This window comes from Mixophyes fleayi, chromosome 4, assembly GCF_038048845.1.
Source record: "Mixophyes fleayi isolate aMixFle1 chromosome 4, aMixFle1.hap1, whole genome shotgun sequence".
Classification (NCBI taxonomy): domain Eukaryota; kingdom Metazoa; phylum Chordata; class Amphibia; order Anura; family Limnodynastidae; genus Mixophyes; species Mixophyes fleayi.
This window is the reverse complement of record NC_134405.1, coordinates 53,065,943-53,137,616: the sequence shown is the minus strand read 5'-3', so window position 1 is coordinate 53,137,616 and position 71,674 is coordinate 53,065,943. Positions and strand designations below refer to the sequence as shown.

Here is a 71,674-nt window from a genome sequence, read left to right as displayed (position 1 = left end):
CTGACTGCCTACCAGTGTAAGTGGGGTAGTGTTTTCACGTACCTCTGTTACGCGCAGCATAATGGTCGTCAGTTTTTCCACAGCCGAAGAGAAGGATTGCAGCCAAGGTGGTTCCACCACTGCAGAGGATACCTCCTGGACTGAGCTGTTTCGCCTATGAGCCTCCGCAGTACAAGCTGCGCAAAGGGCGTTTCGGTCTGTGTGTCCAACAGAAAGTTTTATATTACATTTTGCACAGGTAAAATACATTGCAGAAGGCACAGAGTCACCCTTGCTTTTAGCTGTCCCCTTCTCAGCCTTTGTACTGCTTCTTAAAATAATTATTAAAAAGAAATGCAGACAAAAGGAAGACTGTCAAACTCTGGAGTCTCTTCAAACTATAAGCACAGCTCCTAATGCAAAAACCTGTAAAGTACTGTCTGTGAAAATTTACCAAGAAATAACTCACAAAACAAATATAAACCTCCACAAATGACTTTAGAATACAAGCCTGTAATACAGCAGGTATCAAAACTCTGTCAGTAGAGGAGAGGCAAAGCAGAGGATCTGGCCAGCGCTGGCAGGCTGCTCCCTTCAGTGTATCCACGAAGTAGACTGGGTCCTGCGCGCGGGAAGAACAGCCTGGGAGGAAGTTATCATTACCTCTCCTCCCCTTCCTGTTGTTTCGATCCACCCTGCTTGTCTCGGCCTTCAGGCCCCATCAAGACCTCGCAAAATGGCCACCATGAAGCGCTGGACTCACGCTATATAATAAACAATGTCCAGGAGCGCGTGTCATCTAAAGCAGACCAACTCCCCTCTAAATGAGTGTGAGCGCCGCTGTGTCCCCCTCCTATTAACTGCTCGTTGCCATAGGGGCGAGCGGGGAACTGCCAGTATCTGCAGCGGCGCGGGAGGAGAGGCTGACACAGCTTTACTCTCTTGTCCGCTAATAACGGAGAGACTGTGGCCGTTCTGCTTTTCTGAGGCCTTCCCTATGCCCTCCTTCACACAGTCCCCCCTCTTACCTAATACTAAGGAGAATGCCGGCAGAAGGTGTAAGGTAAGTGAGCCCAGGGCTTCTCTTACCTGCGCTGGGACCCAGAGTGAGCAGAGCTGAACCCTACTCACTGGGTCTCCTGGGTCTTAGGCTGGAGTCCCGTGCTGCACCTAAAGGGAGAAAATAAGATTTTTACTCACCGTAAAATCCATTTCTCTGACTCCATTGGGGGACACTGCGAGACATTGGGGTATAGTAGTGGGCTCAGGAGTCTTGTCACTTTAACTTGTTAAGTCTGTGCACTCCTCCTCTACTTAACCCCCTCTCTCAGAGAGATTCTCAGTTTTGAATAACCAAGAGTGAACGTAAAGGAGGTAATATAACCTGGACAGGTCTTAAATTATAAAGAACCATAACCAAAGTTTTCACACACAGAACTATTTACAGAGCAAGGGAGGGTGCGCAGTGTCCCCCAATAAAGTCAGAGAAATGGATTTTACGGTGAGTAAAAATCTTATTTTCTCTTTCCTGCCATTGGGGGACACTGCGAGACATTGGGGATATACCAAAGCTTCCTCAAGGGTGGGAATGCTCTGGACCAGCTGCACGCATAACCCTGCGACCAAAGCTTGCATCAGCCGCCGCAAAGCCTTGAAGTCTGTAAAATTTAGAGAAAGTGTGGACGGAAGACCAAGGTGCCGCTCTACACAGCTGCTCCGCAGACGCCCCGTGCCTGGCCGCCCAGGAGGCACCTACTGCCCTAGTAGAATGCGCCTTCAAATTTCCTGGAACGGACAGAGAAGCTGCAACGTAAGCTTCTCGAATTGTGGATGTGATCCAGCTGGCAATTGACTGCTTTGAAGCAGGCCAACCCCTCTTGTTTGCGTCACATAAAACAAAAAGATCTCTGGTCTTTCTGACCTGAGATGTACGGTCTACATAAGCCTGTAGAGCTCGTACCACATCCAAGTACTGCATAGACCCTTCTGAAGAATCCTTTTTTGACTTGAACACAGGTACAACAATTTCCTGATTAAGGTGAAACCTGGAAACCACCTTAGGAATGAAAGATGGTTTAGTACGAAGGACCGCCCTATCAGCGTGGAAAATAAGAAAAGGAGGGTCACAGCGAAGAGCTCCAAGCTCAGACACTCTGCGAGCAGAAGCTATCGCCAACAAAAACACTGTCTTCCACGTAAGATACCTTAAGTCTATTGACCCCACAGGTTCAAATGGAGGCTTAGAAAGAGCGCGAAGAACCAAATTGAGGTCCCAGGGCTTGACAGGATGGCAAAATGGAGGTTGCATATGTAACACCCCTTGCAAGAAAATCTTAATGTCAGAATAACTTGCAATCTTTTTCTGAAAGTAAACAGAAAGGGCAGATATCTGGCCTTTGAGAGAGCCCAGACGAAGACCCCTCTGACCCCATCCTGTAGAAAATCCAACACACGCGAAAGCTTAAATCTAGAGGAATGGAACCTTTTAGACTCACACCACAAAATATATGTCTTTCACACTCTATAATATATAGAGGACGAAGAAGGCTTTCTGGCCTTAATCATGGTAGTTATAACCTCTTGAGAGAAACCCTTTGTTTTAAGTATTAGGGTTTCAGTAGCCAGGCCGTCAAATCCAGCTGATCTAAACCCTGGAAAAGGAATGGACCCTGGACCAGAAGATCTGCCCGCATGGGAAGCCGGAATGGAGGAGCCCCTGCTAATAATAGCAGATCTGAGAACCACGCTCTTGTACCATAGCGTGGAACCTGAGGGTTCAGTCTGGATTGAAACTGAAGCGGTTTTCCTCTTAGGAATTTCTGGGCTCCTATCAGAGTATTGTATACTGCGTGGCCAAAATGGAGCTATTAGAATAGCGTGGAACATTCTCCCTTTTCAACTTCTTTAGAACCCGGGCAATCATAGGTATTGGAGGAAAAAGATACACCATCTGATATGGCCATGGAGCCGACATGGCATCTATTATTTCCGTCCCTGGGTCTTGAGCTCTTGCGCCGTAGCGTGGAACCTGATGGTTCAGCCTGGACGCCATCAGATCTATGTCCGGGCAACCCCAACGGTCCACCAGAAGGGAGAAGATCTGACTGTTCAAAGCCCATTCGCCGGCGATGAAGTGAGTGTCTGCTGAGGAAGTCTGCTTCCCAATTCTTTACCCCCGGAATGTAAATGGCTGAAATCTTGGGCACTTGATGCTCTGCCCAAGACAAAATGTGCCTGGTCTCTCGCATGGCAGCCGCACTGCGAGTGCTTCCCTAGTGGTTTATGTATGCCACCGTGGTGGCGTTGTCGGACTGAATTTGTAGTGGCTTTCCTCTTAGAAATTTCTGGGCTCCTATCAGAGTATTGTACACTGCTCTGAGCTCTAGTAAGTTTATTGGGAGAAGTGATTCTTGAGGGGACCAGAGACCCTGAAGCCTCAGAGTTCCTGTTACACCTTCCCATCCCAACAGACTTGCGTCTGTTGTGACTAGAGTCCAAGCCCAGGTCTGTAAGGATTGACCCTTTTCTAGATTGGTTTGGGACATCCACCAGACAAGAGACAGCCTTGTGGATCTGGACAGACGAATAATCTGCTTGTCTAAATTCTTCTGAGACCCTGACCACTTGAGTAAGATCTCTGCCTGAAGTGGACGGGAATGAAACTGTGCAAAGGGGACTGCTTCGAAAACCGAGACCATTGTCCCCAAGAGTTTCATGCAACTGAGGACTGAGACTCTCTTTTTCACTAGAATGACTCTGGTCATTTTCCACAGGGCTAAGACTTTTTCCCTTGGAAGGTAAACTCTCAGAGACTGAGTATCGAAAAGCAGACCCAGGAAACGCATTTGTTGGGCTGGAACAAGAGATGACTTGGGTAAATTCAACACCCAGCCGTGACTCTGAAGAAAGTGAATGACTGTCTGCACATTGTGGGACAGAAGAACTGCCGATGGTGCCTTCAATAGAAGGTCGTCTAGATAAGGTATAATTGTTATACCCTTCTGGCGCAACAGACCTGCCATGATGGCCATAATCTTGGTAAAGACTCTGGGGGCAGTAGCCAGACCGAAAGGGAGAGCCCTGAACTGGAACTGTGCGTCTTCCACTGCAAACCGAAGGAGACTCTGATGTCCCTCCCATATCGGTACATGTAGATAGGCATCCTTGATGTCTATGGACGCCAAAAACTCCCTCTTCTCCATCCCTGCTATTACAGAGCGAAGGGATTCCATACAGAATTTCTGAATAGTCAGATGTTTGTTTAATGACCGAAGATTCAGAATGGGCCGGAAGGACCCATCTGGCTTTGGTACCAGAAACAGGTTTGAGTAAAAACCTAGACCTCTTTCTAGAGGAGGCACCTGAACAACCACCTGCGCTGTTAGAAGTCTTTGAATAGCCTCCTGAAGCGCCACCCGCCTCAGGGGACAAGAGGGGAGAGGGGTGATAAAAAATCTGTGACGGGGGGAGTGGGCAAGGTCTATCACATAGCCCCTGGATACAATCCCTCGAATCCAGAGATCTGGCGTGGATATCCACCACTGATCTCTGAACTGAAGGAGACGAGCTCCTACTTGATGCTCCCCCTGAACAGCCCCTTCATGCAGAGGGCTTATCTGCTGGGCGAGTAGAACCTCTTCTCGCCCCATCTCTACCTCCCCTGTCTCTGATAGCAGGAGCCCTATGCGCTGAGTATTGCCCTATATTAACGGTACCTCCCCCTCGGGAGAACTTCCGAAAGGAACGAAACCTTCCTTGACGGGACCTGTTGGGAGCAGTAGGGAGAGAAGTGTTCTTTCCCCCTGTGGTCTCCTGGATGACCCTCTCAAGCTCCGCCCCGAATAGGGTTAAGCCGTCAAAGGGTAGATTCTCTAAAGCCCTTTTAGAGTCTGCATCCACCGACCATAGGTTACGCCGAGCTGCTACAATAAGGGCAGATGCCTTCATTCACTGACACTGCATCCATAGTTGCGTTTGCCACATACTCTGAGGTCTCCAGTACCTGCTCTGCCATCTGTAAGAGCTCTGTACACGGAATATTATCTCTAAGCCCTTTAATCAAAGCTTCCATCCATAACTGCACGGCCTTGTTGGCCCAGGCCACAGCCATATTGGGTCTAAACATACTTCCCACAGCAGTGTATGCTGAGCGAAGAGCAGAATCACACTTTTTATCTGTGTAATCCTTGAGGGTTATCCGTTCTTGGACAAGAATAGCAGATGAAGAAGCTAAACGGGCCACCGGGGTATCCACCTTAGGAGATGATTCCCACTTTACCGTGTCCTCAGCTGGCAGAGGATAAAGGGATTTGAATTTTCCTGGCATCATAAATTGTTTACTTGGTCGCTGCCAAGCCTCAGAAATAATCTCCAACATCTCTGGAGAATGGGGGAATGTAGCCAACTGCGCCTTAGCTCTTTTAAATAGAGAGACACCCATGGGCGCTGAGGGCTCAGGATCAGCATACCCTAATGTATGCCTGATTCCTAAAATTAAACCATCCACACTAGTGGAAACTGAGTCAGAGTCATAACGACATTCCCCTTCCGGGTTCAAATCTACCTCACCTTCCTCTGCCGAGGAGAGATCAGAATCCTGTTCTAGGTCCAGACCTGTGTCAACAACAGCTCTCTTACTCCTCTGGGAAACGGATAATAACCTGTCTTCCCTCTGGGATGAGCCCTCCTGTGATGTGGAAGCATATTCCTCAGACTGACTGCCTATGCGTGTAAGTGGGATAGTGTTCTCACGTACCTCTGTCACGCGCAGCATAACTGTCGTCAGTCTTTCCAAAGCTGAAGAGAAGGATTGCAGCCAAGGCGGTTCCACCACTGCAAGCGATACACCCCGGACTGGGCTGTCACGCACCTGAGCCTCCGCAGTACAAGCTGCGCAAAGGGCGTCTCGGTCTGTGTGTCCAACAGAAAGTTTTGTATTACATTTTGAACAGGTAAAATACATAACAGAAGACCCAGAGCGACCCTTGCCTTTAGCTGTCCCCTTCTCAGCCATTGTCCTATTTCTTAAAATAATTATAGAAAGAAATATAGACAAAATGAGACTATAAAAAAGTCTCTTGTGCTAGGAAGTCTCTTTAGAAAAAGAGCACCACTCCAAATAACAAAAAACAAAAAGTTATACAGTACTGTCTGTGAAAATTCCTATAACATGAAATAACTCACATGACAAATGCATACATATGTAAAACCTCCACAAAAAGACTCCACTAGTCATACAAGCCTGAATCTGTAAGGCAGTTATGTCTGTCGGTAGAGGAGAGGCAAAGCAGAGGGTCTGAACAGCGCTGACACGCTGTTCACTCCAGTGTTCCCACGAGTAGACTCTGTCCTGCGCGCGGGAAGGACAGGCTGGGAGGAAGGAAGTTATCGATGACTCTCCTCCCCTTCCTGCTGCTTCTGCCCGCCCTGCTTGCCACCGCTTCCAGGCCCCATCACGCTCCACAAAAATGGCCACAATGAAGCGCTGGACTCACGCTATCTAATATTAACTGCCAAACAGAGCGAGTCCTGTAAAGCGGACCAACTCACCTCTATATGAGTGTGAGCGCCGCTTGTCCCCTTTTCTCTAACTGCTCGTTGTCATAGGGGCGAGCGGGGACCTGCCGACCAGGACGCGGCAGGGGAGAAGAGGCTGAAGCACACTTTCTCCCTCTGACCGCTAAACTGTGGGGAACTGTGGCCGCGGAATACCTCCGCTAAAACAGGCTTTACCCTGCTTGTTCTAAAAAACTCTTCTTCACAGTCCCCTTCCTATCTAACTATGGAATGCCGGCAGAGGGTGCAAGGTAACAGAGCGCTAGGCTTCTGATACCTGCGCTGAGGGTCCCCAGAGAGCAGAGCTATGTCTTAGTCACTGTTTTTCCTGGGTCTTCATCGAACCCTGCGCTGCACCTGTAGGACAAAAAATAAAAACATGTCACCTATAAGACTAAACAGAGTATAGGCAGGAGCCTATACTCTAGTGACCTAACTCTCCAGTCACTAAAAAAAAAATTGAGGATCTCTCTGAGAGGGGGGGTTAAGTAGAGGAGGAGTGCACAGACTTAACAAGTTAAAGTGACAAGACTCCTGAGCCCACTACTATACCCCAATGTCTCGCAGTGTCCCCCAATGGCAGGGGAGAGAAATATATATATATATATATATATCCTATAGATGAGATGTACATGTATGTGTATATATATATATATCCTATAGATGTGACACATAGTGTAGATGTTCATTACCCCATGTTACAATAGACCATATCACACTCTAATACAACACAGAGTCTGACAGCTCTGATCGTGTGTCCCACAGCTGTCAGATTACATAACATAGCTGCATTGTTTCGGTTAATAGGAAAACATGAGTTTACATTTGTTATTATGAAGTAGACAGTATAACTACTGTTCTCTCCTATTATAATTCAGTTGTATGTCTATTAAACAGCAATTATTTTGTGTATCTTATTATCAAGCAACGGAGGGGAAAAGTGTGTAGTGTCTGAAAACTAGTGAAAAGATCAGCTGCTTTAATTTAAGTGATGTTCCTGATATCCTACAAAGTCTCAACACATTTATAAATGCAGCTAAGTCCCCTTTATATCGAACATTGCTGAGATTCAGCAGTTTATTAAACCATCAATAAGATTCAGCTGAATGAACTTGTACATATAAGTGCATCATTGCTAGGTTATAATTGCTGTACTAAATATATACAAGTTGTTATAGATTTATTATAGATCACAGTAACCTATTTAAATAATTTATCACATTCCATTGTTACACTAAATCAGACAGCTCAGACTCTATGCGTTGCAGCCGCTCGTTCTATCACAAACTTGCAGCATCTCTAGTATAATAGTGAGACAGAGCTACTTTATATCATATAGTAGGTAAAGAGAATATAATCACTGTTATATCTTTCTTATTATCTCTCAAGATTCATATATATCAAACAGCGATTAGTCTGTGTGTCTACTTTGTCAAACAATAATTTGTGAAAATGTAGCTGTATATCCCAGTTTGTGCTTCAATCCATATAAGCTCAGAATAGCTTTCTTAATGTTGACATTAGATTAATATATCTTTCATATGGTCTTAATAAATGTCAGAGGAAAGCCCTACTGTGTGTGTCCCTATTTCTATAAACACATATTTGTAGACTAAACTAGAGGACTCTAACGTACATTTCGCATATGCTTCTTCTTTAAGCCTAGGGCTGGCTGAAGGAGAATTAGGGGACCCCACACTGTTTGTCCCCCCAATAATCCTATAACCAGCACTAGGCTGGCAGCACTATGGTTAATATGACTGGGGAGGGGGCTTTTTCTTTTACATTTTTGTATTTATTTGTAACACTGTTTACTACCCGCTGTCATTGCCGATTAAAGTCGGCATTGTGATTGTCAGCATTTTAATTGTCGGCAATCCCAATGTTGGTATGTTATCAGTGACGGTGGAAGTGAGATACTGGCATTTGGCCTGTCAGCATTTCATGTTGGCAGGATAAGTGTCGGTATGTATCCCGTCGGAAATATGACTAACACTGCATAAGACAGGGGCACCCAGTTCACATCCCGGTTCTGTTGGACCTTCTGCAGACAGACAGGCATAGAACTGAACTTTTCCTCTGCATACCACCCTCAATCTAATGGTTAGACAGACAGGATGAACCAGAACCTCCAAACCTTCCTGCACATGTAAATCTCAGGCTACCAAGAGCACTGGGCGGACTTCTTCCCATGGGCAGAATGTGCCCACAACCTGCACTATGACTCGAGTACAGGCTCCGCACCATTCTCTGCACTACATAGGTACCATCCCCGACTTCTGGACCTCCGGTCATCATGACATTGGAAGTACCAGCAGTAGACAAGATACACAGACAATTCCAGGACATTTTTTTTTTTACTTTTTTGTTTTAACGGTTTTCCTAAACTAACTAAATATAAATAAAAGAATATTTACTTTAAAATGCTACCAATAGAAGACCCTACAGCAGGGATCAAAAGCCCACTTGTCCTGGGGGCAGATTTCACTGCAATCTGTCCTTCATGTAACACCCTCTATAATAAATCCTTCATATCCATACGTGGAGATATAGGAGAGGGACTGTCTGCTCTGTGAGGATGTGTCAGTGGAGCTGTGATTGGTTGCTGCTTAGCGGAGAAGATAGTGGTACCAGCCCTATATGGAAAGTGAATGGGGTGTAACCTGGTGGGATCTATAGGTGGTGCGGTGTAACCTGGTGGGATCTATAGGTGGTGTGGTATAACCTGGTGGAATCTATAGGTGGTGAGGTGCTGTATGTGTTTGTCACTTACTTCTTAATCCTTAGAGTAATGAAGTTGTTGGGAGATGTTTCTCTTGTTTGGTTCTTTGTCTTCCTGTTCTTAGTTCGGTGGATGGTCCCGGAGAGGATAATTTTTGGTGTTTCTTCGGAGTGAAGTGGTTACTTGGTGATATTCCTCTTGTTGGGTATTGGTGCACTTGTTCCGTGGATAAGTCCTGAAGTAGTTTGTCCTGTTGAAGAAGCAGATAAGAGATGAGTCACAGAATGTGGGTCTTATTTTGGATCCCCCCAAAAAAGATGGAAGTTCTGATATTTATTATTCTATGTTAGAAGAGCAGCTGAAGATCAGGGAGACGTGTTGCGCAAATGTGGTGGATAATGGGAGATATTTACCCAGCAGGAAAAACAATAAAATGGTGATGGTACCAGTAGTAGGGCACAATGTATAATGGTTAGGTATGTGTGACTAGGTAGTGTGGAGGCAGCTATAGTACAGGTCACATGGGGTGAGCCTGTGTCTGTGGGCTGAGCTGTGTAACCTGCCCAGGGAATCTGCTGCCGAGTGGCTGCGCTCAGCAGAGCTCCTGAAGTAATGGGGAGGGCAGGAGCTGGGTGACACAATGCTGCTGGTTGTGGGGGTCTTCAAAATCCCATGTGTTTCATCCTGGTTGTGGACTTCATCAGGGATATGGTGTAAGTGACTGTGTAGTAGGTATAGTGGTGTGTACATAGCTTGTGAGAGGGGGAGGTGGGTGCATGTGGGAGGGTTAGAGGGCGGGGATCAGGACACTCTGTATTGAAGAGTAATGGAGTGGAGGAGTTCTGGGAGGGGATCCTAATGATGTAGATGTCTGTGTATGGTGAGGCGCAGTATCTAAGGGACTCCATCGGTGTCTATGGAAAGGGCAGGTGGGTCGATGCAGAAGTGAGCAGAGGACTCGGACCTGCTCAGGTCTGATAGCATGTAGGAAAGACTGTCAGTCATAACCTGCACACAGTGTAATAGTGTATTAGGGTACATGAGTTTTGACAGCCCTTTAGGAGATCCTACATGAGAAGTAGGAGCGGCTCCTTACATTGCTAGGATTAGGGCGACAGTTCTGGACCTACTGGTTCATGACTTACAGATCATACTATACAAGTGCTCATCATCATCATCATCCTCATTTATTTATAAGGGGCCATAGATTTCGTAGCCCCGGACAGTGATCTTACAAATGTGACAAACATGACTACAATAAGGATTATGACAGATATAAATAATAACATGACATGAATACAATTAAGCATTATAACATTTGCAAGGATGGTCTCAATCCAGTATTAGTGGAAGGTTCATATAAAGACATGACAGCAAAGTCGAACAAAGGGAGACGGACATGAGGATGAAAGGACCCTGCCTGTGAGAGCTGAAGGGAGACTGTGGCCATAACGTCATGGTATACATGTGATATATAATAAAGAGTACAATGCTAACAAATTGTGTCTGATTGCTTGACTGTAGGAAGGACTCCTGGAGTTACTACGTTGCAGGCGGGAGTCCTGTGTACTGAATGTAAGAGGGAGACTGGGAATGTGAACGTAACATGGGCAGTAGACCCTACACTGTACCTACGATGGAATGGGGTCTTTACTGTGATAATTACAAATGGGTAGAACAAAGTATAACAGGATGGTGCGAGGGGGACTGTGGAATGGTGCGAGGGGGACTGTGGAATGGGCAGACATGGATCACTGTCTCCTTGTGTAAGGAACTGTGTTTGTATATGGATGTGTTTATGGATGTGGATCTCATAATAGGGGGTGGGTGAGTCTAGTATTAGGTCTGAGGAATAACCACTGGGGGCTTTGCAGCAGATCACAGTCAGACGGTAACAATTAAGATACTGGCTGTGCCTGTGGGTAATGATGGTGCTGAAATGTAGGGTGGGAAGGGAGGTGCTGGTGTCTGGGGGGAAATAAGATAAAGGTTTATGTGATATGTATTAGGGGAGGAAGGGGGATGGTAATGGGGGGGTATCAATGGCTGCGATAAAGGATTGAAGGGGTCTGGTGTGTATATTGCAGGAATAGTGTCTTAGGATGAAGGGGGATAATGGGAGGTTGGTCTGGAGCATGAGGTCTGCGTGGGTCATGTACGCAGGAGTGACTGTGGGTACTGGAAAAGATGACAGCCTAGGGGGCATAGAGAAAATGGATGAGTTGAGATAGGCATAATGGGAGCGGGAAGAGTTGAGAGGGAACACTTGTTGGGCTGTACCAGGTTGTGTGGGGCTAGTCTCCAGCACTAGACAAGCTATGTGTTAGTAGCACTTGATGAGGGGTGGTTGGGTAGGAGGTGATAGTAGGGGGATGTGGGGTAATGAGGGGTAGAAGGAGGGTGATGGGGACTCGTCTCCAGCACTAGACAAGCTATGTGTTAGTGGCATTTGGTGAGGGGTGGTGGGGTAGGAGGTGATAGTAGGGGGGATGTGAGGTAATGAGGGGTAGAAGGAGGGTGACGGGGGCAAGTCTCCAGCACCAGACAAGCTATGTGTTAGTGGCACTTGGTGAGGGGTGGTGGGGTAGGAGGTGATAGTAGGGGGGATGTAGGGTAATGAGGGTTAGAAGGAGGGGGATGGGGGCTTGCCTTCAGCACTAGACAAGCTATGTGTTAGTGGCACTTGGTGAGGGGGTGGTTCGGTAGGAGGTGATAGTAGGGGGGATGTGGGGTAATGGGGGTGGAAGGAGGGTGCTGGGGGCTACTCTACAGCACTAGACAAGCTATGTGTTAGTGGCACTCGATGAGGGGGTGGTTGGGTAGTAGGTGATAGTAGGGGATGTGGGGTGGAAGGAGGGGGATGGGGGCTAGTCATGGTGTGTGAGCCTCTTTGTGGTGTATGGGATGTAGCTGGTCGGGGTATTAAATCTCTCACAGCTCTGCCATTATAAATAACCAGCTCTGCTAATACTAACATCCTTCTGCCGACTGCAGCACGGAGATCCACTGAAACTGCCCTCACTAAGGTCACTAATGAACTTCTCCTCGCTAAATCCATAAGACACTACTCCCTTCTTATCCTTCTTGACCTCTCTGATGCCTTCAATATCGTTGACCACGCACTCCTTTTGCAAACTCACAAATATATAGGCTTATTTAACACTGTCCTCTCCTGTTTTTCCTCTTATCTCACCAACGGCTCCTTCTCAGTCCCTACACTACTCTATATCCCCCCCCTCTTCCCCACCTGTTGGCGTTTCTCAAGGTTCCGTTCTTGGGCCCCTGCTTATCTCCCTCTACACCTACTCCCTTGGTGTCCTCATCCGCTCCTTTGGCCTCCAGTACCACCTCTATGCAGATGATACCCAAATCTATCTTTCATCCCCTACCCTCTCACTTTCCCTTCTGTCTCGTGTCTCCTGCTGTCTCGCGGCCATCTCATCTTGGATGACCCAACGCTTCTTAAACTCAATATTTCCAAGACTGAACTTACAGTACTCTCCCACCTCCACCCCTCTCTATTACTGTTAATAACACAACCCTCGTTTCTGTCCCTCAAGTCTGATGGCTTGGGGGTCATCCTTAATTCCTCCCTCTCCTTCAAGCCTCACATTCTGTCCCTCTCAAAATCCTGCTACTCCAGCTTCGGAATATATCCAAAATACGCCCCTTTCGCACCACAGAAGCTACGAAAACCCTTGTTCACGGGCTTGTAATCTCTCGCCTTGACTACTGTAACCTCCTTCTTTCTGGCCTACCTGATTCTCACCTTGACCCTCTTAAGTCTATCCTCAATGCTGCTGCTCGCCTCATTTTTTCTCCCCCGCCGCTCTATCTCTGCTGTCTCCCTCCAACTGTCACTACATTGGCTCCCATGGCCTACAGAATTAAATTTAAACTCCTCACCCTCACCTTCAAAGCTATTAATCCTCCCCTCCCTACATCTCCAATCTCATCTCTACCTACACTCCTAACCGCCCCCTTCGCTCTGCCTGTGACCGCCGCCTCACTACTTCACTGATCCCCTCTTCTCACTCCCACCTCCAGGACTTTGCCCGGGCTGCTCCCCAGCTGTGGAACAATCTTCCATGTTCCATCAAGTTAGCATCTACTCTCAAAGGCTTCAAGCGTGCCCTTAAGACTCACTTCTTTATTCATGTCTATCAGTCCTCCTCCTATCTCCCGTGTCCCAGCTCTCTCCCCCAGTTAGTACCACCCTATTTGTGTCTCCCCCTTTCCTTTAGGATGTAAGTTCTCAGGAGCAGGGTCCTCTTTCCTTGTGTGCTCCTTCTACTATTCCATCACCCCCTGTACCTCTTGGCTGCTTCCCTAAGCCCTGTTGTTAGGCTTCAGCCTACTTCTCGCTGATTTCTACCATCACTTTCACTCATTGTCCCAGAAATAATCTGATTTACACCATGTTATCTGTGTCTGTGTGTGTATATATCTGTTATTTCTGTATCATGTTGTTTCATGGATCACTGTGTTCTGTATATGTCATGTCCGGCGCTGCGGACCCTTTGTGGCGCCTTATAAATTAAAGATAATAATAATAATAATCCCGTCTGGAGTTTGATAATCTGTGGAACAAAAACACACCAGTTGCAGTTGGTCTGCAATCCCCTAATAATTGTCTGAACAAAAGAACAGTAAATATAACAGAGTATTATGTACCAACAGAAACAGTCAGTAAACTGTGCAAAATATTTTTATAACATTTATTTGCCCAAAAGTCTTTTAAAAATATCATAAAATCACTTTCTAATCAGTACATAATATATAGGTCAGTAATACACAGTATTATAATATGACTGTACAGGACTCATGTAATGACTAGATGACAGGTATAACTGTGATCCTACAATCTATACAGCAATGTATGTAGAATATAACCACATGGATGTTATACTATTATAATATATAACCAGTCTCACACCCTTGTACTTCTATAGACCGCGGGCACCGGGCAGTAGTCGTCACTGTCTGATGTATTATTATACAGGGCCCGGATGTAGTCCAGGCTCTAAGATGGCGCGTGAGAGATCATGTAGCCACGCCCCCTGTGCTGTGTAAGTTGCTGTCAGGGGCGGAAATACATCTGTAAGTCCAATAGTGTCTAGGAGACTATGGGAAAATGGCCGCCGCTGTCCTGCACTGAGGACAATAAAGTAATAGAATCTTTTTAATATACTATTTAAGTAAGTAAAAATGTATTGTCCTCAATTCAGGACAGCGGCTGCCATTTTCCCGTAGTCTCCCAGACACACTATCAGTCTTAAAACTAAATCTCCGCCCCATACAACAATTTACACTGCGCAGGGAGCGTGGCTACGCCATCTTAGACCCTGGACTACATCCGGGCCCTGTACAATGCTGAGGTAATATCTCCCTATAATAATATAACAGACAGCGGGAATTACCCCATGTTTATGTGCAGCCTCCCGGCGATAAGGACTTCATACATGCGGCTGAGCTCTCACATCAGCTGCTACATAATCCTCATTGTGCTCTTGCTGCAGTCAGCAGAAGGCTGTTAGTAATAGCAGAGCTGGTTATTATGGCAGAGCTGTGAGAGACTTAATACCCAGACCAGCTACACCCCATACACCACAGAGGGACTCACACACCATGACTAGCCCCCATCCCCCTCCCCCTCCTTCTACCCCCATTACCTCACATCCCTCTACTATCACCTCCTACCCAATCACCCCTCACCAAGTGTCACTAACACATAGCTTGTCTAGTGCTGGAGACTAGCCCCCATCCTCTCCTTCTATCCCCCATTACCTCACATCCCCACTACTATCACCTCCTACCCAACCACCCCTCACCAAGTGTCACTAACACATAGCTTGTCTAGTGCTGGAGACTAGCCCCCATCCTCTCCTTCTACCCCCCATTACCTCACATCGCCCTACTATCACCTCCTACCCAACCACCCCCTCACCAAGTGCCACTAACACATAGCTTGTCTAGTGCTGGAGACTAGCCCCCATCCCCTCCTTCTACCCATACTTGCCAACTTTAAGAGGCAGCTGTCCGCGAGGGGGTCCATCGAGGGGGCGTGGCCTCGCGTGGTGCGCCATTAGGCTCCGCCCCTGTCAATCTTAACCCATTTTGGCCAATCGCAGCAAGTGGCGGCGCCACGATGCCCCGTTTAGCTCCGCCCCCCCCCCCCCCCCCCCGCCATCTTCAACAGCGGCGACTTTGGGATCCGGGATTTTTGCCTGCTCTCTCAGGAGTCCGGGAGAACTCCCAAAAATCCGGAAGTCTCCCGGACATTCCGGGAGAGTAGGCAACTATGCTTCTACCCCCATTACCCCCTATCCCTCCTACTATCACCTCCTACCCAACCACCCCTCTCCAAGTGTCACTAACACATAGCTTGTCTAGTGCTGGAGACTAACCCCCATCCCCGCCTTCTACCCCCATTACCCCACATCCCCCTACTATCACCTACCCAACCACCCCCTCACCAGGTACCACTAACACATAGCTTGTCTAGTGCTGGAGACTAGTCCCCATCCCCCTCCTTCTACCTCCATTACCTCACATCACCCCTACTATCACCTCCTACCCAACCACCCCTCTCCAAGTGCCACTAACACATAGCTTGTCTAGTGCTGGAGACTAGCCCCCATCCCCCTCCTTCTATCCCCATTACCCCACATCCCCCTACTATCACCTACTACCCAACCACCCCCTCACCAAGTGTCACTAACACGTGGCTTGTCTAGTGCTGGAGACTAGCCCCCATCCCCCTCCTTCTACCCCCATTACCCCACATCCCCCTACTATCACCTCCTACCCAACCACCCCCTCACCAAGTGTCACTAACACGTAGCTTGTCTAGTGCTGGAGACTAGCCCCCATCCTCTCCTTCTATCCCCCATTACCTCACATCCCCACTACTATCACCTCCTACCCAACCACCCCTCACCAAGTGTCACTAACACATAGCTTGTCTAGTGCTGGAGACTAGCCCCCATCCCCCTCCTTCTACCCCCCATTACCTCACATCGCCCTACTATCACCTCCTACCCAACCACCCCCTCACCAAGTGCCACTAACACATAGCTTGTCTAGTGCTGGAGACTAGCCCCCATCCCCTCCTTCTACCCATACTTGCCAACTTTAAGAGGCAGCTGTCCGCGAGGGGGTCCATCGAGGGGGCGTGGCCTCGCGTGGTGCGCCGTTAGGCTCCGCCCCTGTCAATCTTAACCCATTTTGGCCAATCGCAGCAAGTGGCGGGGCCACGATGCCCCGTTTAGCTCCGCCCCCCCCCCCCCCCCGCCATCTTCAACAGCGGCGACTTTGGGATCTGGGATTTTTGCCTGCTCTCTCAGGAGTCCGGGAGAACTCCCAAAATTCCGGAAGTCTCCCGGACATTCCGGGAGAGTAGGCAACTATGCTTCTACCCCCATTACCCCCTATCCCTCCTACTATCACCTCCTACCCAACCACCCCTCTCCAAGTGTCACTAACACATAGCTTGTCTAGTGCTGGAGACTAGCCCCCATCCCCGCCTTCTACCCCCATTACCCCACATCCCCCTACTATCACCTACCCAACCACCCCCTCACCAGGTACCACTAACACATAGCTTGTCTAGTGCTGGAGACTAGTCCCCATCCCCCTCCTTCTACCTCCATTACCTCACATCACCCCTACTATCACCTCCTACCCAACCACCCCTCTCCAAGTGCCACTAACACATAGCTTGTCTAGTGCTGGAGACTAGCCCCCATCCCCCTCCTTCTACCTCCGTTACCTCACATCACCCCTACTATCACCTCCTACCCAACCACCCCTCTCCAAGCGTCACTAACACATAGCTTGTCTAGTGCTGGAGACTAGCCCCCATCCCCCTCCTTCTACCCCCATTACCCCACATCCCCCTACTATCACCTCCTACCCAACCACCCATCACCAAGTACCACTAACACATAGCTTGTCTATTGCTGGAGACTAGCCCCCATCCCCTCCTTCTACCCCCATTACCCCACATCCCTCTACTATCACCTCCTACCCAACCACCTCCTCACCAAGTGTCACTAACACATAGCTTGTCTAGTGCTGGAGAGGGGTATATTTTACTAAACTGCGGTTTTGAAAAATGGAAATGTTGTTTATAGTTTATTTTGTGGAATGTACTAAATAAATGGTTACTGGAATCTGATTGGTTGCTATAGGCAACATCTCCACTTTTACAAACTTGCACTTTAGTAAATATACCACCAGGAGTCCTTCCTACAGTCAAGCAAATAGACACCATTTGTTAGCATTATACTCTTTAGTATACACATATAACATATTTATCATCATCTCTTTATTTATATAGCGCCACTAATTCCGCAGCGCAGTACAGAGACTCATCCACATCAGTGTAACCCACAACGTCTCAGTCTCCCTCCAGCTCTCACAGGCAGGGTCCTCTCATCCTCATGTCTGTCTCCCTCGTATGATCTTGTTGTTATGTCTTAATATGAATATGAAGACCCTTGTTACATTGTCTCCAGAGGCGTTCTTTATAGTTACAAAGCTCTTTCAAGGAACCTTCCACCTAACTCTGTGGTTGTCCGGACGGATTCACTGGTGCGCACCAATATTCAAGTTTCGTTTTGACCGCCTAGCCGCTCAGACGGCGGACTTACATTTTCAATCTGGACTGTCGAGGCGGGTAAGCTTGACCCCTTTATCTATGGCTGGATTCATTCTATTTTGGCTACATTAAGATATGCAAGACGGATATACTTTTTATATTTGCAATTTACCGCTGCCATATGAATGCGATATAACCAACATTAAAGAGGTGTATAATTAATCACCCCCATCGCTTTATTCAGTATGTGGCAAGTTGTCATCTGAAGCTATGTTGTGATTTGACATTACGGAGCCTTTGTATACATCTTTTGTCTAACATTTTTTATCCAATTGTTCTAGGACATTTCTTGGAAATTTTGGAAGTTCTGTGGAATATAAAACACATTTTGTGTTGTTTTTTTCTAAGGGTCATTGAGCCTGTGCACTGGATCATGTGTTATATTGGTACATGTATTAAATTGTTTTAACCATCTGTATACTTAGTAAATATCAATTTATATCCATTATTGGTTTGGTCTTATTACCATACTGTATCTCTCTTTATTAAGGACATCTTATGCGCAATCTGCTTTTCTGTTTCTGTATTTATTTAGAGGATTTGCACTTCCTCTGTTTGATTTGCTGCACTTGATGTCCTATCTATATTCATTTGTTTGTTTTATTGCCTATTAGCGCCGGAGACCCTTTAGTATTTTATGAATCCTCCTCTACCTGATGTTTTCAATCCTAGCTCGAGACCATCCATGGAAACGTTATTCCGTTTAATTGTATTCATGTCACTGTTATTATCTGTGTCAGTCATAATACTTATTGTAGTCATGTTTGTCACATCTGTAAGATGACTGCCCGGCACTACGGAATCTGTGGCCCCTTATAAATAAATGATTATGATGATGATGATCACTTGTATAGTATGATCTGTAAGTCATGAACCAGTAGGTCCAGAACTGTTGCCCTAATCCTAGCAATGTAAGGAGCCGCTCCTACTCTTTATGTAGGATCTCCTACAGGGCTTTCACACTTCATATACCCTAATACACTGTATTACACTGTGTGCACGTTATGACTGACAGTCTTTCCTACATGATATCAGACCTGAGCAGGTCCAAGTCCTCTGCTCACATCTGCAGCGACCTACCTGTCCTTACCATAGACACCTATGGAGTCCTTTAGATACTGCCCCCCACCATACACAGACATCTACATCATCAGGATCCCCTCCCATAACTCCTCCCCTCCATTACTCTTCAGTACAGAGTGTCCTGATCCCCGCCCTCTACCTCTCCCACATGCACCTACCTCCCCCTCCCACACGCACCCACCTCCCCCTCCCACACGCACCCACCTCCCCCTCCCACAAGCTATGTACACACCACCATTCCTACTACACAGTCACTTACACCATTACCCTGATGAAGTCCACAACCAGGATGAAACACATGGGATTTTGAAGACCCCCACAACCAGCAGCATTGTGTCACCCAGCTCCTGCCCTCCCCATTACTTCAGGAGCTCTGCTGAGCGCAGCCACTCGGCAGCAGATTCCCTGGGCAGGTTACACAGCTCAGCCCACAGACACAGGCTCACCCCATGTGACCTGTACTATAGCTGCCCCCACACTACCTAGTCACACGTACCTAACCATTATACATTGTGCCCTATTACTGGTACTATCACCATTTTATTGTTCTCCTGCTGGGTAAATATCTCCCATTATCCACCACATTTGCAGAACACGTCTCCCTGATCTTCAGCTGCTCTTGTAACATAGAATAATAAATATCAGAACTTCCATCTTTTTGGGGGGGTCCAAAATACGACCCACATTCTGTGACTCATCTGCTTCTTCAACAGGACAAACTACTTCAGGACTTATCCACGGAACAAGTGCACCAATACCCAACAAGAGGAATATAACCAAGTATCCACTTCACTCTGAAGGAACACCAAAAATTATCCTTTCCGGGAACATCCACCGAACTAAGAACAGGAAGAGAAAGGACCAAACAAAAGGAACATCTCCCAATAACATCATCACTCTATTAAGAAGTAAGTGACAAACACATACAACACCTCACCACCTATAGATCCCACCAGGTCACACCACACCACCTGAGATCGCACCAGGTCACACCACACCACCTATAGATCCCATCAGGTCACACCACACCACCTGAGATCCCACCAGGTCATACCACACCACTTATAGATCCCACCAGGTTACACCACACCACCTATAGATCCCACCAGGTTACACTAAACCACCTATAGATTCCACCAGGGTACACCACACCACTTATAGATCCCACCGGATTACACCACACCACCTATAGATCCCACCAGGTTACACCACACCACCTATAGATCCCACCAGGGTACACCACACCACCTATAGATCAGATCTGATCTAAAGGAAGAGGTAAGGTATACCAGCCCAGGTGTACCAGCAAAGGGGTGCCCCTAGCAGGGAGAGTTACACAGAAGGAAGTGGTTCTAGGTGCCGTTGTAGGAGCCTAGTGGTGGCAGCAGGCTCCTCCTATTGCGAAAGGAGGGGCGTATTTGGGATAACGTTTGGGAACGGTGGCAAAGTAAGCTCAGTCGGTTCCCAGCAACAACAGACACGGTGGCATTGGTGGTCCATCCTGTCACAACCTCATTTTAAGGGTATATGCATGTGTTTAAAAATAACTATTTAAGCATCATTGTAAGATAAAAATAATACCACAAATTTATACAGATTGCTGATCTAAACATCTTAAGTACAATGAACTTTGGTAATACCAGTGTGCCTAAAGAAATTATTTATTTTCTACCTACATTTCAAACAAAATAAACCACACAATCTCCACAATGACACTTGTCTGACTTGCAGAAAGAAAAAAGGCACTTTGCCATAAATGTATTACAAAAAACTTTATTTATTTATTTTTTTTGGCCGTGGGCTCAGGTGTCTTTGCCCGGCTTGTGGATGCCCGTCTTCCACCACTAATACGGTCTCTACTACGCACTGGAGTAGTGGGTAATGACAGGCTGAGGTAGTGCTGACGGAGCTGCCAACTGATGGTGAGGGCACTGTGACAATAATTGGCCACACACACACTAAATTCTCAAAAAGTTCTCAAACAGCCCCAGTTAGATTGGTTAGTCCTGTGTTTAATTGGATAAGGCTGGAATGGATCCTTTCCAAGGAGGTAGACATCCTTTGTTGGGAGTCTTGTATATTTCGCAAACATCAAAAGCCTTTTGATAGCTGGTGCTAAATACCTCTCAGGTCCTGGGGGAATGCCACTAAATTTTCTTGCACTCTACTAAAATGCTGAATTGATTCAGCCAAATTAGGCTCTGCTGCAGGTTGAGGTTGGCTGGGTGTGGAAGTCGGTAGACTGGGTGTTGGTACAGCCTGCACAGATTCCTCAGCTGCCGGGAATGTAGACACCGTCTCTAAGGTGATATACTGCTCAGTGCCCACGTCTGGTGCCTCTGGTTGTGGTGTGGCCACATTGGCCTCCCTTGTGCCTTGTGATGTTCCTTAGAAAATGGAAAAAATGTTTAATAGCATTTTTTTCTTCCTACTACAACATAGGATTTACCTTCTAAGGAGTGCTCATCCTCCAGGCTACCGACTGCTGGTGCCGTCTGCTTGTGAGGACCCTGTGTGTAGAACATATTGAAAGGTTTGATATTAATATATTTTGCTTGTGCAAAATATTTTCACTATGAAAAGAAAAAACAAAACACATTTAACAATGTACAAGCTTCTGTTTTCAATGTGCAGAACAGTCAAACATTTACATGCTGCAGGATTGCTGTTTGACCACAAAGGATAAACATTTGAACCATTACATATTACTCACCAGCCTTAGGTTTTGACAGAGGTCTGTTTGTGTCCTGCACGTTAATTTTTGGAGGAGCTCAATTGGGATCAGCTGTTTGAACTCCTCCTCATATGAGGTGTATGTCATCACCAGAGCGGGCCCTCCACCAGTCCCTGCAGCTGCTCTTCTCTCCTCTGCCATCTTCTCCTTCAATCTCCCTTCGATGTCTGAGATGCGTTGGCGGCAGTTTTCTATGCTATATTTTATAGGTCCCACCACATTGACAGCATCATGTAATTGTGACCACAGCCGCTTTTAACATGCAAATGTGGTCTTGGCAGTTAGACTCCCAAAATCCACTCATAAACGGGACTAAATTGTGGATGAGCACACAATTTTCCTCAAAATTAAAGGGCACATTGTGCCCAGATTTCGTGTTGCCGTATGAAGACCTACCACTTCCTCCTATCCCATTTCTCTCCTCCTCCCCACTGTCCCTAGCCTCCTCACCTCTCCTACCTCTTCCTCCTCACCTCCTATCCCCTCTCTCTACTCCTCCCCACTGTCCCTAGCCTCCTCACCTCCCCTACCATCTTCCTCCTCACCTCCTATCCCCTCTCTCCTCCTCCCCACAGTTCCTAGCCTCCTCACCTCTCCTACCTCTTCCTCCTCACCTCCTATCCCCTCTCTCTACTCCTCCCCTCCGTCCCTAGCCTCCTCACCTCTCCTACCTCTTCCTCCTTACCTCCTATCCCCTCTCTCCTCCTCCCCACTGTCCCTAGCCTTCTCACCTCTCCTTCCTCTTCCTCCTCACCTCTCCTTCCTCTTCCTCCTCAGCTCCTATACCCTCTCTCCTCCTCCCCACTGTCCCCAGCCTCCTCACCTCTCCTACCTCTTCCTCCTCACCTCCTATCCCCTCTCTCCTCCTCCCCACTGTCCCTAGCCTCCTCACCTCTCCTACCTCTTCCTCCTGACCTCCTATCCCCTCTCTTCTCCTCCCCACTGTCCCTAGCCTCATCACCTCTCCAACCTCTTCCTCCTCACCTCCTATCCCCTCTCTCCTCCTCCCCACTGTTCCTAGCTTCCGCACCTCTCCTACCTCTTCCTCCTCACCTCCTATCCCCTCTCTCCTCCTCCCCACAGTCCCTAGCCTCCTCACCGTCTCTTACCTCTTCCTCCTCACCTCCTATACCCTCTCTCCTCCTCCCCACTGTCCCTAGCCTCCTCACCTCTCCTACCTCTTCCTCCTCATCTCCTATCCCTCTCTCTCCTCCTCCCCACTGTCCCTAGCCTCCTCACCTCTCCTACCTCTTCCTCCTCACCTCCTATCCCCTCTCTACTCCTCCCCTCCGTCCCTAGCCTCCTCACCTCGCCTACCTCTTCCTCCTGACCTCCTATCCCCTCTCTCTCCTCACAGTGCCTAGCCTCCTCACCTCTCCTACCTCTTCCTCTTTACCTCCTATCCCCTCTCTATCCTCCTCCCCACTGTCCCTAGCCTCCTCACCTCTCCTACCTCTTCCTCCTCACCTCCTATACCTTCTCTCCTCCCTACTGTCCCTAGCCTCCTCACCTCTCCTACCTCTTCCTCCTCACCTCCTATACCCTCTCTCCCCCTCCCCACAGTCCTAGCCTCCTCGCCTCTCCTACCTCTTCCTCCTCACCTCCTATACCCTCTCTCCTCCTCCCCACTGTCCCTAGCTTCCTCACCTCTCCTACCTCTTCCTCCTCACCTCCTATCCCTTTCTCTCCTCCTCCCCACTGTCCCTAGCCTCCTCACCTCTCCTACCTCTTCCTCCTTACCTCCTATCCCCTCTCTCCTCCTCTCCACTGTCCCTAGCCTTCTCACCTCTCCTTCCTCTTCCTCCTCACCTCTCCTTCCTCTTCACCTCTCCTTCCTCTTCCTCCTCAGCTCCTATACCCTCTCTCCTCCTCCCCACTGTCCCCAGCCTCCTCACCTCTCCTACCTCTTCCTCCTCACCTCCTATCCCCTCTCTTCTCCTCCCCACTGTCCCTAGCCTCATCACCTCTCCAACCTCTTCCTCCTCACCTCCTATCCCCTCTCTCCTCCTCCCCACTGTTCCTAGCTTCCTCACCTCTCCTACCTCTTCCTCCTGACCTCCTATCCCCTCTCTCCTCCTCCCCACTGTCCCTAGCCTCCTCACCTCTCCAACCTCTTCCTCCTCACCTCCTATCCCCTCTCTCCTCCTCCTCATAGTCCCTAGCCTCCTCACCTCTCCTACCTCTTCCTCCTTACCTCCTATCCCCTCTCTCTCCTCCTCCCCACTGTCCCTAGCCTCCTCACCTCTCCTACCTCTTCCTCCTCACCTCCTATACCCTCTCTCCTCCTCCCCACTGTCCCTAGCCTCCTCACCTCTCCTACCTCTTCCTCCTCACCTATCCCCTCTCTCTCCTCCTCCCCACTGTCCCCAGCCTCCTCACCTCTCCTACCTATTCCTCCTCACCTCCTATCCCCTCTCTCTCCTCCTCCCCACTGTCCCTAGCCTCCTCACCTCTCCTACCTCTTCCTCCTCACCTCCTATACCCTCTCTCCTCCTCCCCACTGTCCCTAGCCTCCTCACCTCTCCTACCTCTTCCTCCTCACCTCCTATCCCCTCTCTCTCCACCTCCCCACTGTCCCTAGCCTCCTCACCTCTCCTACCTCTTCCTCCTCACCTCCTATACCCTCTCTCCTCCTCCCCACTGTCCCTAGCCTCCTCACCTCTCCTACCTCTTCCTCCTCACCTCCTATCCCCCTCTCTCCTCCTCCCCACTATCCCTAGCCTCCTCACCTCTCCTACCTCTTCCTCCTCACCTCCTATTTTCTCTCTCTCCTCCTCCCCTCTGTCCCTAGCTTCCTCACCTCTCCTACCTCTTTTTCCTCACCTCCTATCCCCTCTCTCTCCTCCTCCCCACTGTCCCTAGCCTCCTCACCTCTCCTTCCTCTTCCTCCTCACCTCCTATACCCTCTCTCCTCCTCCCCACTGTCCCTAGCCTCCTCACCTCTCCTACCTCTTCCTCCTGACCTCCCATCCCCTCTCTCCTTCTCCCCACAGTCCCTAGCCTCCTCACCTTTCTTTCCTCTTCCTCCTCACCTCCTATCCCCTCTCTCCTCCTTCCCACTGTCCCTAGCTTCCTCACCACTTCTACCTCTTCCTCCTCACCTCCTATCCCCTCTCTCCTCCTCCCCACAGTCCCTAGCCTCCTCACCTCTCCTTCCTCTTCCTCCTCACCTCCTATACCCTCTCTCCTCCTCCCCACTGTCCCTAGCCTCCTCACCTCTCCTACCTTTTCCTCCTGACCTCCCATCCCCTCTCTCCTTCTCCCCACAGTCCCTAGCCTCCTCACCTTTCTTTCCTCTTCCTCCTATCCCCTCTCTCCTCCTTCCCACTGTCCCTAGCTTCCTCACCTCTTCTACCTCTTCCTCCTCACCTCCTATCCCCTCTCTCCTCCTCTCCACAGTCCCTAGCCTCCTCACCTCTCTTACCTCCTTCTCCTCACCTCCTATCCCCTCTCTCCTCCTCCCCACTGTCCCTAGCCTCCTCACCTCTCCTACCTCTTCCTCCTTACCTCCTATCCCCTCTCTCTCCTCCTCCCCACTGTCCCTAGCCTCCTTACCTCTCCTACTTCTTCCTCCTCACCTCCTATACCCTCTCTCCTCCTCCCCACTGTCCCTAGCCTCCTCAACTCTCCTACCTCTTCCTCCTCACCTCCTATCCCCTCTCTCCTTCTCCCCACAGTCCCTAGCCTCCTCACCTTTCTTACCTCTTCCTCCTCACCTCCTATCCCCTCTCTCCACCTCCCCACTGTCCCTAGCCTCATCACCTCTCCTACCTCTTCCTTCTCACTTCCTATACCCTCTCTCTCCTCCTCCCCACTGTCCCTAGCTTCCTCACCTCTCCTACCTCTTCCTCCTGACCTCCCATCCCCTCTCTCCTTCTCCCCACAGTCCCTAGCCTCCTCACCTTTCTTTCCTCTTCCTCCTCACCTCCTATCCCCTCTCTCCTCCTCCCCACTGTCCCTAGCCTCCTCACCTCTCCTACCTCTTCCTCCTCACCTCCTATCCCCCTCTCTCCTCCTCCCCACTGTCCCTAGCCTCCTCACCTCTCCTACCTCTTCCTCCTCACCTCCTATTCCCTCTCTCTCCTCCTCCCCTCTGTCCCTAGCTTCCTCACCTCTCCTACCTCTTCCTCCTCACCTCCTATCCCCTCTCTCTCCTCCTCCCCACTGTCCCTAGCCTCCTCACCTCTCCCTCCTCTTCCTCCTCACCTCCTATACCCTCTCTCCTCCTACCCACTGTCCCTAGCCTCCTCACCTCTCCTACCTCTTCCTCCTGACCTCCCATCCCCTCTCTCCTTCTCCCCACAGTCCCTAGCCTCCTCACCTTTCTTTCCTCTTCCTCCTCACCTCCTATCCCCTCTCTCCTCCTTCCCACTGTCCCTAGCTTCCTCACCACTTCTACCTCTTCCTCCTCACCTCCTATCCCCTCTCTCCTCCTCCCCACAGTCCCTATCCTCCTCACCTCTCCTTCCTCTTCCTCCTCACCTCCTATACCCTCTCTCCTCCTCCCCACTGTCCCTAGCCTCCTCACCTCTCCTACCTCTTCCTCCTGACCTCCCATCCCCTCTCTCCTTCTCCCCACAGTCCCTAGCCTCCTCACCTTTCTTTCCTCTTCCTCCTCACCTCCTATCCCCTCTCTCCTCCTTCCCACTGTCCCTAGCTTCCTCACCTCTTCTACCTCTTCCTCCTCACCTCCTATCCCCTCTCTCTCCTCCTCCCCACTGTCCCTAGCCTCCTTACCTCTCCTACCTCTTCCTCCTCACCTCCTATACCCTCTCTCCTCCTCCCCACTGTCCCTAGCCTCCTAACCTCTCCTACCTCTTCCTCCTCACCTCCTATACCCTCTCTCCTCCTCCCCACTGTCCCTAGCCTGCTCACCTCTCCTACCTCTTCCTCCTGACCTCCTATCCCCTCTCTCCTTCTCCCCACATTCCCTAGCCTCCTCACCTTTCTTACCTCTTCCTCCTCACCTCCTATCCCCTCTCTCCTCCTCCCCACAGTCCCTAGCCTCCTCACCTCTCTTACCTCTTCCTCCTCACCTCCTATACCCTCTCTCCTCCTCCCCACTGTCCCTAGCCTCATCACCTCTCCTACCTCTTCCTCCTCACTTCCTATACCCTCTCTCTCCTCCTCCCCACTGTCCCTAGCTTCCTCACCTCCTACCTCTTCCTCCTGACCTCCCATCCCCTCTCTCCTTCTCCCCACAGTCCCTAGCCTCCTCACCTTTCTTTCCTCTTCCTCCTCACCTCCTATCACCTCTCTCCTCCTTCCCACTGTCCCTAGCTTCCTCACCTCTTCTACCTCTTCCTCCTCACCTCCTATCCCCTCTCTCCTCCTCTCCACAGTCCCTAGCCTCCTCACCTCTCTTACCTCCTTCTCCTCACCTCCTATCCCCTCTCTCCTCCTCCCCACTGTCCCTAGCCTCCTCACCTCTCCTACCTCTTCCTCCTCACCTCCTATCCCCTCTCTCTCCTCCTCCCCACTGTCCCTAGCCTCCTCACCTCTCCTACTTCTTCCTCCTCACCTCCTATCCCCTCTCTCTACTCCTACCCTCCTCACCTCTCCTACCTCTTCCTCCTCACCTCCTATCCCCTCTCTCCTCCTCACAGTCCCTAGCCTCCTCACCTCTCCTACCTCTTCCTCCTTACCTCCTATCCCCTCTCTCTCCTCCTCCCCACTGTCCCTAGCCTCCTTACCTCTCCTACCTCTTCCTCCTCACCTCCTATACCCTCTCTCCTCCTCCCCACTGTCCATAGCCTCCTCACCTCCCCTACCTCTTCCTCCTCACCTCCTATCCCCTCTCTCCTCCTCCCCACAGTCCCTACCCTCCTCACCTCATATCCCCTCTCTCCCCCTTCCCAACAGTCTCTAGCCTCCTCACCTCTCTTACCTCTTCCTTCTCACCTCCTATACCCTCTCTCCTCCTCCTCACAGTCCCTAGCCTCCTTACCTCTCCTACCTCTTCCTCTTTACCTCCTATCCTCTCTCTCTCCTCCTCCCCACTGTCCCTAGCCTCCTCACCTCCTATACCCTCTCTCCTCCTCCCCACTGTCCCTTGCCTCCTCACCTCTCTTACCTCTTCCTCCTCACCTCCTATACCCTCTCTCCTCCTCCCCACTGTCCCTAGCCTCATCACCTCTCCTACCTCTTCCTCCTCACTTCCTATACCCTCTCTCTCCTCCTCCCCACTGTCCCTAGCTTCCTCACCTCCTACCTCTTCCTCCTGACCTCCCATCCCCTCTCTCCTTCTCCCCACAGTCCCTAGCCTCCTCACCTTTCTTTCCTCTTCCTCCTCACCTCCTATCCCCTCTCTCCTCCTTCCCACTGTCCCTAGCTTCCTCACCTCTTCTACCTCTTCCTCCTCACCTCCTATCCCCTCTCTCCTCCTCTCCACAGTCCCTAGCCTCCTCACCTCTCTTACCTCCTTCTCCTCACCTCCTATCCCCACTCTCCTCCTCCCCACTGTCCCTAGCCTCCTCACCTCTCCTACCTCTTCCTCCTCACCTCCTATCCCCTCTCTCTCCTCCTCCCCACTGTCCCTAGCCTCCTCACCTCTCCTACTTCTTCCTCCTCACCTCCTATCCCCTCTCTCTACTCCTACCCTCTGTCCCTAGCCTCCTCACCTCTCCTACCTCTTCCTCCTCACCTCCTATCCCCTCTCTCCTCCTCACAGTCCCTAGCCTCCTCACCTCTCCTACCTCTTCCTCCTTACCTCCTATCCCCTCTCTCTCCTCCTCCCCACTGTCCCTAGCCTCCTTACCTCTCCTACCTCTTCCTCCTCACCTCCTATACCCTCTCTCCTCCTCCCCACTGTCCATAGCCTCCTCACCTCCCCTACCTCTTCCTCCTCACCTCCTATCCCCTCTCTCCTCCTCCCCACAGTCCCTACCCTCCTCACCTCCTATCCCCTCTCTCTCCTCCTCCCCACTGTCCCTAGCCTCCTCACCTCCCATACCTCTTACTCCTCACCTCATATCCCCTCTCTCCCCCTTCCCAACAGTCTCTAGCCTCCTCACCTCTCTTACCTCTTCCTTCTCACCTCCTATACCCTCTCTCCTCCTCCTCACAGTCCCTAGCCTCCTCACCTCTCCTACCTCTTCCTCTTTACCTCCTATCCTCTCTCTCTCCTCCTCCCCACTGTCCCTAGCCTCCTCACCTCCTATACCCTCTCTCCTCCTCCCCACTGTCCCTTGCCTCCTCACCTCTCTTACCTCTTCCTCCTCACTTCCTATCCCCTCTCTCTCCTCCTCCCCACTGTCCCTAGCCTCCTCACCTCATATCCCCTCTCTCCCCCTTCCCAACAGTCTCTAGCCTCCTCACCTCCCCTACCTCTTCCTCCTAACCTCCTATCCCCTCTCTCTCCTCCCCACTGTCCCTAGCCTCCTCGCCTCTCCTACCTCTTCCTCCTCACCTCCTATCCCCTCTCTCTACTCCTACCCTCTGTCCCTAGCCTCCTCACCTCTCCTACCTCTTCCTCCTGATCTCCTATCCCCTCTCTCCTCCTCACAGTCCCTAGGCTCCTCACCTCCCCTACCTCTTACTCCTTACCTCCTATCTCCTCTCTCTCCTCCTCCCCACTGTCCCTAGCCTCCTTACCTCTCCTACCTCTTCCTCCTCACCTCCTATACCCTCTCTCCTCCTCCCCACTGTCTCTAGCCTCCTCACCTTTCCTACCTCTTCCTCCTCACCTCCTATACCCTCTCTCCTCCTCCCCACTGTCCCTAGCCTACTCACCTCTCCTACCTCTTCCTCCTCACCTCCTATACCCTCTCTCTCCTCCTCCCCACTGTCCGTAGCCTCCTCACCTCTCCTACCTCTTCCTCCTCACCTCCTATACCCTCTCTCTCCTCCTCCCCACAGTCCCTAGCTTCCTCGCCTCTCCTACCTCTTCCTCCTCACCTCCTATACCCTCTCTCTCCTCCTCCCCACTGTCCCTAGCTTCCTCACCTCCTACCTCTTCCTCCTCACCTACTATCCCCTCTCTCTCCTCCTCCCCACTGTCCTTAGCTTCCTCACCTCTCCTACCTCTTCCTTCTCACCTCCTATCCCCTCTCTCTCCTCCTCCCCACTGTCCCTAGCCTCCTCACCTCTCCTACCTCTTCCTCCTCACCTCCTATCCCCTCTCTCCTCCTCCCCACAGTCCCTACCCTTCTCACCTCTTCCTCCTCACCTCCTATCCCCTCTCTCTCCTCCTCCCTACTGTCCCTAGCCTCCTCACCTCCCCTACCTCTCCCTCCTCACCTCCTATCCCCTCTCTCCTTCTCCCCACAGTCCCTAGCCTCCTCACCTTTCTTTCCTCTTCCTCCTCACCTCCTATCCCCTCTCTCCTCCTCCCCACTGTCCCTAGCCTCCTCACCTCTCCTACCTCTTCCTCCTCACCTCCTATCCCCCTCTCTCCTCCTCCCCACTGTCCCTAGCCTCCTCACCTCTCCTACCTCTTCCTCCTCACCTCCTATTCCCTCTCTCTCCTCCTCCCCTCTGTCCCTAGCTTCCTCACCTCTCCTACCTCTTCCTCCTCACCTCCTATCCCCTCTCTCTCCTCCTCCCCACTGTCCCTAGCCTCCTCACCTCTCCCTCCTCTTCCTCCTCACCTCCTATACCCTCTCTCCTCCTACCCACTGTCCCTAGCCTCCTCACCTCTCCTACCTCTTCCTCCTGACCTCCCATCCCCTCTCTCCTTCTCCCCACAGTCCCTAGCCTCCTCACCTTTCTTTCCTCTTCCTCCTCACCTCCTATCCCCTCTCTCCTCCTTCCCACTGTCCCTAGCTTCCTCACCACTTCTACCTCTTCCTCCTCACCTCCTATCCCCTCTCTCCTCCTCCCCACAGTCCCTATCCTCCTCACCTCTCCTTCCTCTTCCTCCTCACCTCCTATACCCTCTCTCCTCCTCCCCACTGTCCCTAGCCTCCTCACCTCTCCTACCTCTTCCTCCTGACCTCCCATCCCCTCTCTCCTTCTCCCCACAGTCCCTAGCCTCCTCACCTTTCTTTCCTCTTCCTCCTCACCTCCTATCCCCTCTCTCCTCCTTCCCACTGTCCCTAGCTTCCTCACCTCTTCTACCTCTTCCTCCTCACCTCCTATCCCCTCTCTCTCCTCCTCCCCACTGTCCCTAGCCTCCTTACCTCTCCTACCTCTTCCTCCTCACCTCCTATACCCTCTCTCCTCCTCCCCACTGTCCCTAGCCTCCTAACCTCTCCTACCTCTTCCTCCTCACCTCCTATACCCTCTCTCCTCCTCCCCACTGTCCCTAGCCTGCTCACCTCTCCTACCTCTTCCTCCTGACCTCCTATCCCCTCTCTCCTTCTCCCCACAGTCCCTAGCCTCCTCACCTTTCTTACCTCTTCCTCCTCACCTCCTATCCCCTCTCTCCTCCTCCCCACAGTCCCTAGCCTCCTCACCTCTCTTACCTCTTCCTCCTCACCTCCTATACCCTCTCTCCTCCTCCCCACTGTCCCTAGCCTCATCACCTCTCCTACCTCTTCCTCCTCACTTCCTATACCCTCTCTCTCCTCCTCCCCACTGTCCCTAGCTTCCTCACCTCCTACCTCTTCCTCCTGACCTCCCATCCCCTCTCTCCTTCTCCCCACAGTCCCTAGCCTCCTCACCTTTCTTTCCTCTTCCTCCTCACCTCCTATCCCCTCTCTCCTCCTTCCCACTGTCCCTAGCTTCCTCACCTCTTCTACCTCTTCCTCCTCACCTCCTATCCCCTCTCTCCTCCTCTCCACAGTCCCTAGCCTCCTCACCTCTCTTACCTCCTTCTCCTCACCTCCTATCCCCTCTCTCCTCCTCCCCACTGTCCCTAGCCTCCTCACCTCTCCTACCTCTTCCTCCTCACCTCCTATCCCCTCTCTCTCCTCCTCCCCACTGTCCCTAGCCTCCTCACCTCTCCTACTTCTTCCTCCTCACCTCCTATCCCCTCTCTCTACTCCTACCCTCCTCACCTCTCCTACCTCTTCCTCCTCACCTCCTATCCCCTCTCTCCTCCTCACAGTCCCTAGCCTCCTCACCTCTCCTACCTCTTCCTCCTTACCTCCTATCCCCTCTCTCTCCTCCTCCCCACTGTCCCTAGCCTCCTTACCTCTCCTACCTCTTCCTCCTCACCTCCTATACCCTCTCTCCTCCTCCCCACTGTCCATAGCCTCCTCACCTCCCCTACCTCTTCCTCCTCACCTCCTATCCCCTCTCTCCTCCTCCCCACAGTCCCTACCCTCCTCACCTCATATCCCCTCTCTCCCCCTTCCCAACAGTCTCTAGCCTCCTCACCTCTCTTACCTCTTCCTTCTCACCTCCTATACCCTCTCTCCTCCTCCTCACAGTCCCTAGCCTCCTCACCTCTCCTACCTCTTCCTCTTTACCTCCTATCCTCTCTCTCTCCTCCTCCCCACTGTCCCTAGCCTCCTCACCTCCTATACCCTCTCTCCTCCTCCCCACTGTCCCTTGCCCCCTCACCTCTCTTACCTCTTCCTCCTCACCTCCTATACCCTCTCTCCTCCTCCCCACTGTCCCTAGCCTCATCACCTCTCCTACCTCTTCCTCCTCACTTCCTATACCCTCTCTCTCCTCCTCCCCACTGTCCCTAGCTTCCTCACCTCCTACCTCTTCCTCCTGACCTCCCATCCCCTCTCTCCTTCTCCCCACAGTCCCTAGCCTCCTCACCTTTCTTTCCTCTTCCTCCTCACCTCCTATCCCCTCTCTCCTCCTTCCCACTGTCCCTAGCTTCCTCACCTCTTCTACCTCTTCCTCCTCACCTCCTATCCCCTCTCTCCTCCTCTCCACAGTCCCTAGCCTCCTCACCTCTCTTACCTCCTTCTCCTCACCTCCTATCCCCTCTCTCCTCCTCCCCACTGTCCCTAGCCTCCTCACCTCTCCTACCTCTTCCTCCTCACCTCCTATCCCCTCTCTCTCCTCCTCCCCACTGTCCCTAGCCTCCTCACCTCTCCTACTTCTTCCTCCTCACCTCCTATCCCCTCTCTCTACTCCTACCCTCTGTCCCTAGCCTCCTCACCTCTCCTACCTCTTCCTCCTCACCTCCTATCCCCTCTCTCCTCCTCACAGTCCCTAGCCTCCTCACCTCTCCTACCTCTTCCTCCTTACCTCCTATCCCCTCTCTCTCCTCCTCCCCACTGTCCCTAGCCTCCTTACCTCTCCTACCTCTTCCTCCTCACCTCCTATACCCTCTCTCCTCCTCCCCACTGTCCATAGCCTCCTCACCTCCCCTACCTCTTCCTCCTCACCTCCTATCCCCTCTCTCCTCCTCCCCACAGTCCCTACCCTCCTCACCTCCTATCCCCTCTCTCTCCTCCTCCCCACTGTCCCTAGCCTCCTCACCTCCCATACCTCTTACTCCTCACCTCATATCCCCTCTCTCCCCCTTCCCAACAGTCTCTAGCCTCCTCACCTCTCTTACCTCTTCCTTCTCACCTCCTATACCCTCTCTCCTCCTCCTCACAGTCCCTAGCCTCCTCACCTCTCCTACCTCTTCCTCTTTACCTCCTATCCTCTCTCTCTCCTCCTCCCCACTGTCCCTAGCCTCCTCACCTCCTATACCCTCTCTCCTCCTCCCCACTGTCCCTTGCCTCCTCACCTCTCTTACCTCTTCCTCCTCACTTCCTATCCCCTCTCTCTCCTCCTCCCCACTGTCCCTAGCCTCCTCACCTCATATCCCCTCTCTCCCCCTTCCCAACAGTCTCTAGCCTCCTCACCTCCCCTACCTCTTCCTCCTAACCTCCTATCCCCTCTCTCTCCTCCCCACTGTCCCTAGCCTCCTCGCCTCTCCTACCTCTTCCTCCTCACCTCCTATCCCCTCTCTCTACTCCTACCCTCTGTCCCTAGCCTCCTCACCTCTCCTACCTCTTCCTCCTGATCTCCTATCCCCTCTCTCCTCCTCACAGTCCCTAGGCTCCTCACCTCCCCTACCTCTTACTCCTTACCTCCTATCTCCTCTCTCTCCTCCTCCCCACTGTCCCTAGCCTCCTTACCTCTCCTACCTCTTCCTCCTCACCTCCTATACCCTCTCTCCTCCTCCCCACTGTCTCTAGCCTCCTCACCTTTCCTACCTCTTCCTCCTCACCTCCTATACCCTCTCTCCTCCTCCCCACTGTCCCTAGCCTACTCACCTCTCCTACCTCTTCCTCCTCACCTCCTATACCCTCTCTCTCCTCCTCCCCACTGTCCTTAGCCTCCTCACCTCTCCTACCTCTTCCTCCTCACCTCCTATACCCTCTCTCTCCTCCTCCCCACAGTCCCTAGCTTCCTCGCCTCTCCTACCTCTTCCTCCACCTCCTATACCCTCTCTCTCCTCCTCCCCACTGTCCCTAGCTTCCTCACCTCCTACCTCTTCCTCCTCACCTACTATCCCCTCTCTCTCCTCCTCCCCACTGTCCTTAGCTTCCTCACCTCTCCTACCTCTTCCTTCTCACCTCCTATCCCCTCTCTCTCCTCCTCCCCACTGTCCCTAGCCTCCTCACCTCTCCTACCTCTTCCTCCTCACCTCCTATCCCCTCTCTCCTCCTCCCCACAGTCCCTACCCTTCTCACCTCTTCCTCCTCACCTCCTATCCCCTCTCTCTCCTCCTCCCTACTGTCCCTAGCCTCCTCACCTCCCCTACCTCTCCCTCCTCACCTCCTATCCCCTCTCTCCTCCTCCCCACAGTCCCTACCCTCCTCACCTCTTCCTCCTCACCTCCTATCCCCTCTCTCTCCTCCTCCCCACTGTCCCTAGCCTCCTCACCTCTCCTACCTCTTCCTCCTCACCTCCTATACCCTCTCTCCTCCTCCCCACTGTCCCTAGCCTCCTCGTCTCTCCTACCTCTTCCTCCTCACCTCCTATACCCTCTCTCTCTTCCTCCCCACAGTCCCTAGCTTCCTCGCCTCTTCCTCCTCACCTCCTATACCCTCTCTCTCCTCCTCCCCACTGTCCCTAGCTTCCTCACCTCTTCTACCTCTTTCTCCTCACCTCCTATCACCTCTCTCTCCTCTTCCCCACTGTCCCTAGCTTCCTCACCTCTCCTACCTCTTCCTCCTCACCTCCTATCCCCTCTCTCTCCTCCTCCCCACTGTCCCTAGCCTCCTCACCTCTCCTACCTCTTCCTCCTCACCTCCTATCCCCTCTCTCCTCCTCCCCACAGTCCCTACCCTCCTCACCTCCTATCCCCTCTCTCTCCTCCTCCCCACTGTCCCTAGCCTCCTCACCTCCCATACCTCTTACTCCTCACCTCATATCCCCTCTCTCCCCCTTCCCAACAGTCTCTAGCCTCCTCACCTCTCTTACCTCTTCCTTCTCACCTCCTATACCCTCTCTCCTCCTCCTCACAGTCCCTAGCCTCCTCACCTCTCCTACCTCTTCCTCTTTAGCTCCTATCCTCTCTCTCTCCTCCTCCCCACTGTCCCTAGCCTCCTCACCTCCTATACCCTCTCTCCTCCTCCCCACTGTCCCTTGCCTCCTCACCTCTCTTACCTCTTCCTCCTCACTTCCTATCCCCTCTCTCTCCTCCTCCCCACTGTCCCTAGCCTCCTCACCTCATATCCCCTCTCTCCCCCTTCCCAACAGTCTCTAGCCTCCTCACCTCTCTTACCTCTTCCTTCTCACCTCCTATACCCTCTCTCTCCTCCCCACTGTCCCTAGCCTCCTCACCTCTCCTACCTCTTCCTCCTCACATCCTATACCCTCTCTCCTCCTCCCCACTGTCCCTAGCCTCCTCACCTCTCCTACCTCTTCCTCCTCACCTCCTATACCCTCTCTCCTCCTCCCCACTGTCCCTAGCCTCCTCGCCTCTCCTACCTCTTCCTCCTCACCTCCTATACCCTCTCTCTCCTCCTCCCCACTGTCCCTAGCTTCCTCACCTCTCCTACCTCTTTCTCCTCACCTCCTATCCCCTTTCTCTCCTCCTTTCCACTGTCCCTAGCCTCCTCACCTCTCCTATCTCTTCCTCCTCACCTCCTATCCCCTCTCTCCTCCTCCCTACTGTCCCTAGCTTCCTCACCTCTCCTACCTCTTCCTCCTCACCTCCTACCCCCTCTCTCCTCCTCCCCACAGTCCCTACCCTTCTCACCTCTTCCTCCTCACCTCCTATCCCCTCTCTCTCCTCCTCCCCACTGTCCCTAGCCTCCTCACCTCCTATCCCCTCTCTCCTCCCCACAGTCCCTACCCTCCTCACCTCTTCCTCCTCACCTCCTATCCCCTCTCTCTCCTCCTCCCCACTGTCCCTAGCCTCCTCACCTCTCCTACCTCTTCCTCCTCACCTCCTATACCCTCTCTCCTCCCCCCCCACTGTCCCTAGCCTCCTCGTCTCTCCTACCTCTTCCTCCTCACCTCCTATACCCTCTCTCCTCCTCCCCACTGTCCCTAGCCTCCTCGCCTCTCCTACCTCTTCCTCCTCACCTCCTATACCCTCTCTCTCCTCCTCCCCACTGTCCCTAGCTTCCTCACCTCCTACCTCTTCCTCCTCACCTACTATCCCCTCTCTCTCCTCCTCCCCACTGTCCCTAGCCTCCTCACCTCTCCTACCTCTTCCTCCTCACCTCCTATACCCTCTCTCCTCCTCCCCACTGTCCCTAGCCTCATCACCTCTCCGACCTCTTCCTCCTCACTTCCTATACCCTCTCTCTCCTCCTCCCCACTGTCCCTAGCTTCCTCACCTCCCCTACCTCTTCCTCCTAACCTCCTATCCCCTCTCTCTCCTCCTCCCCACTGTCCCTAGCCTCCTCGCCTCTCCTACCTCTTCCTCCTCACCTCCTATCCCCTCTCTCTACTCCTACCCTCTGTCCCTAGCCTCCTCACCTCTCCTACCTCTTCCTCCTGACCTCCTATCCCCTCTCTCCTCCCCACTGTCCCTAGCCTCCTTACCTCTCCTACCTCTTCCTCCTCACCTCCTATACCCTCTCTCCTCCTCCCCACTGTCCTTAGCCTCCTCACCTCTCCTACCTCTTCCTCCTCACCTCCTATACCCTCTCTCCTCCTCCCCACTGTCCCTAGCCTACTCACCTATCCTACCTCTTCCTCCTCACCTCCTATACCCTCTCTCTCCTCCTCCCCACTGTCCTTAGCCTCCTCACCTCTCCTACCTCTTCCTCCTCACCTCCTATACCCTCTCTCTCCTCCTCCCCACAGTCCCTAGCTTCCTCGCCTCTCCTACCTCTTCCTCCTCACCTACTATCCCCTCTCTCTCCTCCTCCCCACTGTCCTTAGCTTCCTCACCTCTCCTACCTCTTCCTTCTCACCTCCTATCCCCTCTCTCTCCTCCTCCCCACTGTCCCTAGCCTCCTCACCTCTCCTACCTCTTCCTCCTCACCTCCTATACCCTCTCTCCTCCTCCCCACTGTCCCTAGCCTCATCACCTCTCCGACCTCTTCCTCCTCACTTCCTATACCCTCTCTCTCCTCCTCCCCACTGTCCCTAGCTTCCTCACCTCCCCTACCTCTTCCTCCTAACCTCCTATCCCCTCTCTCTCCTCCTCCCCACTGTCCCTAGCCTCCTCGCCTCTCCTACCTCTTCCTCCTCACCTCCTATCCCCTCTCTCTACTCCTACCCTCTGTCCCTAGCCTCCTCACCTCTCCTACCTCTTCCTCCTGACCTCCTATCCCCTCTCTCCTCCTCACAGTCCCTAGGCTCCTCACCTCTCCTACCTCTTACTCCTTACCTCCTATCCCCTCTCTCTCCTCCTCCCCACTGTCCCTAGCCTCCTTACCTCTCCTACCTCTTCCTCCTCACCTCCTATACCCTCTCTCTCCTCCTCCCCACTGTCCTTAGCCTCCTCACCTCTCCTACCTCTTCCTCCTCACCTCCTATACCCTCTCTCTCCTCCTCCCCACAGTCCCTAGCTTCCTCGCCTCTCCTACCTCTTCCTTCTCACCTCCTATCCCCTCTCTCTCCTCCTCCCCACTGTCCCTAGCCTCCTCACCTCTCCTACCTCTTCCTCCTCACCTCCTATCCCCTCTCTCCTCCTCCCCACAGTCCCTACCCTTCTCACCTCTTCCTCCTCACCTCCTATCCCCTCTCTCTCCTCCTCCCTACTGTCCCTAGCCTCCTCACCTCCCCTACCTCTCCCTCCTCACCTCCTATCCCCTCTCTCCTCCTCCCCACAGTCCCTACCCTCCTCACCTCTTCCTCCTCACCTCCTATCCCCTCTCTCTCCTCCTCCCCACTGTCCCTAGCCTCCTCACCTCTCCTACCTCTTCCTCCTCACCTCCTATACCCTCTCTCCTCCTCCCCACTGTCCCTAGCCTCCTCGTCTCTCCTAACTCTTCCTCCTCACCTCCTATACCCTCTCTCTCTTCCTCCCCACAGTCCCTAGCTTCCTCGCCTCTTCCTTCTCACCTCCTATACCCTCTCTCTCCTCCTCCCCACTGTCCCTAGCTTCCTCACCTCTCCTACCTCTTCCTCCTCACCTCCTATCCCCTCTCTCTCCTCTTCCCCACTGTCCGTAGCTTCCTCACCTCTCCTACCTCTTCCTCCTCACCTCCTATCCCCTCTCTCTCCTCCTCCCCACTGTCCCTAGCCTCCTCACCTCTCCTACCTCTTCCTCCTCACCTCCTATCCCCTCTCTCCTCCTCCCCACAGTCCCTACCCTCCTCACCTCCTCACCTCCTATCCCCTCTCTCTCCTCCTCCCCACTGTCCCTAGCCTCCTCACCTCCCATACCTCTTACTCCTCACCTCATATCCCCTCTCTCCCCCTTCCCAACAGTCTCTAGCCTCCTCACCTCTCTCACCTCTTCCTTCTCACCTCCTATACCCTCTCTCCTCCTCCTCACAGTCCCTAGCCTCCTCACCTCTCCTACCTCTTCCTCTTTAGCTCCTATCCTCTCTCTCTCCTCCTCCCCACTGTCCCTAGCCTCCTCACCTCCTATACCCTCTCTCCTCCTCCCCACTGTCCCTTGCCTCCTCACCTCATATCCCCTCTCTCCCCCTTCCCAACAGTCTCTAGCCTCCTCACCTCTCTTACCTCTTCCTTCTCACCTCCTATACCCTCTCTCTCCTCCTCCCCACTGTCCCTAGCCTCCTCACCTCTCCTACCTCTTCCTCCTCACATCCTATACCCTCTCTCCTCCTCCCCACTGTCCCTAGCCTCCTCACCTCTCCTACCTCTTCCTCCTCACCTCCTATACCCTCTCTCCTCCTCCCCACTGTCCCTAGCCTCCTCACCTCCCATACCTCTTACTCCTCACCTCATATCCCCTCTCTCCCCCTTCCCAACAGTCTCTAGCCTCCTCACCTCTCTTACCTCTTCCTTCTCACCTCCTATACCCTCTCTCCTCCTCCTCACAGTCCCTAGCCTCCTCACCTCTCCTACCTCTTCCTCTTTACCTCCTATCCTCTCTCTCTCCTCCTCCCCACTGTCCCTAGCCTCCTCACCTCCTATACCCTCTCTCCTCCTCCCCACTGTCCCTTGCCTCCTCACCTCTCTTACCTCTTCCTCCTCACTTCCTATCCCCTCTCTCTCCTCCTCCCCACTGTCCCTAGCCTCCTCACCTCATATCCCCTCTCTCCCCCTTCCCAACAGTCTCTAGCCTCCTCACCTCCCCTACCTCTTCCTCCTAACCTCCTATCCCCTCTCTCTCCTCCCCACTGTCCCTAGCCTCCTCGCCTCTCCTACCTCTTCCTCCTCACCTCCTATCCCCTCTCTCTACTCCTACCCTCTGTCCCTAGCCTCCTCACCTCTCCTACCTCTTCCTCCTGATCTCCTATCCCCTCTCTCCTCCTCACAGTCCCTAGGCTCCTCACCTCCCCTACCTCTTACTCCTTACCTCCTATCTCCTCTCTCTCCTCCTCCCCACTGTCCCTAGCCTCCTTACCTCTACTACCTCTTCCTCCTCACCTCCTATACCCTCTCTCCTCCTCCCCACTGTCTCTAGCCTCCTCACCTTTCCTACCTCTTCCTCCTCACCTCCTATACCCTCTCTCCTCCTCCCCACTGTCCCTAGCCTACTCACCTCTCCTACCTCTTCCTCCTCACCTCCTATACCCTCTCTCTCCTCCTCCCCACTGTCCTTAGCCTCCTCACCTCTCCTACCTCTTCCTCCTCACCTCCTATACCCTCTCTCTCCTCCTCCCCACAGTCCCTAGCTTCCTCGCCTCTCCTACCTCTTCCTCCACCTCCTATACCCTCTCTCTCCTCCTCCCCACTGTCCCTAGCTTCCTCACCTCCTACCTCTTCCTCCTCACCTACTATCCCCTCTCTCTCCTCCTCCCCACTGTCCTTAGCTTCCTCACCTCTCCTACCTCTTCCTTCTCACCTCCTATCCCCTCTCTCTCCTCCTCCCCACTGTCCCTAGCCTCCTCACCTCTCCTACCTCTTCCTCCTCACCTCCTATCCCCTCTCTCCTCCTCCCCACAGTCCCTACCCTTCTCACCTCTTCCTCCTCACCTCCTATCCCCTCTCTCTCCTCCTCCCTACTGTCCCTAGCCTCCTCACCTCCCCTACCTCTCCCTCCTCACCTCCTATCCCCTCTCTCCTCCTCCCCACAGTCCCTACCCTCCTCACCTCTTCCTCCTCACCTCCTATCCCCTCTCTCTCCTCCTCCCCACTGTCCCTAGCCTCCTCACCTCTCCTACCTCTTCCTCCTCACCTCCTATACCCTCTCTCCTCCTCCCCACTGTCCCTAGCCTCCTCGTCTCTCCTACCTCTTCCTCCTCACCTCCTATACCCTCTCTCTCTTCCTCCCCACAGTCCCTAGCTTCCTCGCCTCTTCCTCCTCACCTCCTATACCCTCTCTCTCCTCCTCCCCACTGTCCCTAGCTTCCTCACCTCTTCTACCTCTTTCTCCTCACCTCCTATCCCCTCTCTCTCCTCTTCCCCACTGTCCCTAGCTTCCTCACCTCTCCTACCTCTTCCTCCTCACCTCCTATCCCCTCTCTCTCCTCCTCCCCACTGTCCCTAGCCTCCTCACCTCTCCTACCTCTTCCTCCTCACCTCCTATCCCCTCTCTCCTCCTCCCCACAGTCCCTACCCTCCTCACCTCCTATCCCCTCTCTCTCCTCCTCCCCACTGTCCCTAGCCTCCTCACCTCCCATACCTCTTACTCCTCACCTCATATCCCCTCTCTCCCCCTTCCCAACAGTCTCTAGCCTCCTCACCTCTCTTACCTCTTCCTTCTCACCTCCTATACCCTCTCTCCTCCTCCTCACAGTCCCTAGCCTCCTCACCTCTCCTACCTCTTCCTCTTTAGCTCCTATCCTCTCTCTCTCCTCCTCCCCACTGTCCCTAGCCTCCTCACCTCCTATACCCTCTCTCCTCCTCCCCACTGTCCCTTGCCTCCTCACCTCTCTTACCTCTTCCTCCTCACTTCCTATCCCCTCTCTCTCCTCCTCCCCACTGTCCCTAGCCTCCTCACCTCATATCCCCTCTCTCCCCCTTCCCAACAGTCTCTAGCCTCCTCACCTCTCTTACCTCTTCCTTCTCACCTCCTATACCCTCTCTCTCCTCCCCACTGTCCCTAGCCTCCTCACCTCTCCTACCTCTTCCTCCTCACCTCCTATACCCTCTCTCCTCCTCCCCACTGTCCCTAGCCTCCTCGCCTCTCCTACCTCTTCCTCCTCACCTCCTATACCCTCTCTCTCCTCCTCCCCACTGTCCCTAGCTTCCTCACCTCTCCTACCTCTTTCTCCTCACCTCCTATCCCCTTTCTCTCCTCCTTTCCACTGTCCCTAGCCTCCTCACCTCTCCTATCTCTTCCTCCTCACCTCCTATCCCCTCTCTCCTCCTCCCTACTGTCCCTAGCTTCCTCACCTCTCCTACCTCTTCCTCCTCACCTCCTATCCCCTCTCTCCTCCTCCCTACTGTCCCTAGCTTCCTCACCTCTCCTACCTCTTCCTCCTCACCTCCTACCCCCTCTCTCCTCCTCCCCACAGTCCCTACCCTTCTCACCTCTTCCTCCTCACCTCCTATCCCCTCTCTCTCCTCCTCCCCACTGTCCCTAGCCTCCTCACCTCCTATCCCCTCTCTCCTCCCCACAGTCCCTACCCTCCTCACCTCTTCCTCCTCACCTCCTATCCCCTCTCTCTCCTCCTCCCCACTGTCCCTAGCCTCCTCACCTCTCCTACCTCTTCCTCCTCACCTCCTATACCCTCTCTCCTCCCCCCCCACTGTCCCTAGCCTCCTCGTCTCTCCTACCTCTTCCTCCTCACCTCCTATACCCTCTCTCCTCCTCCCCACTGTCCCTAGCCTCCTCGCCTCTCCTACCTCTTCCTCCTCACCTCCTATACCCTCTCTCTCCTCCTCCCCACTGTCCCTAGCTTCCTCACCTCCTACCTCTTCCTCCTCACCTCCTATACCCTCTCTCTCCTCCTCCCCACTGTCCCTAGCCTCATCACCTCTCCGACCTCTTCCTCCTCACTTCCTATACCCTCTCTCTCCTCCTCCCCACTGTCCCTAGCTTCCTCACCTCCCCTACCTCTTCCTCCTAACCTCCTATCCCCTCTCTCTCCTCCTCCCCACTGTCCCTAGCCTCCTCGCCTCTCCTACCTCTTCCTCCTCACCTCCTATCCCCTCTCTCTACTCCTACCCTCTGTCCCTAGCCTCCTCACCTCTCCTACCTCTTCCTCCTGACCTCCTATCCCCTCTCTCCTCCCCACTGTCCCTAGCCTCCTTACCTCTCCTACCTCTTCCTCCTCACCTCCTATACCCTCTCTCCTCCTCCCCACTGTCCTTAGCCTCCTCACCTCTCCTACCTCTTCCTCCTCACCTCCTATACCCTCTCTCCTCCTCCCCACTGTCCCTAGCCTACTCACCTATCCTACCTCTTCCTCCTCACCTCCTATACCCTCTCTCTCCTCCTCCCCACTGTCCTTAGCCTCCTCACCTCTCCTACCTCTTCCTCCTCACCTCCTATACCCTCTCTCTCCTCCTCCCCACAGTCCCTAGCTTCCTCGCCTCTCCTACCTCTTCCTCCTCACCTACTATCCCCTCTCTCTCCTCCTCCCCACTGTCCTTAGCTTCCTCACCTCTCCTACCTCTTCCTTCTCACCTCCTATCCCCTCTCTCTCCTCCTCCCCACTGTCCCTAGCCTCCTCACCTCTCCTACCTCTTCCTCCTCACCTCCTATACCCTCTCTCCTCCTCCCCACTGTCCCTAGCCTCATCACCTCTCCGACCTCTTCCTCCTCACTTCCTATACCCTCTCTCTCCTCCTCCCCACTGTCCCTAGCTTCCTCACCTCCCCTACCTCTTCCTCCTAACCTCCTATCCCCTCTCTCTCCTCCTCCCCACTGTCCCTAGCCTCCTCGCCTCTCCTACCTCTTCCTCCTCACCTCCTATCCCCTCTCTCTACTCCTACCCTCTGTCCCTAGCCTCCTCACCTCTCCTACCTCTTCCTCCTGACCTCCTATCCCCTCTCTCCTCCTCACAGTCCCTAGGCTCCTCACCTCTCCTACCTCTTACTCCTTACCTCCTATCCCCTCTCTCTCCTCCTCCCCACTGTCCCTAGCCTCCTTACCTCTCCTACCTCTTCCTCCTCACCTCCTATACCCTCTCTCTCCTCCTCCCCACTGTCCTTAGCCTCCTCACCTCTCCTACCTCTTCCTCCTCACCTCCTATACCCTCTCTCTCCTCCTCCCCACAGTCCCTAGCTTCCTCGCCTCTCCTACCTCTTCCTTCTCACCTCCTATCCCCTCTCTCTCCTCCTCCCCACTGTCCCTAGCCTCCTCACCTCTCCTACCTCTTCCTCCTCACCTCCTATCCCCTCTCTCCTCCTCCCCACAGTCCCTACCCTTCTCACCTCTTCCTCCTCACCTCCTATCCCCTCTCTCTCCTCCTCCCTACTGTCCCTAGCCTCCTCACCTCCCCTACCTCTCCCTCCTCACCTCCTATTCCCTCTCTCCTCCTCCCCACAGTCCCTACCCTCCTCACCTCTTCCTCCTCACCTCCTATCCCCTCTCTCTCCTCCTCCCCACTGTCCCTAGCCTCCTCACCTCTCCTACCTCTTCCTCCTCACCTCCTATACCCTCTCTCCTCCTCCCCACTGTCCCTAGCCTCCTCGTCTCTCCTAACTCTTCCTCCTCACCTCCTATACCCTCTCTCTCTTCCTCCCCACAGTCCCTAGCTTCCTCGCCTCTTCCTTCTCACCTCCTATACCCTCTCTCTCCTCCTCCCCACTGTCCCTAGCTTCCTCACCTCTCCTACCTCTTCCTCCTCACCTCCTATCCCCTCTCTCTCCTCTTCCCCACTGTCCCTAGCTTCCTCACCTCTCCTACCTCTTCCTCCTCACCTCCTATCCCCTCTCTCTCCTCCTCCCCACTGTCCCTAGCCTCCTCACCTCTCCTACCTCTTCCTCCTCACCTCCTATCCCCTCTCTCCTCCTCCCCACAGTCCCTACCCTCCTCACCTCCTCACCTCCTATCCCCTCTCTCTCCTCCTCCCCACTGTCCCTAGCCTCCTCACCTCCCATACCTCTTACTCCTCACCTCATATCCCCTCTCTCCCCCTTCCCAACAGTCTCTAGCCTCCTCACCTCTCTCACCTCTTCCTTCTCACCTCCTATACCCTCTCTCCTCCTCCTCACAGTCCCTAGCCTCCTCACCTCTCCTACCTCTTCCTCTTTAGCTCCTATCCTCTCTCTCTCCTCCTCCCCACTGTCCCTAGCCTCCTCACCTCCTATACCCTCTCTCCTCCTCCCCACTGTCCCTTGCCTCCTCACCTCATATCCCCTCTCTCCCCCTTCCCAACAGTCTCTAGCCTCCTCACCTCTCTTACCTCTTCCTTCTCACCTCCTATACCCTCTCTCTCCTCCTCCCCACTGTCCCTAGCCTCCTCACCTCTCCTACCTCTTCCTCCTCACATCCTATACCCTCTCTCCTCCTCCCCACTGTCCCTAGCCTCCTCACCTCTCCTACCTCTTCCTCCTCACCTCCTATACCCTCTCTCCTCCTCCCCACTGTCCCTAGCCTCCTCGCCTCTCCTACCTCTTCCTCCTCACCTCCTATACCCTCTCTCTCCTCCTCCCCACTGTCCCTAGCTTCCTCACCTCTCCTACCTCTTTCTCCTCACCTCCTATCCCCTTTCTCTCCTCCTTTCCACTGTCCCTAGCCTCCTCACCTCTCCTATCTCTTCCTCCTCACTTCCTATCCCCTCTCTCCTCCTCCCCACTGTCCCTAGCTTCCTCACCTCTCCTACCTCTTCCTCCTCACCTCCTACCCCCTCTCTCCTCCTCCCCACAGTCCCTACCCTTCTCACCTCTTCCTCCTCACCTCCTATCCCCTCTCTCTCCTCCTCCCCACTGTCCCTAGCCTCCTCACCTCCTATCCCCTCTCTCCTCCCCACAGTCCCTACCCTCCTCACCTCTTCCTCCTCACCTCCTATCCCCTCTCTCTCCTCCTCCCCACTGTCCCTAGCCTCCTCACCTCTCCTACCTCTTCCTCCTCACCTCCTATACCCTCTCTCCTCCCCCCCCACTGTCCCTAGCCTCCTCGTCTCTCCTACCTCTTCCTCCTCACCTCCTATACCCTCTCTCTCCTCCTCCCCACAGTCCCTAGCTTCCTCGCCTCTCCTACCTCTTCCTCCTCACCCCCTATACCCTCTCTCTCCTCCTCCCCACTGTCCCTAGCTTCCTCACCTCTCCTACCTCTTCCTCCTCACCTCCTATCCCCTCTCTCTCCTCCTCCCCACTGTCCCTAGCTTCCTCACCTCCCCTACCTCTTCCTCCTCACCTCATATCCCCTCTCTCCCCCTTCCCAACAGTCTCTAGCCTCCTCACCTCTCTTACCTCTTCCTTCTCACCTCCTATACCCTCTCTCCTCCTCCACACAGTCCCTAGCCTCCTCACCTCTCCTACCTCTTCCTCTTTACCTCCTATCCCCTCTCTCTCCTCCTCCCCACTGTCCCTAGCCTCCTCACCTCTCCTACCTCTTTCTCCTCACATCCTATACCCTCTCTCCTCCTCCCCACTGTCCCTAGCCTCCTCACCTCTCCTACCTCTTCCTCCTCACCTCCTATACCCTCTCTCTCCTCCTCCCCACTGTCCCTAGCCTCCTCACCTCTCCTACCTCTTTCTCCTCACATCCTATACCCTCTCTCCTCCTCCCCACTGTCCCTAGCCTCCTCACCTCTCCTACCTCTTCCTCCCCACCTCCTATACCCTCTCTCCTCCCCCCCCACTGTCCCTAGCCTCCTCGTCTCTCCTACCTCTTCCTCCTCACCTCCTATACCCTCTCTCTCCTCCTCCCCACAGTCCCTAGCTTCCTCGCCTCTCCTACCTCTTCCTCCTCACCCCCTATACCCTCTCTCTCCTCCTCCCCACTGTCCCTAGCTTCCTCACCTCTCCTACCTCTTCCTCCTCACCTCCTATCCCCTCTCTCTCCTCCTCCCCACTGTCCCTAGCCTCCTCGCCTCTCCTACCTCTTCCTCCTCACCTCCTATACCCTCTCTCTCCTCCTCCCCACTGTCCCTAGCTTCCTCACCTCTCCTACCTCTTTCTCCTCACCTCCTATCCCCTTTCTCTCCTCCTTTCCACTGTCCCTAGCCTCCTCACCTCTCCTATCTCTTCCTCCTCACCTCCTATCCCCTCTCTCCTCCTCCCCACAGTCCCTACCCTCCTCACCTCCTCACCTCCTATCCCCTCTCTCTCCTCCTCCCCACTGTCCCTAGCCTCCTCACCTCCCATACCTCTTACTCCTCACCTCATATCCCCTCTCTCCCCCTTCCCAACAGTCTCTAGCCTCCTCACCTCTCTCACCTCTTCCTTCTCACCTCCTATACCCTCTCTCCTCCTCCTCACAGTCCCTAGCCTCCTCACCTCTCCTACCTCTTCCTCTTTAGCTCCTATCCTCTCTCTCTCCTCCTCCCCACTGTCCCTAGCCTCCTCACCTCCTATACCCTCTCTCCTCCTCCCCACTGTCCCTTGCCTCCTCACCTCATATCCCCTCTCTCCCCCTTCCCAACAGTCTCTAGCCTCCTCACCTCTCTTACCTCTTCCTTCTCACCTCCTATACCCTCTCTCTCCTCCTCCCCACTGTCCCTAGCCTCCTCACCTCTCCTACCTCTTCCTCCTCACATCCTATACCCTCTCTCCTCCTCCCCACTGTCCCTAGCCTCCTCACCTCTCCTACCTCTTCCTCCTCACCTCCTATACCCTCTCTCCTCCTCCCCACTGTCCCTAGCCTCCTCGCCTCTCCTACCTCTTCCTCCTCACCTCCTATACCCTCTCTCTCCTCCTCCCCACTGTCCCTAGCTTCCTCACCTCTCCTACCTCTTTCTCCTCACCTCCTATCCCCTTTCTCTCCTCCTTTCCACTGTCCCTAGCCTCCTCACCTCTCCTATCTCTTCCTCCTCACTTCCTATCCCCTCTCTCCTCCTCCCCACTGTCCCTAGCTTCCTCACCTCTCCTACCTCTTCCTCCTCACCTCCTACCCCCTCTCTCCTCCTCCCCACAGTCCCTACCCTTCTCACCTCTTCCTCCTCACCTCCTATCCCCTCTCTCTCCTCCTCCCCACTGTCCCTAGCCTCCTCACCTCCTATCCCCTCTCTCCTCCCCACAGTCCCTACCCTCCTCACCTCTTCCTCCTCACCTCCTATCCCCTCTCTCTCCTCCTCCCCACTGTCCCTAGCCTCCTCACCTCTCCTACCTCTTCCTCCTCACCTCCTATACCCTCTCTCCTCCCCCCCCACTGTCCCTAGCCTCCTCGTCTCTCCTACCTCTTCCTCCTCACCTCCTATACCCTCTCTCTCCTCCTCCCCACAGTCCCTAGCTTCCTCGCCTCTCCTACCTCTTCCTCCTCACCCCCTATACCCTCTCTCTCCTCCTCCCCACTGTCCCTAGCTTCCTCACCTCTCCTACCTCTTCCTCCTCACCTCCTATCCCCTCTCTCTCCTCCTCCCCACTGTCCCTAGCTTCCTCACCTCCCCTACCTCTTCCTCCTCACCTCATATCCCCTCTCTCCCCCTTCCCAACAGTCTCTAGCCTCCTCACCTCTCTTACCTCTTCCTTCTCACCTCCTATACCCTCTCTCCTCCTCCACACAGTCCCTAGCCTCCTCACCTCTCCTACCTCTTCCTCTTTACCTCCTATCCCCTCTCTCTCCTCCTCCCCACTGTCCCTAGCCTCCTCACCTCTCCTACCTCTTTCTCCTCACATCCTATACCCTCTCTCCTCCTCCCCACTGTCCCTAGCCTCCTCACCTCTCCTACCTCTTCCTCCTCACCTCCTATACCCTCTCTCTCCTCCTCCCCACTGTCCCTAGCCTCCTCACCTCTCCTACCTCTTTCTCCTCACATCCTATACCCTCTCTCCTCCTCCCCACTGTCCCTAGCCTCCTCACCTCTCCTACCTCTTCCTCCCCACCTCCTATACCCTCTCTCCTCCCCCCCCACTGTCCCTAGCCTCCTCGTCTCTCCTACCTCTTCCTCCTCACCTCCTATACCCTCTCTCTCCTCCTCCCCACAGTCCCTAGCTTCCTCGCCTCTCCTACCTCTTCCTCCTCACCCCCTATACCCTCTCTCTCCTCCTCCCCACTGTCCCTAGCTTCCTCACCTCTCCTACCTCTTCCTCCTCACCTCCTATCCCCTCTCTCTCCTCCTCCCCACTGTCCCTAGCCTCCTCACCTCCCATACCTCTTACTCCTCACCTCATATCCCCTCTCTCCCCCTTCCCAACAGTCTCTAGCCTCCTCACCTCTCTTACCTCTTCCTTCTCACCTCCTATACCCTCTCTCCTCCTCCTCACAGTCCCTAGCCTCCTCACCTCTCCTACCTCTTCCTCTTTAGCTCCTATCCTCTCTCTCTCCTCCTCCCCACTGTCCCTAGCCTCCTCACCTCCTATACCCTCTCTCCTCCTCCCCACTGTCCCTTGCCTCCTCACCTCTCTTACCTCTTCCTCCTCACTTCCTATCCCCTCTCTCTCCTCCTCCCCACTGTCCCTAGCCTCCTCACCTCATATCCCCTCTCTCCCCCTTCCCAACAGTCTCTAGCCTCCTCACCTCTCTTACCTCTTCCTTCTCACCTCCTATACCCTCTCTCTCCTCCCCACTGTCCCTAGCCTCCTCACCTCTCCTACCTCTTCCTCCTCACATCCTATACCCTCTCTCCTCCTCCCCACTGTCCCTAGCCTCCTCACCTCTCCTACCTCTTCCTCCTCACCTCCTATACCCTCTATCCTCCTCCCCACTGTCCCTAGCCTCCTCGCCTCTCCTACCTCTTCCTCCTCACCTCCTATACCCTCTCTCTCCTCCTCCCCACTGTCCCTAGCTTCCTCACCTCTCCTACCTCTTTCTCCTCACCTCCTATCCCCTTTCTCTCCTCCTTTCCACTGTCCCTAGCCTCCTCACCTCTCCTATCTCTTCCTCCTCACCTCCTATCCCCTCTCTCCTCCTCCCTACTGTCCCTAGCTTCCTCACCTCTCCTACCTCTTCCTCCTCACCTCCTACCCCCTCTCTCCTCCTCCCCACAGTCCCTACCCTTCTCTCCTCTTCCTCCTCACCTCCTATCCCCTCTCTCTCCTCCTCCCCACTGTCCCTAGCCTCCTCACCTCATATCCCCTCTCTCCTCCCCACAGTCCCTACCCTCCTCACCTCTTCCTCCTCACCTCCTATCCCCTCTCTCTCCTCCTCCCCACTGTCCCTAGCCTCCTCACCTCTCCTACCTCTTCCTCCTCACCTCCTATACCCTCTCTCCTCCCCCCCCACTGTCCCTAGCCTCCTCGTCTCTCCTACCTCTTCCTCCTCACCTCCTATACCCTCTCTCCTCCTCCCCACTGTCCCTAGCCTCCTCGCCTCTCCTACCTCTTCCTCCTCACCTCCTATACCCTCTCTCTCCTCCTCCCCACTGTCCCTAGCTTCCTCACCTCCTACCTCTTCCTCCTCACCTACTATCCCCTCTCTCTCCTCCTATCCCCTCTCTCTCCTCCTCCCCACTGTCCCTAGCCTCCTCACCTCTCCTACCTCTTCCTCCTCACCTCCTATACCCTCTCTCCTCCTCCCCACTGTCCCTAGCCTCATCACCTCTCCGACCTCTTCCTCCTCACTTCCTATACCCTCTCTCTCCTCCTCCCCACTGTCCCTAGCTTCCTCACCTCCCCTACCTCTTCCTCCTAACCTCCTATCCCCTCTCTCTCCTCCTCCCCACTGTCCCTAGCCTCCTCGCCTCTCCTACCTCTTCCTCCTCACCTCCTATCCCCTCTCTCTACTCCTACCCTCTGTCCTTAGCCTCCTCACCTCTCCTACCTCTTCCTCCTCACCTCCTATACCCTCTCTCCTCCTCCCCACTGTCCCTAGCCTACTCACCTATCCTACCTCTTCCTCCTCACCTCCTATACCCTCTCTCTCCTCCTCCCCACTGTCCCTAGCTTCCTCACCTCCTACCTCTTCCTCCTCACCTACTATCCCCTCTCTCTCCTCCTCCCCACTGTCCTTAGCTTCCTCACCTCTCCTACCTCTTCCTTCTCACCTCCTATCCCCTCTCTCTCCTCCTCCCCACTGTCCCTAGCCTCCTCACCTCTCCTACCTCTTCCTCCTCACCTCCTATCCCCTCTCTCCTCCTCCCCACAGTCCCTACCCTTCTCACCTCTTCCTCCTCACCTCCTATCCCCTCTCTCCTCCTCCCCACAGTCCCTACCCTCCTCACCTCTTCCTCCTCACCTCCTATCCCCTCTCTCTCCTCCTCCCCACTGTCCCTAGCCTCCTCACCTCTCCTACCTCTTCCTCCTCACCTCCTATACCCTCTCTCCTCCTCCCCACTGTCCCTAGCCTCCTCGTCTCTCCTACCTCTTCCTCCTCACCTCCTATACCCTCTCTCTCTTCCTCCCCACAGTCCCTAGCTTCCTCGCCTCTTCCTTCTCACCTCCTATACCCTCTCTCTCCTCCTCCCCACTGTCCCTAGCTTCCTCACCTCTCCTACCTCTTCCTCCTCACCTCCTATCCCCTCTCTCTCCTCTTCCCCACTGTCCCTAGCTTCCTCACCTCTCCTACCTCTTCCTCCTCACCTCCTATCCCCTCTCTCTCCTCCTCCCCACTGTCCCTAGCCTCCTCACCTCTCCTACCTCTTCCTCCTCACCTCCTATCCCCTCTCTCCTCCTCCCCACAGTCCCTACCCTCCTCACCTCCTCACCTCCTATCCCCTCTCTCTCCTCCTCCCCACTGTCCCTAGCCTCCTCACCTCCCATACCTCTTACTCCTCACCTCATATCCCCTCTCTCCCCCTTCCCAACAGTCTCTAGCCTCCTCACCTCTCTTACCTCTTCCTTCTCACCTCCTATACCCTCTCTCCTCCTCCTCACAGTCCCTAGCCTCCTCACCTCTCCTACCTCTTCCTCTTTAGCTCCTATCCTCTCTCTCTCCTCCTCCCCACTGTCCCTTGCCTCCTCACCTCATATCCCCTCTCTCCCCCTTCCCAACAGTCTCTAGCCTCCTCACCTCTCTTACCTCTTCCTTCTCACCTCCTATACCCTCTCTCTCCTCCTCCCCACTGTCCCTAGCCTCCTCACCTCTCCTACCTCTTCCTCCTCACATCCTATACCCTCTCTCCTCCTCCCCACTGTCCCTAGCCTCCTCACCTCTCCTACCTCTTCCTCCTCACCTCCTATACCCTCTCTCCTCCTCCCCACTGTCCCTAGCCTCCTCGCCTCTCCTACCTCTTCCTCCTCACCTCCTATACCCTCTCTCTCCTCCTCCCCACTGTCCCTAGCTTCCTCACCTCTCCTACCTCTTTCTCCTCACCTCCTATCCCCTTTCTCTCCTCCTTTCCACTGTCCCTAGCCTCCTCACCTCTCCTATCTCTTCCTCCTCACTTCCTATCCCCTCTCTCCTCCTCCCCACTGTCCCTAGCTTCCTCACCTCTCCTACCTCTTCCTCCTCACCTCCTACCCCCTCTCTCCTCCTCCCCACAGTCCCTACCCTTCTCACCTCTTCCTCCTCACCTCCTATCCCCTCTCTCTCCTCCTCCCCACTGTCCCTAGCCTCCTCACCTCTCCTACCTCTTCCTCCTCACCTCCTATACCCTCTCTCCTCCCCCCCCACTGTCCCTAGCCTCCTCGTCTCTCCTACCTCTTCCTCCTCACCTCCTATACCCTCTCTCTCCTCCTCCCCACAGTCCCTAGCTTCCTCGCCTCTCCTACCTCTTCCTCCTCACCCCCTATACCCTCTCTCTCCTCCTCCCCACTGTCCCTAGCTTCCTCACCTCTCCTACCTCTTCCTCCTCACCTCCTATCCCCTCTCTCTCCTCCTCCCCACTGTCCCTAGCTTCCTCACCTCCCCTACCTCTTCCTCCTCACCTCATATCCCCTCTCTCCCCCTTCCCAACAGTCTCTAGCCTCCTCACCTCTCTTACCTCTTCCTTCTCACCTCCTATACCCTCTCTCCTCCTCCACACAGTCCCTAGCCTCCTCACCTCTCCTACCTCTTCCTCTTTACCTCCTATCCCCTCTCTCTCCACGTCCCCACTGTCCCTTGCCTCCTCACCTCTCCTACCTCTTTCTCCTCACATCCTATACCCTCTCTCCTCCTCCCCACTGTCCCTAGCCTCTTCACTTCTCCTACCTCTTCCTCCTCACCTCCTATACCCTCTCTCTCCTCCTCCCCACTGTCCCTAGCTTCCTCACCTCTCCTACCTCTTTCTCCTCACCTCCTATCCCCTTTCTCTCCTCCTTTCCACTGTCCCTAGCCTCCTCACCTCTCCTATCTCTTCCTCCTCACCTCCTATCCCCTCTCTCCTCCACCCCACTGTCCCTAGCTTCCTCACCTCTCCTACCTCTTCCTCCTCACCTCCTATCCCCTCTCTCCTCCTCCCCACAGTCCCTAGCCTCTTCACCTCTCTTATCTCTTCCTCCTCACCTCCTATGCCCTCTTTCTCCTCCTCCCCACTGTCCCTAGCCTCCTCACCTCTCCTACCTCTTCCTCCTCACCTCCTATCCCCTCTTTCTACTCCTCCCCACTGTCCCTAGCCTCCTCACCTCTCTTACCTCTTCCTCCTCACCTCCTATGCCCTCTTTCTCCTCCTCCCCACTGTCCCTAGCCTCCTCACCTCTCCTACCTCTTCCTCCTCACCTCCTATCCCCTCTCCTCCTCCTCCCCACTGTCCCTAGCCTCCTCACCTCCTATACCCTCTTTCCTCCTCCCCACTGTCCCTAGCCTCCTCACCTCTCTTACCTCTTCCTCCTCACCTCCTATCCCCTCTCTCTCCTCCTCCCCACTGTCCCTAGCCCCCACACCTCTCCTACCTCTTCCTACTGACCTCCAATCCCCTCTCTCCTCCTCCCCACTGTCCCTAGCCTCCTTACCTCTCCTACCTCTTCCTCATCACCTCTCTCTCCTCCTCCCCACTGTCCCTAGCCTCACCTCTCCTACCTCTTCCTCCTCACCTCCTATGCCCTCTTTCTACTCCTCCCCACTGTCCCTAGCCTCCTCACCTCTCTTACCTCTTCCTCCTCACCTCCTATGCCCTCTTTCTCCTCCTCCCCACTGTCCCTAGCCTCCTCACATCTCCTACCTCTTCCTCCTCACCTCCTATCCCCTCTCTCTCCTCCTCCCCACTGTCCCTAGCCTCCTCACCTCCTATACCCTCTCTCCTCCTCCCCACTGTCCCTTGCCTCCTCACCTCTCTTACCTCTTCCTCCTCACTTCCTATCCCCTCTCTCTCCTCCTCCCCACTGTACCTAGCCTCCTCACCTCTCACCATCCTGACGAACAAAGAAAAGACAGTAAAGACAAAACAACATACAACTACACTCTCAAACCAAGCACAGGAGAAATACAGAAAACCCCAAAAAAACAATCACCCAAAAAAAAAAAAAAAACACACAGACGATGAGACAAACAAGGGCAGGTAAAGCAAATAAGACAGAAAAATCCCCACCAAACTCACTTTCCACACTCCTTAACACAAAATCTCCTCTCTTCTGCTCTTTCACCTGCTATCTCTAAACTCCTGAAATCCCTATCAACTCAAATAAGAAAGTAGCCTGCCTTTTATAATTCTAGAGAGGTCTAAATCGCACAGGTTTTGCATGTAAAACTTGCAACCAATCAGAAATGAGTATTGGTTTGAAAATTGTGATTTTACAACTAAACACGAGTGATTTCAGAGTTTGTTAAAATCGCTGCAACTCGCTCAAGATTGACAGCGATTTCTTATTAGAGACTACAAATTGCTAGTTAATACATATGGCGACTTGGGGGCTGAAATCGCTGGTGATCTCTAGCGATTTGCGCTTTTAGATCGCTGCAAAATTTACAGCTTGATACATTTCTTCCCTGGTATTTGGTGTTGTGTTGTGTTAGTTTGGTGGTGAAGGCTTTGGAGTCTCTGTGACAGGATGGTACCCAGTGCTACGATTACTCCTCCTGTACCTTGTATCTAGGGTTAGTGTGTGTCGGTTATCCTGGGTTCTTATACACTTGGTTTGTATAGTGGTTATATTGGAAAATAGAGCCCTATTTGTGGCTTTGTTGTCAATATAATCTGCGGTCAGTGCTAGGTGGATGAAACCAACAGGTTGTGTGTCCCTTTGGGGTGACAACGTTATACCACTGTGCCTCACAGAATGGCCAGTTTATAATGACGTGTAAACAACAGTATAAGGTCTTTATAATGTGTTCAGGTTTTATATATAAGATCAGTTACATAACACAACAGCCAAGCTCCTGAAACAGATGATGCAGCCACAGTACATAAGAATGATGTTACGTTCAGTATAAGTATCTGCAATGATCATGGGTTAGTCTACTTAAAGATTATGGACAAGTCTCTGATGTACGGTTTATGTTTATCTCTGTAGTTAGTCACAATGTGATGAACACACTTTGTGTTGATACCTTGTTGTTGGTGCACTTACATGTCCGTCACAGGGGGCTGCAGCTCCCGTTCTCATGTGAACTCCGATCCCTAGTTAAGCTGTAAAGTCGCTCTGTCTTCCCTCCTGAAGTGTAGGTCCTTGAATGAGACTCATTCCCTGAGGAAGTCACCAAGCAGTGATGTAACATTGTGAGACTCATGTTGGATGGTGCAGATTATCAGTACAATCTCAGAGCTGTTCTAAAAAGCAGCCGTCTCAGATGCCCCGTCCACTGGAAGTCCTAAATTATAGCGAGGTCCATCATCAGAACATATCATGCAGTAGGGTCCAGCACCCACAACAGATGTGTCTCCACACTGGCTGATCTGCTGGTGTTTCCACCTCTACATGTTACACACATTATGTGACACTACATTACTGCACTTGCCCTACACTTACTGCCCCCCCTCCCCCGTTCAGCCTCTCTAAGCATCCAGGGGTGTAAGTGTAACATGTGTCTCAGTCTACATAGGGACTTAGAGCTAGATTTACTAAGCTGCGTGTTTGAAAAAGTGGGGATGTTGCCTATAGCAACCAATCAGATTCTAGCTATAATTTTGTAGAAGGTACTAAATAAATGAAAGCTAGAATCTGATTAGTTGCTATAGGCAACATCCCCACTTTTTCAAACACACAGCTTAGTCTTACACATTTCTTGTGTACATAAATATAGTAATACGTATTTTAAGAAAATGCTCTTACATCCAGCTCTCCATGAGTCCCTCAATGTTTCATATTTCAATATCTTACACATCTCCTCCTATGATGTTTATAATAATTATTATATTTATTCCTAGACCATTGAGCTGTGAGGAACCAAAGAATCTATAACTAGAAGTCAACTGAAGGTGAAACCTGTTCTGTGTAAATCACTGATTCCCCGAGGATGGACAAGGACAGGAGTGAGAGGATATTAAATCTCACCCTGGAGATAATCTACCTGGTGACTGGAGAGGTGAGGGATTCTGGGAATGTCACAGTGACATCATTCTTACTGCTATAAATAAAACAGGGACATGACTGGAGAGGTGAGGGATTCTGGGAATGGCTCAGTGACATCATTCTTACTGCTATAAATAAAACAGGGACATGATTGGAGAGGTGAGGGATTCTGGGAATGTCACAGTGACATCATTCTTACTGCTATAAATAAAAGAGGGACATGACTGGAGAAGTGAGGGATTCTGGGAATGTCACAGTGACATCATTCTTACTGCTATAAATAAAACGGACATGACTGGAGAGGTGAGGGATTCTGGGAATGTCACAGTGACATCATTCTTAATGCTATAAAAAAAAAAAAACAGGGACATGACTGGAGAGGTGCTGTTGACCCTGTAAGGTCTACTGTTTGTAATATGTGCGGCGCCATGGAAATCTTGTGGCGCCTTATAAATAAAGGTTAATAATAAAGAATGTTTAATTCTTTGGTGGTTTTTATTTTATAGTTTATCCTTCCCATGATCCTCTCCTCTCTGGCTCACAGGGTGGTGTCCATTCTCACTTTGGTACTTTCTGCTCTGCCTCAGTCACCTGAACAGCTGTAAATGAGCAGCAGGTAGACTGTCTCAGATAGAAGTATCAGTCCCACAATCTTCACAGATGTTGGGATATATTACATTGGCCGCAGTATGTTGGTTTTTTTCTGTCACTAACTGATACTTTTCTAACTGAGTTTTACAATTCTGGGATGATTTCCATTTTCTGGAGTTTTTATTAAAGGTGCAAGAGATACAAGAAATGTTTATTTTTCAAATATAGCCCCTGCCTTAGCTGTAACTGTTTCCTATATGCACTGACCATTAGAGTGTATATATCACTTATCTCTCCTACCATCTTTCAAAGGTCGGCCATTCTGAGCCCCCACTTTAAACTCCTCTTACTGTTTGCACTGATTTATCCAAGCATATGATAGATCCATGGGGGCCGGCTGTAGATAGAGGACTCAGATAGGTGGGCTCACTGAAGATGTCCGGAGCTGCAGGAGGGTGGGGTGCGGCATATCGATGCTGAATACCCCGACAACACTTACCCCGACATGATGATTCCGAAGGGCTTCTTACCGACAATCCACGTTCACGACTACTGTTGAAGCGACTTGAACCAATCACGAAGAAGTAATAAGCTGGCTCCCCTTCATGACGTCATTCACCATGGCGAGGGGAATATCGCTGCTGTAAATGGTGTAATGTAAGTATGCGCCTATGTACAATGCAGAAGGCTTTGTAAACTGCATTGTACATAGGCGCATACTTACATTGCCCCATTAACAGCAGCGATAATCCCGTCGCCATGGTGAATGACTTCATGGACGGGAGCCGTCTTATTACTTCTTCGTGATTGGTTCAAGTCGCTTTCAACAGTAGTGATCATCGGTAAGGAGCCCTTCGAAATCATCATGTCGGGGTAAGTGTTGTCGGGGTATTCAGCATCGATACCACCGCTGCAGGAGAGGTAAATGCTATATACACTCCAAATTCCTGTATATAGGAAATAGTTTATATAGGATTTGGTCGTAAAGATAAAATAGAACATTATTGTTTATTTTCCACAATTAACCCCAGGGGCAAACGCAGTATTTGTAGAGGGGGGTTTCCACACCATGTCGCCAGTGGACGTGACCAGCATGCATGGGGGCATGGCTATAATTTTAGACAGTGCTTGGCTGCTTTCCAACTCTTCCTATCCCCATAATATACATTGGCAGTGCTCTGTGCACTACTGTTAGGTGCACGCAGCTCTCCCTTGTCAAGCAGAGCTGTGTGAAGCGGGAGCAGGGTCCAGCCACCTCAGTTATACAGTGCCCCAGTCTTGGAGGAGGGTTTTCAGGCACTATAACACACCTCCCCCCCCCCCCCCCCCTTTGGTTTGCCTATGAACCCCTAAATAAAATTCCAAATATGTGGATTTTTATTCACCTGGATATCTCTCTCCATACACAGGATTACACATCAGTGATAAAGAGACCAGGTGAGTGTGTGACACCCAGGAGCTGCCCCTGTGTGTCAGGAGGATTGAGCAGAACCCAGAGCCCCATCACGGTGCCTGAACCTCACTCACTGACACGTGAGGGAAACAATGACCAGAAGATCCTGGAACTGACCAACAAGATCATTCAGCTGGTGACTGGAGAGGTGACTGCTGGGAATGGGATATTATACAGTAACATTAGGGGATGTGTCTGGATGATGACTGTGTCATGGTATATGTCAGGTTCCTATAAAGTGTCAGGATGAGTGGGAGAAATTAGAAGGACCCAACTGTCTGTACGAGGATGTGAAGATGGAGAATCACCGGCCCCTCACATCACTGGGTAAGAGGAGACTTTCATTTATTGTAAAAGGAGAGCGCAGTGTTAAGGGCCATCTAGATACACTAATCATCTGATAATCACATATAAGCAATGTACTCAGTCACTGTGTGTTCCCTACAGATGGATCTAGTAACAGAAATACCCCAGAGAGATATCTTCATCCTTATTCACAGGATTGTAGAGAGGAAAATCCTAGGATCCCACAGGAGTATCAGGTAAATTTTAGGGTCTCCCCAAATCCCAAAATTGCTTTTAATTATACATTCTGTAAAATAGCTGTATGGATCTAACACAGATATTCTTTTGTTTTATATGATTTTATGATATTTCTATTTTGTGGGTTATTTAGGATGATGTCCTGACTGATATTAAAGTAGAAATTACAGAGGGAGAGGAAGAGTCGTATGTGAGGGGTGATCAGCAGTGTAAGGAGGAGGAAATCACTACAGATACCAGCACAGGTGAGTAATAAACACTTATTACAGAAAAGAGTCAGTGTTTCAGGTTGAATGAGGTTCTTTCGGTTTCAAAGAGTTAATGACTCATGAATGCAAGATTTATTGTGACGTTTACCTTTATTTTTAAGATAAACATAACATAAAAGAAAAAGTAAATCAAATATTTAGCTTCCAATATGTTTGACTAACAGTCAATTTCCAGGACCCCACTTTCACATGAAATCTGGAAAAACAATAGGCACCTTTCTTCATCAAGGTCCAGTCATGAGGCAAGGGTCTCTCTGGCTGCATTCCAGTGTTATACTCAGAGTACAAAGGGTCTTGGAATCAACTTACATATAAGGGTATGAATATATTTTCAGACTTGCTGTTGGTACATTACTGATAAGAAAGAATATATTCTCGCTCATGTGCAGAAGCATCTGAGACACCGCCCTGGTATATGTGGAGATGTCTCGGCCCAGCCTTTCATCAGAGAAGCATTTTACAATACACGCAGAAAAGTATGAATACAACAAAAATAGACCTGAATGGCCATTTTGATAGACCTGTCACAGTCACATACTCAGCTTATTTAGTAAATATATCAGTCATATATCCTACACCTTCATCTGTCAGTAATAACTAATGAGGATAAAGTATCTGCCCAATGGGACAGTCAGGAGCCATCAGCCCCTATTAGACTCCTGTTCTCCTCCTCACATCATATCTAGGGGCGCACCCAGGGGGGGTTTCCTAGTCCCCAGAAACCCATGTACTACCTGGGATGCTGTATGATTACAGTGGGTTGCCCCTCTCCCGGGACCAGCCACTATTACTTGTAGCTTGGGAGGATCGTCTCCCAGTCAGTCCCCTGCTGTGTGAGCACAGCTCTCTGCCGGCAGTTTGGCCCTGCCCCTTCCTCCCACACAGCCAGCATGGGTGTAATGCAGGAGCCAGCAGCAGAAGGTAAGAATGTGTGTGTATAACAGCTTACATGTATGTGTGTTTGATCCTGTGTGTGTGTGTTTGTGTATGTGTGAGTCTGTGTATATGGCAGTTTACATATCTGTGTTTGTGTGAGTCTGTGTTTATCTGTGTATATGACAGCTTACATGTCTGTGTTTGATCCTGTCTGTGTTTATCTGTGCTTATCTGTGTATATGGCAGTTTACATGTCTGTGTGTTTGATCCTGTGTTTGTTTGTGTATGTGTGTGTCTGTGCTTAACTGTGTATGTAGCAGTTTACATGTCTACGTGTTTGTGTACATGTGAGTCTGTGCTTGTCTGTGTATGGGACAATTTACATGTCTGTGTGTTTGACCCGATGTGTTTTTGTAGCCTCGCCCCTACACATTCTGGCCACGCCCACTGGTATTGTGGCGTGGAAACCCCTCTCATCGAATCCTGCGTTTGCCCCTGATATCATTGTGTGCTACCAGCCCAGAGATCTGACCAGTCTCCTCCTCACATCATATCATTTTGTGCTACCAGCCTAGAGATCTGACCAGTCTCCTCCTCACATCATATCATTGTGTGCTACCAGCCCAGAGATCTGACCAGTCTCCTCCTCACATCATATCATTGTGAGCTACCAGCCCAGAGATCTGACCAGTCTCCTCCTAACATCATATCATTGTGTGCTACCAGCCCAGAGATCTGACCTGTCTCCTCACATCATATCATTGTGTGCTACCAGCCCAGAGATCTGACCAGTCTCCTCACATCATATCATTGTGTGCTACCAGCCCAGACATCTGACCAGTCTCCTCCTCACATCATATCATTGTGTGCTACCAGCCCAGACATCTGACCAGTCTCCTCACACTGTCTGGTGTAGCTCATGGGATGTCAGAGTGAAAAGACACCATGAATTTACTCATTAACATCCTGTATAGTAGATCCTGGGATACTATCCATAATCCTCTCTCTATTACCACGTGTCCTTACTCATTTATCTTCCCTGTGTAATAATCCAGAAATATTCTATCCTCGGCTATATAGTAGCAATGTAATGCTAATGGAAAATATGAGATTATCCCCCTTCCACTAAGATCACATACACTCCATCACAAAGTACACTAAACACAAATTCCACCTTCTGACACACAGAACTATAACCACACACCCATAATTGTACAATCTACGTGCTTGGATGCTCTTCATCTGCGGAGCTTAGTCTGTACCCAGCTCTGCCCTTATACTTTACTTTGTACTGTTGCCCATCTGTGTCCTTCTCCGTTCTCCTACTCTGTCCTGATGCTCTCCTCTGCTCTGTACAATGGTGTAAGGCCTAAGAGTAGTGTAAACCCATATCCAGGACTCACTGCTGATTTAACCTACGTCTACTCCACTTATGAGGCTCCAGTGTTTGTATATGAGGACAGTGTCTAGTTAGAAAATGTCCCTGGCTAATGAGGCTTCTTGGCTAATGAGTCTTCCTGTCTTAGGATACTGGCTGGGCAGTGTGTAAAGTCTAAAATTAAAATAAAAAAATATACAAAGCTGAGGACAAAAACGCCACTACTTCTACAACATATAGATACTATGGGCCTGATTTAGTCTGAGGGAATTTAGACTTAACTCATAAATGTAAATTACATCCCGTAATTTAAACAGTATTCCAATTCACAAAAATCTTTAGATCGTGCAACTCAGAATACTGTGCAAATTGTACAAACACACCTCTTTATCTGCCTTATGGGCCGGCGTGCATGATACACTTAAGTGTATCGGTCACAGCGACCCTGTAAGTCAGAATAATGAATAAAAAAATGAATGTAAAAAAAATATTGTGCTTCTTCCCCCACAAACAGCACTCGGGTTGGATAAGCTGTTTGGGAGGGGGTCCAAATCTTTTTTTTAAATGTAATCATTTTTTTTATTTTTTTTTTAACACAAGGTCTGCATAAAGCACCCGCAACAGATCCGTCTCCTAAAGACCTATTTGCGGCTTGCTTTCAGCTCCATATTGCATGTAAAGTGCTTGAACACACCTTTACATTGCTAGGTTCACCCACTAACTTCCCCCTTCCACCTCTCTAACCGCAGAGAGGTACAAGGAGGAGATCCGTCTCAGTCAGAATACAAGCTGAGACGGATCCTTGGCTAAAAGTGCTGTTTGCACTGATTAGTTGGAATTGCGTCCAACTCTAAATCAGGCCCTATATGTTTTATAATTAAAGAACATAATTTATTGGCACCATCATATACATTTCTTATTATACAATAACCAGTTGCTGTTTGGTGCACCAATTAAGGTAACAATAAAACCACACACAATGGCTAAGTAAATGCAGAACTTGTTTGTGGTTATTACAGTGTGTAAAGTCTGCATTTTGGCTGGAGTTGATGAATCTGGATGTGATCTGTGTGTCACTGTGGCTGGGTCTATGCATTGTGCTTGGTGCAGTTTTATAATCATCATGAAGTGTTTGTAGTTTGCAAATTAAAATTAACCATCTGAACATTTCAACTTACTCATAGTATGGAAATGTTGGGCATTTTAATGTTAATTTAAAATTAGATGTTTGTTTCCATACATTTATTCTGTTTTCAGCAGATGGATGCAAACACAGGAATATCACAGAAGGAAAATTCATTGTTTCAACAGATTGTGAAATAGAAGATAACATCACACAAGATTTTCCAGGAGGAAACCCCATTGCCCTAAATATACATCCAATACTTCACAGAGCAGCTAAATCATCTGATCCCTCTGATCATGAGGAATATTTTCCTGATAACCAAAGCTTTACAGTTACATTATCTCTTCATAAAAAGCAGATCACGCACAGACGTACGAAACCATTTCCATGTTCTGAGTGTGGGAAATGTTTTACACGAAAATCAAATCTTTTTGAACATCATAGAACTCACACAGGTGAGAAACCATTTTCCTGCTCTGAGTGTGGGAAATATTTTGCAGGTAAATCATCTCTTGTTCAACATCAAAAAATTCACACAGGTGAGAAGCCAGTGCCATGTACTCAGTGTGATAAATTGTTTATAAGCAAATCAAAACTTATTAGACATCAGAGAACTCACACAGGTGAGAAACCATTTCCTTGCTCTGAGTGTGGGAAATATTTTGCAGCTAAATCATCTCTTGTTGAACATCAGAAAACGCACACAGGTGATAAACCATTGCCATGTTCTGAGTGTGGGAAATGTTTTATAAACAAATCAAAACTTATTAGACATCAAAGAACTCACAAAGGTGAGAAACCATTTCCTTGCTCTGAGTGTGGGAAATATTTTGCAGCTAAATCATCTCTTGTTGAACATCGGAGAACTCACACAGGTGAGAAACCATTTCCATGTTCTGAGTGTGGGAAATGTTTTGCACAGAAAGCAGAAATGATTAGACATCACAGAACTCACACAGGTGAAAAACCATTTTCATGTTCTGAGTGTGGGAAATGTTTTACACGAAAATTATATCTTTTTGAACATCAGAGAACTCACACTGGTGAGAAACCATTTTCTTGCTCTGAGTGTGGGAAATATTTTGCAGGTAAATCATCTCTTGTTCAACATCAAAAAATTCACACAGGTGATAAGCCATTGCCATGTACTGAGTGTGGGAAATGTTTTATAAACAAAGCAAAACTTATTAGACATCAAAGAACTCACACAGGTGAGAAACCATTTCCTTGCTCTGAGTGTGGGAAATATTTTGCAGGTAAATCATCTCTTGTTGAACATCAGAAAACTCACACAGGTGATAAGCCATTGCCATGTACTGAGTGTGGGAAATGTTTTATAAACAAATCAAAACTTATTAGACATCAAAGAACTCACACAGGTGAGAAACCATTTCCTTGCTCTGAGTGTGGGAAATATTTTGCAGCTAAATCATCTCTTGTTGAACATCACAGAAATCACACAGGTGAAAAACCATTTTCATGTTCTGAGTGTGGGAAATGTTTTACACAGAAATCAAATCTTATTGAACATCATAGAACTCACACAGGTGAGAAACCATTTTCTTGCTCTGAGTGTGGGAAATATTTTGCAGGTAAATCATCTCTTGTTCAACATCAGAAAATTCACACAGGACAAAAGCAATTGGATATGAAACAAGGTTGCTGCGATACTCCAAATTTTGTGAAATCAGTTGATTAAAATAGATGATATAGCAGTACATAGCTTGGCGCTCAAAACAGTCCAAACATTTACTGACCCAGGTGCTCACCTCAAGTCGGATGCAAATCATGCTGAATAAAAAGGGCGGCATTCAAGGATTTGAGCCAGAGATAAAGTGTCAAAAATTAAGTTTAATCCATAATGTACAATGTTTCAGTTAATCCAAAACTTTCATCAGTGATAGCATACTCAACATTGAATTTAATAAGGTAATATATAGACGTGTGTTACTCATCCAGGTGCAAGAGTTTAGCGTGAATATCCGTCATTTCACGTTAGCAGTTAGCGTGCTGGGGAAATCCGGAAACTAAACTATGACAACCAGTGAAACCCAATAGGGAAGAGAGGAAAGCGCATGTGTTTAATCTCTGGAAGAGTCCCGTGCATGTTAAGGAGTCAGCGATCAAGAAGCTGAGAGATCAAGTGTGCATATAAGTAATCCCTTTATTTGCAGCTTGTAACAATGTAAAGATAAAGAAATTTATTCAAATAAGTTAATACAGAAATTAGAGTTTGCACAGCTAAAGGTTGTGGATACACAAATAAATTGATAAGATTGGATAATACTTATATTTGGGAAGATCCTTTATCCCTTCTTCAAGCCAAGAAAAGGTTCCAGTCACAATATTCAGTTAGAATGGTGCATGGAAAAAGAAGAAAATATGTAGACATAGCATCATTTTGTAATATCATAACAATCCTTTTGTATGTGTTCAGGTGAATAATTTCTGAATTTTTGTTAACACAAGGTTTTTTCGATATGGAGATTGTGTAGGATATAAAACCATTAAGAACAAAAAATTACACAATTTACCCACAATGGCATTACATATAAAATTGATCAATTCATTACATGTAATACAAAAAATCTTATATATATATATATATATATATATATATATATATATATATATATATATATATTAGAATGTTGTTGCAGATGATTATATGTAGGGAAAACATCTAGACCACTGGAAGAAAGAATATCAGAACATTTATATAATATTAAAACAGGAAAAGACACATTCTGTAAACAAATCCATAATTGCTCTACAAAGATTTTTGTGGCATACAAGTGGTCAATCAGTTGGAAACAGAAATTTAGAAAAAATATTTGTGACGTGAGAAATAACGGATGTATAAATTAAATGCTCTTGTCCCTTATGGTCTAAATAAGGAGTTTGAACCAAAATGGTTTTAAAGCTGATTATGTTGCCTTGTTGTATTTTTTTCCCTTTTCAGATGTAGGATCATAATTCCTGGAAATTTACAGCAATTATTATTAATATTATTGTGAAATAAACATAATTCATTGTAATCTCATGATACCTTGTACATTGTAATTTCTATTATATGCACATAAGAGATCTAAATTATTTAAATAACATTTACATGTCCCTGTATGTACTTTTATTTTTGTATTTTTACTTTTTTTATTTTTTCTTTCATGTTTTTCTAATGGAAGACCATTTATAATATGTTCAACATAACAGCCTTGTAATAATATGTTTTTATTATAATGCAAAAGTCTAACTACCATTGACTCTGTTTTGCATAATACTGTATAGTTAAGTTGATTACCGATGTGGGACACAGAAGAACTGTCTATAATATAAAAGGAGCAATGAATAAAGTTTAATGAAATTTCTGACCATTTCCGGTGAAAAAACAAAGCTGAACCGCAACCTGGAAGTGACTATACCGAGGCATGGAACACAAGTAGTGTTCCCACGCGATTTCAAATGTTAAAATTAATGTATACAAAAATCTTTGCGGACCATCTTTAAAGGATTTTTCATCTATGTGTAAAGAAATCTTTATTTATATTTTTCTAAAGTAGATATATCAGGGGGTGTCTTCCCCTAACAAAAGACACAATAGCATCTATTTCCCTTAGGAAGGGGCGCACTTTGTAAAAGGGCGGGGGGACAATAAGGAGAAAATGGTAATCTTACTGAATATGAGGAAAATACAATGAATAGAAGGCTGCTTATTAGATGATCCAAAGGAGACCAGATGAATAAAGATGATTGCTTGAAAGCCACAGTTGTTCTAATAATGTATACACACTCGGGAAATATTTCTCAACACATGTTACCAGTAACAAGCAATTACATATATTTTATATATCATAAAAACAAATTCAATAAGCTCAAATGAATATTCAAATTAATTCATGTATGAATGAGTTAATGCACAGACAAATATAGAACTCCAAGAGTTAACATTTATCGAACTCGTGTTTTAGTGTTCTCAATCCTGTGAATCCTGTGTGTCTTCTATGTGCCTTCTCTAACGTTCCACTCCCCAATTTGAATACCATAAAGGAGAGAGAGGGGCACCTTAGTGAAGTTCTGTTAGATACTTTAACCGTAAAATAGGGATTAAAAACACATTGTACAATGAATAAAAATTCCTTGAAAGGTTTCTTTCATTAACAGCCCTCGTCCCGTCTGGCTCTGACTACCAAGCAGTGTACAATGCTCAGATAAACTGCAAAGACTTCGGGGAGTCCCGGCTGCTAAGAATGTTAAGCTTTGAAAATATGTTGGTGCAAGAGGCTGACGTCACAACCCTACGCGTTTCGTTATTGGCTGACTTCAGGGGATTCCTTCATTCTCCAAAGTGTCAGTTTAAATAGTGATCCGAGCCAATCAGCTTCTACTCAAAACGTTTGTATTAGCCAAATGTTCAGAGCGCAGTTTGTGACCCTCATTCAAACATCTTTTATGGTTATAATTACAGCAATCACAAGATTAATCTACATTAATAACTATACGCTCTTGACCTAATTAAACTAATGATATAGATCATATTAAAATATATTTCACAACATATATGTGATACATTCACTGGACGTACTTGTAATCATGTATGTTAGCACAATGACGGGAATGAATTCCAAAAGTCATAAAATAATTTGCACAAAATGTTAAAATTATTTTAACAATCATAAGCCCCATGTACATACTTAGTACCTTAGTTCTAATTGGATTTTATTCACAATAAAACGCACAGTGTATAAATACTGCGGTTTGTATATTTTTAAAACAAATACTGGATATTATCACAGCATCACATAAAGGTGTTAAATAGATAACTAGAGTCTTCATCATATTAAAGACAATCAATCATAAATATTCACATTTCTACAGACATCATATATATCGATCTAAATGATCCAAACTTATTGGGATGTTCTTACATGGAAATAATCCATCCAAAATCGATGGAAATGTTACTTAAACTATATACTATACCCCAATAAATAATGTGCTAAAGCTGAAAGGGAACTGGCCAGACTAATTCCATCATGGGAATAAGGTGGAATAAATACAATACTCCAGAGCATATATATTCCCTCATGCCGGCTACAATCCTGTTTGACAAATATATGAGGACAAATTCCTGTGGTTCAAAATATTACAAAAAAAAACAAGTTCAAAACCCACATTCAAACCAGCCGGTGGTAAAGTCCCTGGGTGTATATCCATTGTATATCCCTGGGTGTATATCCATTGTATATCCCTGGGTGTATATCCATTGTATATCCTTGGGTGTATATCCATTGTGACTCTGGAGAGATTACAACAAAAGGTTGAATCAGCAGTCTTAATTCACCAGTTGAATCGATTTGTTCAATATATGAGGAATTTGTCCTCATATATTGAACAAAAACTTGTTTTCGGGGATTTACCGCTAAATTACTATGTATCATTCTAGCATCGCAGCAGAGATCTCTGATATCTGCTGATTTGCATGTATTATCGGTTTTCTGAGCACTCCCCATAGCAGTCTATGGGGAGTGCTCATTAACGCTATGTATCAAAGTCAGCCCTGTGAAATCTCTCTTTTCCTACATGTACATGTGCACCAGCTGGAGCTGCCGTTTTCAACACCTTAAAGTATTATTACCATTAATTGGTATTAACATATAGCATTTGGATGCATATTTTATACAGAGAAATGTTGCATGCTGTATATTAAGTAATGTGAATTGGGTTAAGTCCTGTGCCTCATTGGGAATTGGGTGCACTTATCCCTGTTAACAGATGGAATGTGTCATTAATGTTGAATGGACTATGGACTAGTATTTTTGGTGTGCACCTATCTGTGCCATGAAATACATTTAGGAAATGTTAGTTGTATAATGTGACATGTGGGACACGTATGTGTGCAATACACTGTTTTTTTTATTCGCATTAGTATTGTATAATTTAACATAGTAAAGTGGCATAAAGGAGCTTTGCTGTGCACTTGTTTGCCATGAAAAAATATATAGCTGCATTATAGTAGCATAATATTCATCATAATATGTACTGTGGGTCTACTATGAGGCAGATATTATTTATTGGCCTCTATTATGAGGCATAAGCTGAATGTGAGAACAACTATGTGGCAATAATATGAAGTGGGGGCTCAACAGTGTGTAATAATAAGAGTTGGGTGTAGCAAGTACTGTGTGGCCTATAAGATATCATTGGTGTCCTTATGTAGCTAATTATTAATAGAGGTCACTACTATGTTGCATAATATGAGCAGGGATCATTCCTATATATATATATATATATATATATATATATATATATATATATATATATATATGTGTAAAACAATATATATGTGGATACACTTGGCGCTTCACTGTATATCTGACATACACAAATTAAAGTTCATATGAAGTGTTATGCACGTTTTGTCGCTATCCAATAACGATTGTCGAATCTCGATTTGTGTTTCCAACGCACACATATTCTCAAAAAGTAGCAGAATAATTCAAGCGAAATAATAATAAGTACAGCTGTTACTTATCGCAGGCGCTCTGGATCCAGTGAACAGTCATTCGGGTCTGAAGTCTGTGGTCAATGTGACTGAACACTAGATGAGAGCTACTGCTTATATGCAAACAGAAATACAGTGAAACAATGCAGATGGTATGGCTTGCTTCTGTTGGTCCAGGCTTCAGGAAGGTCCAGGGGGTTGCAGATTATAGGCTGGTTCAATCTAAGGAATCCAAAGGTGGGGGTCATCTCTCCAGGGGATGTGCTCTGATCTTCTCTCCAAAACTCCAATTACAACCAGTCCATTAGCATTTTACAGTCAGCATCATATTAAAGGTTTATTCCCTAACATCAATAACTAGAGTATACAATGTGCGATCTCTACGCCGAATGCATCAGACAGCTGCTGATGTAAGGGGGATCAATATAATATAAGGGGGATGCGGGTATAATACTAGATAGCGTGGAGCGGTCTGCGGCTAGAAAATTGTACCACTGATATGGAGAGAAGACTTGTCCGGGTGCAGGTATGTTATAAGGGAGCGTGAAGTGGTCTGCGACTAGCAAGTTGTACCACTGATATGGAGAGAAGACTTGTCTGAGTGCAGGTATGTTACCGGGTAGCGTGAAGTGGTCTGCGGCTAGCAAGTTGTACCACTTCGAAATCAGCCATTGTGTGTGGCAAGATAAAATCTCAGTCACCTTATTTATGTGATCCGTCAATAAAGCTGATAATCCGTTTCCCAGATGATATCGTTCCCCTGGAGGTTAGCCGGTCTCTATAGCGCGGACTCCGCTGTACAACACAGATCCAGTAATGATGTTGTCTCAATTCCGGCTAGAGCGTGCTCAACCCAGTGGTACAGGTTATTGGAGCCAGTGGTATTAGAGGCTTCTTGTGGACCAGCAGATATAGTATAATACCCCAGAGTATAGTATGAAAAATAAAAGATGAATCGCCACTTCAATAAACACACTTGAATGGTACAATCGAAGGCACACTCACATCCATGTATAGGACACACAAAACCCCACTGACGCGTTTCGTGCTTCTCAGAGCACTTTCTCAACCGTCCGGTGAGTGACAAGGAGAGTAGGTCAGCACAGGATCTTTCTTCCACTGAAGATCAACCTCTGGAATCCGTGAACTCAATGTATCAGCGTGTTAGACCGGACCTAAGGACAAAGGCATCACAAAATACAAATACACATAGGAATGAAGGGGTATCCAAAAACTAACAACAACTCAACACTGCAACCGAGGTACCCACTCAATGTACTGCAAAAAGTCCTGGGGACGCTTGTCTAAGTCTTTAGATAAACCTTGAAGACACTCGTCCAAGGTATTAAGATGTTTAGATTATCTTAATGTGCACTTGGTTTATCGGACCCTCCTGAGAGGCCAAAGAGAACTTGTGGAAATCCGACTCTCAGCTGCCTCCAACATTTGGAGAACAATATATTCTTTGGTCTTGCCCAAAGGGGAGACAACTCAGGTCGAGCTAGGGGGTGCATCCCGAATCGGAGATTCTCTGCGACCCGATCCCCCCTGAGTAGACCAGTCATTAGAAATATGGGTTCTGACTTTGGGGTCAGATACCGGAAGGTTCCAGGACGCCAAAAGCTTTGTCCCTTCTTCAACTGAAGGGAGAAATTTCTGGAAAAGATTGGTGGCAAAGGATAGTAAATCTGCGTTTAAGATCCGATCCGATATTCCCCGGATTTTGAGGTTATTAAGATGCGATCTGTCTTCCATATCTGCCAACTTATCTCTCAAGGTGATAACTTCTGATTCAAGTTGTTCATGAGATGTAATAAGTTCATTGTGCGAAGAGACCAATTCCTCCGATTTATTCTCAAGATGTACCGTCCTGGAGCCCAGTGCCACAACCTCTGATTGGATGGCTTTCATGGAGGCTCTCAACACCGCTGATAAGTCGGCTTTCAAGGTGGCTAACAAAGTTTGCATTGACTTGAAGGAAATCGGAGCCTCAGGATCGATCATTTGGGTAGAAGACTCAAGAGGTGGGGTAGATGCTAAGGCCATATCAAGCTGCTCAGGATCGTCTCCCCGTCTACTCCCCATTTCCCGGGGGGGGGGGGGGGGGACATAGCTCGCTGCTTATTTTGCTTGAAGAAGGAAAGCTGCGAGGTTGCGCTAGATGGGTTGAGCTTTTTAATCTTTTTTGGGAGCCATCTGGGTGAATTGTCAGGTCACCTAGGTATATGTGAATAGCTGACAAATGGACGGCTTTAACCAGGTAGAAGCGTAACAGTGAAGTAGAATGAAATATCCAGATGGAGATCTGTATTACTGTATATAAAGAGGTCACTTAAATTCAGGGTGAACTTTCAACGGAATCATACAAACACAACTTGAGGCTTGATCCTATGAACTGGTTGTGTTCGGTCGGACAGAATAGGACACATGCGGGCGGTGGTCAGAACATCATGTATGTTACATGGGTATATCAGCTGAGGTTATCTGTTATAACACAACTGTCACACAGCCATTACATTGCAATAAATATTGTGCCCTCTAGGTGGCAGCAGACACCTGCAGGTGAAACTGAGCGTGGATCTATAAAGAAGTTACAGAGTGGACACTGGAGCTGTTCATTTATTTGACCAGGGTAGGTAAGTTTAACTGGACAAGACCTGCAGCAAATAGTAGACGAAGGCCAGGGTGGGTGACCTATAGCCCCAATTTAGTATAGATTAATGCAGACTTATAGTAGGCTGCTCACCTCTGGGTCCTCTCAGAAGTAGGCTGCACCCAATCTCCTCGCAGTGGGCACCAGAGTGAATCCAGATCAGCAGCTGATTAAAGAAAGCATGGGGTCCAGTCCAGAGACTACGTGCTGGAGCCAAAGCTGATCAGTTGGTAAGGGAGATGAATGCTTTCCATGCAGATCCTGCAGTACAGCAGGTCTTCAGTTGAGATGTGTGCTTGCAGGAGGCCTCTCCACTATCCAGCCACTTGGACAGATTTACATAAGAAACAGCTCTCAGGTGGTTGCCAACAGGCATCAGAATATGCGTGCTTCAGCTGGGAGGTAGAAGGCAGCGCAGGTGAGGGGTCCGATCTGTATTCTCTGGGGCTCCCGATTCACCACCACGTCCGCTGCGGTTATATCGCTGCTCCCCGCTGTCAGCCAAGTCCCCGATCTGCTCCCAGTATGCACCTTGCCAAACTCATTACCGGAAATGAAGCCAGCTACGGCACCCGCAACTTCCGGTCCACAGCGCTCAGGAGCGATCAAGCCGGGCCAAGTAGTAGGGTCTTCAGCAGAGGATAGACCTTTAGGTAGGTCTCATGTCACAATTTCCCACACGCAGCTGTGGCTGGGGGATCGCAGCACTTCTCCGGTGTGTGCATCTAGGCGAAGACCTCACGAAGATGTGTCTGTCACAATAGGCAGGCTGATAATACTCTCCTTGCGTGTGGAGGCCAGTATGGGTAGTTAGAGTGGCCACACGACACCGATTAGCGATGATTTGGCTATCAATATGAG

The 71,674-nt window shown here is 50.3% G+C and overlaps 1 protein-coding gene across 3 annotated transcripts; it reads left to right on the top strand.

Moving 5' to 3' along the window:
* Window positions 1–14,547: 14,547 nt before the first annotated feature.
* LOC142151404 (uncharacterized) lies at window positions 14,548–64,246 on the top strand. 3 transcript variants are annotated; one of them, XM_075207003.1, is made up of 8 exons: window positions 14,548–14,634; window positions 19,715–19,909; window positions 55,278–55,435; window positions 57,423–57,614; window positions 57,694–57,793; window positions 57,914–58,008; window positions 58,143–58,254; window positions 61,790–64,245. In XM_075207003.1, exons 3-8 carry the CDS (start codon window positions 55,367–55,369, stop codon window positions 63,355–63,357), a joined length of 2,136 nt encoding a protein of 711 aa, XP_075063104.1. In that variant the 5' UTR covers window positions 14,548–14,634; window positions 19,715–19,909; window positions 55,278–55,366; the 3' UTR covers window positions 63,358–64,245. The 3 variants fall into 3 exon arrangements, with proteins under 3 accessions (XP_075063104.1, XP_075063105.1, XP_075063103.1); XM_075207004.1 differs by lacking the exon at window positions 14,548–14,634 and adding an exon at window positions 14,660–17,936 and having other exon boundaries at window positions 61,793–64,246; XM_075207002.1 differs by lacking the exon at window positions 14,548–14,634 and adding an exon at window positions 14,660–17,936.
* Window positions 64,247–71,674: the final 7,428 nt, after the last annotated feature.

Excerpts from the sequence above, each read along its gene's own strand:
- LOC142151404 (XM_075207003.1), top strand. The coding sequence starts at position 55,367 with ATGGACAAGGACAGGAGTGAGAGGATATTAAATCTCACCCTGGAGATA. Across the intron at positions 58,009-58,142 it reads GGATCCCACAGGAGTATCAG|GATGATGTCCTGACTGATAT; the intron begins GTAAATTTTAGG and ends TGGGTTATTTAG. Across the intron at positions 58,255-61,789 it reads CACTACAGATACCAGCACAG|CAGATGGATGCAAACACAGG; the intron begins GTGAGTAATAAA and ends TTCTGTTTTCAG.